The following is a 72,089-nucleotide window of genomic DNA, read 5'->3' on the forward strand; positions in this document are numbered from 1 at the left end:
CGGCACCCCGGGCACGCCGACGAGGGACAGAAGACGAGGAATCATCGGTCGGATACTCGGACGGAAGGGGGCGCGGTAGAGAAGAAGACGACGAGGATGGTAGAGACGATAGGGGTAGGCAGAGGGACAGGAAGCGAAGACCGACTAGGAGGAAAGCCCCTGGAGGCGAGAGAGGATAAGAGATGAAGGGCGCCACAGGTATCGTGACGATGATAGCCCTCGCCGGCGGGACAACAACGGAGACAGAGATCGGGATCGCAGGAAGCACCAGTCGGATGATGATAGAAGCCTTCGAAGGCGAGAGAGGACCATTGACATATGGCATGGTGATTGCGATGATGATGACAGCCAAGCATGGCATCGAAGACATAGAGATAGAGATGTTGAAGAAGGCCATCCACGAGAGGAAGAGACCAAGAAAGTTGAAAACAAGCTGCCACCACCACCTCCGATACCCGGTTCCATTGCGGGAACGACTGGTGGCATATATATCCCACCGTTCAGGACGGCACAGATGATGCGTGAGGTGCAGGACAAGAGCAGCGAGGCCTACCAGAGGCTCAGCTGGGATGCGCTTTGGAAGAGCATTAATGGGCTGGTGAACAAAGTCAACGCCACCAACATCAAGAATATAATCCCCGAGCTCTTCTCGGAAAACCTAATTCGCGGGCGGGGTCTGTTCTGCAGGTCATGTATGAAATTGCAGATGGCGTCGCCGGGATTCACAGATGTTTTTGCTGCGTTAGTTGCCGTTGTGAATACCAAGTTCCCAGGAGTGGGTTTACTTCTATTGAAAAGGGTTGTCTTACAGCTCAAGAGAGCTTATAAACGGAACGACAAGGTCTGCATTTGTGTTCCTAACCTTTCAGTTTCTGTTGTCTTTTGATTGGGAAAGAATGATGTATTAATGTACGTGATAAATATTTTTGATGTCAACCTCAACTACTTGCTGCAACAAAATTTATAGCTCATCTTGTGAATCAACAAGTAGCACTTGAGATTATTGCATTAGAGCTTTTAACAGTGCTGTTGGAAAACCCTAGCGATGATAGTGTGGAGGTAAAGTTTTCTTTCAAAAGTGTTTTCATCATATGAAGTTTGGTTGAACTGTCCTAATGTCTACATCTTCCATTCTTGTGCAGGTGGCTGTAAATTTTTTTAAAGAATGTGGAGCGCTGCTTCAGGACTTCTCCCCTCAAGGTCTCCATGGTGAGTGGGATTTAGTTTTTAGTGTAGATTGGTAACTTTATTTAGCTGATGCATGCTTGGTGTATTTTAGCTCGATAATTTGGTTATGCTCTTCTGTTTGTTTAATTGGTGGAAATCAATAATTTAGCTGTTGTTCATTACATTCAAATAAATGATTATATATATGTTGTTGTTATGTTCAGGGAGAAGGTAGAGAGGTATCATCTGGAAGTAAGTACATACCCTTGTGAAAGTGGTCTAAGTTTAAAAGTTATCTGACAAAAAGCCAATTTTACTAATAAAAAGTTAGATGGATCTTTTATTTCGTTCTTGCTCCTATTTCTAGCTTCCTAAAGCTTGATGTGGAGATACTTCTTTTATAATGCGAAAGAACAAATTCTAATTTGTTAACAGTTACTTAGAGAGTGAAATTTGAAGGTACCTAAATAATTCTTATTATACTGGGAATTTTGGATTACCAACTTTTTTGACATATGTTTTTTCTTTTGATTTTCAAATCAGAAATCTTAAGTAGACTGTCTTTAGAAAGTTTTCAAATAATGCAGACAGATACAAAACTCTCTTCGAGGGGAATGAGTCTCATGTCATTGTTAAAATCTTATTAGGAGTGATATTTATTACAAAGATGCAAAGTGGCTTGCAAATAAAGCTAAGTATGTAGCAAATGATAATCTATATCATAGGCTTAGTTCAAAGGATGGTGATAATAAAATTTATAAAATAGCTAGAGCCAAAGAGGGGAATCCAAAGATATTGATCTAGTTAGATGCATTAAGAGTGATGATATGATATTTGTGAAAGATGAGGAAACTAAAGAAAGATGGAGACATTATTTTGAAAAGATGTTAAATGGAGATTCTACTAAAGAAAGTCTTTGTTGAGGAAGCACAGTTAGGGAGGAGTTGAGGTTCTACACATACATTCTATAGGAGTGAACTTGTAGATAGCTTTAAAAAGAATGCATAATGATGTGGCATTAAGACTAGATGAAATTACTTATCAAGTTTTGGAAAATCATGGGAGATATTGGGCTAACTTGGCTTGCTAACTATGTTACTTAGGGAAAAAGTTTACCTACAGTCTTTATTAGCTTAGAGAAAACTTATGATAAGGTATCGAGAAAAGTAATTTCATGGGCTTTAAGAAGGGTGTACATAAACTGTATATTGAAATGATCGAGGATATATATGGTGGTGCATTATCAACTGGGAGTGGTTGTAGTACAACAACTATATTTCCAATTACAATAGGATGAACTTTCTACTGGTAGACAAGAAGATGTACCGTGTGTTATGTGTATCTTATTTGTAGACAATATAATGTTGATTGATGAAAAAAGAACTAGACTAAATGCTAAATTGGGCTTACGGAAGATGATGAAGGCTTACTAATCACTAGCACAAAGACAATACATGGGTTGTAGATTTGGTGAGAATGGAAATGAAGATGAGATTTCGATTAAGATTGATAGACAAGAGATGATATGGAGTGATTGGTTCTATTATTTTGCATCTATTATACAAAATAATAAGGAGATAGATGAAGATATAGGTAATAGAATCAGAGCCAGTTGGATGAGGTAGAGAGGTGCATTTGAAGTATTATGCGATTGATGCATATCTTGGAGACTAAAGGGAATGTTATATGGCTTGGAGTGCTAGGCAATAAAGAGAGTTCAAAAAAATAATTTAGTGCAATAGAAATGAGAATGCTAAGATAGATGTATTATAAAACTATAGAGGATAGATTAAGAAATGAATATCTTAGAGAAGCTGTAGGAGCTGCACAAATTGAGGATAAAGTGATGGAAAGTTAATTGAAATGCTTTGGACATGTACAACGAAGATCTGAAGAGGCTCCAGTAAGAGGAGGTACTTTAGTTTGTGTGGAAGTTGAAGGTTATAAGAAAACTTAGAAATCTATGATAATATTGATGGAGGTTGTGAGGAAGGACATGGATAAGCTATGAGTAGCATCATGGATGGCTCTAAATAACAATACTTGGCAAATGAGGATTCATAAGACTAATCCCAAGTAGTTGCGAAAAGGTTGGATGGTTATGGTTGTGGTATTTGATCTTCAATTTCATATCCATAAGCAATCATGGATAAAGTTTTTAAGCTAAGCATTTGATCTCCATTGTCGGACCATTGCCTGAATAAGTTTTTCTTGACATTTGATACCACTAGAATCTGTTTATAACTCGCAATGCCATAACTCGGGGATCTGAAACATGTTACTGCTTGAGGGAAAAAGTACATAGTACGTGTGCTTAAGAAGCAGCCCAAAGCAATGTAAAATGATTATGCTACATCAATAGAAGTTATTTTCATGTCTGCTCAAATGGAGGTGACAATCCTCTTTTCAAGTTTCAGCTGTTTTACTTGGAAACTCTCATATGTGTTGGATGCATAGTTGAATGGGCTATGCATCAGACATGGATATTTATTAATTTTCTTTTAAATGTAACTTCTAGAAATTGGCAGGGAGTTGGACTCTTCTAACAATGAGTTCAACCGACTATAGTAGTGTCAAAAATAATTTTTTTTCTTTTTTTTTTCCCCAAAGTATTTAAAAGGAGGTTTAAGCACCCCTAACTTTCCCTTATATAAATACAACCAAGTGCATCTGCCTGTTAAGATGCTATGCTGGAGCCAGCAGACTGAAACCTAAATGATTAATCTTCATTTGATCCTGCATGTGGAAGCCACTCTGCTGCTGAGTTTGCCTTCTTGAAATTATATGATAACTTGAAGGGATATAGATGTTGGGGTAAGATGAAAAATATTGTTCTGAAGAGGTAGATGTTCATATGTAGCTTGACCTCAAAGGATCCAAGAAATAACAGCAGCAGAGTCACCCTAAAATCATATATGGGTAGCATTAAGCTCCTTTACTGCATAATGAAGTCCATCCATGCTGCTGGTAGTTCTGCAAAGGGAACAGATGTACTATGCTGTTGGAATCCCACTGCAACCATTTACCCTTTGTCACTTTGAATGATGACACCTTCTCTAGCAAGGCCAGAAACCCCTACATGGATTTCTCAAAGATAACCTTGAAGAAACTTGGGGAAGAAAGTAGCTATAGGGATGTAGTAAATTGACCCTGAAGTGTAAGTAGTGTGCTTCAGTGATCTGACTATACTTAGTCAGCAGTTAATCAAAAGCATGCCATGCAGTAGAATATACGCATTAAACTATCTTTGTAAAGTATCATATTCTAAAATTCTTAAGCTAATCTGAAAGTTAGGATGTATATTTTTAAATATTTTCTTTATACAATATTTTAAAATATATTAGTTATAATTATTTTCTTTCTATGTATCCCTGTATCTCCTTTTCTTTTCTTCTTTTGCCAAGTTAGACTTTGGACACATGTCCAGATCCAAATATCATGTTCAGTCCCTGCAACACTGAGTTTCAGATCTGAAAACTCTTTTCCGCGAATTCCCACTTTTGATAAGCAGCTATTGCTCTCAAGGTTCCAGAGTTTGATGCTTATTTAAAGATTCATAAATCTTAAAATAATCTTAAAAATCAAAAATTGAAATAAACAAAAAAGGCCAAGAAACAATGTACTGGTACTTTGAGCTGGTACATAACTGTGTATCGAGAGTTGGTACAGCTCGGCTTGGTACCATGTATTAGGAGTACCTGACCAATACGGTCTATGGACCTTGATGCTACGGATATTTAGTTTTGTAATCATTGTATCTAAGGAATGTATCCCTAATTATTACCATCTGCAACATCCATTTGCACTTAGCTGTGCTGTACAAAAGTTCATATTGTGATTTGATTGAGCATTCTTTGTTGTTGTATTGGATAGAACAAGTACTGCAAACAATACATCTACATTTCTCATGCTAACTTTCCTACTTCTTGATCTTTGCAGGTATTTTTGAACGTTTTCGGGGAATACTTCATGAAGGAGAGATAGATAAACGAGTTCAATTCTTGATTGAGGGCCTTTTTGCAATAAGGAAAGCCAAATTCCAGGTATGGTTGAACTTTCTGTAGGTGTTTGCTTGAATCATGCATGTCTCTACATAACTTGAGTCAAAGTGTATAATTAAATTAATCACTTTATATGGTTTCACATCAATATACAGGGATTTCCTGCTATCCGCCCAGAATTCAACCTTGTGGAGCAAGAAGAGTAATTTACCCATGAGATATCCCTGGAAGATGAGATAGACCTGGAGACAATCTTGGTGTGTATTAATTATAACTTTTCACTTATGTTTTGCTAATTTGCAGCATCACTTAATATATTGCAAGTTTTTACCTATATGTTGTTTAATTGACAGATGTTTTTAAGCCAAATCCACAATTTCTGGATGATGAGAAGGCATTTGAGAATATTAAGAAAAATATCCTTGGGATGGAGTCTTCTGGAGATGAAGAAGGGTCTGACGTAGCCTCAGACAATGAAGACGAAGAAGAATCTGAAGAGGAGGAAGAAGAGAAAATGAAAATAAAAGATGAGACCGAGACAAATCTTGTTAATTTACGGAGAACTATTTATCACACAATCATGTCAAGTGTTGATTTTGAGGAGGCTGGTCATAAGTTGTTAAAAATCAAACTTGAGCCTGGTCAATAGGTAAGTAATAAAATTTTCACTATTTATTTGCAGTAGTCTATATTAAGGATTACTAGTGGATTTGTTAAATTTTGGAACTTAAGCTTGTCAAAAGTGATCATGCTTTCATTGGCTGCATTATGTGACTTCATTGTATGATTTCTGAGCACAGAATGAGTAATTTAATTGCTGTAGGTGGATGGACTTTTTGAATTTGATACCATACTGTCACTGGTTTCATGGTATATCATGTTTTTATCTACTATTAAAACAATAGCTACTTTTTACTTTTTACAGTATTGTATGGCTAAAGGTTTCCAATGGTGTCTGATTTCTGATACATTTCATCTTGTATCCTTTACCCCTATGTTAGAATTTGGATTGGCAATAACCTATACATCACCATTTGGAGAATGTGCTTGCTTGCTTCGGTGTTGATAATGAAGTTTGATTTGTTGATTCATAATTGTTAAAAACAGTTTGAACATGATATGAACAATATAATCCTTTATAAGGGGCTATATGGGACAATTTAATTTTTGTAACAGCTAATGGAGAGTAAAAAAGTATTTTGCAAAAACAAAAAACTTGTTGGAGGGAAGGAATGATTTATGCACTACTTGCCATTTAAAGCAAAATAGAAACATGTTAAACCTACTTTAAAAATAGCATATTGTGATATTATTTGATGATGTTATTAATGCTGATTTGCCAGGCCAAGCGATTTCAATAAATATATGGTCAGGATGCCTGCCCCCTGTAACTTGGATGATATTGGATAAATGTATTTAGATGAATAAGCATGCTTTATACTTTCAAACTATTTTTTAATTCAGAAAAAATGTATCATAGATTATAGATTCTCTTTGAAATGAATTATAGTACTTGATGAAGGCCTCCAGAAACTTTATGTATCAAGAACTTCGTACTTGATATCAGAATATCTAAAAACTATATAAGTGTGTCCCCATCTTAAATACCCTATCCCAGAATACCTTCATTGTCTTTGACTTTTTCACGGATTAATTAACTTCAAACTCTTGGGTGTCTTTTTTCTTAGGATACCCCTATCGGCTATTTTACTTCCACCAAAAAAAAAAAATCTATGCATTAGACACCTAACAAATCCTAAATAGCTTGGCAACTTTAAAAATATCTCTGCTTAAAAATATCTCCACTCGAATCAAGTATGCCTGCAAGTACATTTACCGACTTTCAAAATACCGTAAGGACTAAGGACTTTGGACTTTAGAGGGTCGAACTCAATTCAAATTCCCACCAAAGAATTGATTCTCATAAAAATGAAATTCAATTTAAAACTCACCAATAAACCAAGAGAGAGATCTGAGATAATATTCATTTATGACATATATATTCTTCTATGAAGTCAGGAACCTAAAATGATAATCCCACCTCTAGCTATGTCAAAGAATTTGATTAAAGTTTAGAAGGAAAGGAAAGAAAGATTTTAAAAATTGCTTATTGAGGTGCATCGGGATGATGTTTAAATTAATTTCTATCGGAACAAATCACGACCTTCCTAATGTCGTTGAGGTTACTTGTTCATAACATTTGATATTATCAAGTGCATCTACTTAGAATACTTTTTTTTAAATATAAATTTTTATGCCAATTTTATTAACATTTGTTCTGTGAATAATGACATGATTAAATGATCATGTTATTTTATCATCATCATATTTATTTCTTGAATATAAAAATAGCAGTTAATCTAAGAACTTTTTTTGTTGCCAACAAATCCAATCTAAGGCATCAAATGAACAAGAATGACTATTATTTCTGTTATAAAGGAGAAAAAACATTTTGGAATGGAGCCATTGTTGGGGCGTTATCAATATTTGTTAGCACCTTGCTCTCAAATTTAGATCATCTGTGTTCTTAAAGGAAAAGAAGGTATCAAAATAACAACTTAACAAAGTTTGTAATAGTCATGAATACATGGAAGATTTTGGGGTGAGTGTTGTTAGAGCAAATCATCATTGTAGAAACCTTGCTTAAGATGTTATACCAAGTTTTACATGACGGCTCTTGCAATGCTCAAGTGTTTTATAATCATAAATAGGCAATATGTCACTCATTATAACAATCAAAATTCATGGAGTTTAAATCATAATCTAGCTTCTTACGAACCCCCTCCAAAATAAATCCTCTCTTGCTATTTTAAAGGCTAAATGTTCATAACTAAAAAGAGTTTGAAATAATAACCTTGGTCAATGATCAAGTTAACAGAACCTATAAAGTGGCTTGCTAGTATGATTGAAGAAATATGTTCTCATTCCAAGATCCATGTTTAATTCATGAATTAGATGTACAATTTGGTTCGAGGTTGATTTTTTAATAAATTGATAAGGGAAGGATTTACTTCATTATTGGATTTAGCATACTTAATGTATTGCGTCTTAACTTATCTACAGAAGTCTAAGCAGTTTCTTTTATGACATGTTCACGCATCATTTAATAGAACAGGTTAAAATTTGTAGGTGAAAATGTAGATTAAAAGGATGAAGATTTTGTAATTTTAAATCATTTGATTATTTTGCAGGAATTTTTTAAGCTTGTAACCCAATGGATGCATCTCTCTTTTATTCGGAGGTGGCTCAATATTCAAACATCAGGTGTTTTCCCAGGTCTTTTAGACCGTGTTATTGAAATTTTTCATTTATATAACTTGTAAATTTATTTATTTCTTTTCAATACACGTGCATTATCATTTGCTCTATAACTAGTTACAATTAAGGAAAATAAATCTTGACAAAATATCAGAACATAATACTCAGACGTGTGGTCTGTATCTTGCCAAAAATTGTTCAACACTACTTGATATGAACCACATGGCACTACATGTACTTTTACCTTAATCCTATTATCTACAAAAACAGAGAGAAGAATAAATGAGGGCTTTATCCAATGAATAATAATGCTAGCCTTTAGTTGGAATAACCATTCTGCACTCCTGTTTCTAGAAGTGTTTGGCAGGCATAAGGCTTACTCCCAAGACTTATCTCTATTGGTTCCAACCCAAAAAGAAGTAGATCCAAGGTTCAGTTCGAGTTACTGCTTTATCCAAATTTCAATTAAGCTGAAATTGTGTAAAAATTTAGTCTAACATGAACCTCCTTGCCTATCTCTGGATGGTTAAGATCTTGCAAAATGATTTTTTTTGATAGAATAAGGATAGTTCTGATCAGAAGTTAGAAAACAGTATGACTTTATTTTATTCCTTTTTTCATAACTGAAATTTACTAACATGATTGTTTAGATGATCAAGTATAATATATAAATAGCTAAAATCATGACACAAAAACTTATTTCAAGATAGGGAAAAAGACTTTGATATTGCTTCTTGTTTGCCAAGCTAGGTGAAGAAGCTAGCTAAGGGAATGCTATTGCAAATATTGATCTCACCCTATGAGACATGATACTTGAATATAATATCAAAACAATTAGTACCACCAAGTTTTCTTTAAATTGCTAGAGTACCTCAAGAAAACTTACCTTCACTGACCCAATCAAAAACCGAGTAATGATTTTGTGTAATGAATGTATCACCATAATCTTACTGGATCACCATAATCTTTGTTTTTCGTTGTTTTTTGGCTTGGCTATTTTAAGTAAGACATGGAAAAAAGCATTCTTCTTTGTGGGCCATGCTCTCCACCACGGTTTGCTATGTTAGTACTGGGCATCATACCGTTTGTCCGGCGGCACGAGTTAGTACGGGCCCGCACCCGCCATGCCGAGCCTGTACCGACATAGGAGAGGGCGAACGCAGACTATGGGAGAGAGGACAGAGAGAGAGAAGGGGAGAGGGAGAGAAAGAGGAGGCCGGCGCCCGACAGGAGGCGGAGGCCGCGGCCGGGTCCCCTGTTTCTTTCCTCTCTCCCCCCTTGGCTCGCTCTCTTTTCTTTTGTTTCCTTCTCCTTCTTCCCCTCCAGTGACGGCGTCTCAGTTTCGTTATCGGAACCGTTCCGGTCCGCCGCTGGTACGGCTCGGGATGCTCCGAATCGGAGCGCTAGGGACGGTTCCGCTGACCCTGCTCACCACCTTTTCTTGTCACTAGAAGAAGAAATTTCAAAAACAGCCTTGACTGCCAGGATTCCTTGTCTTTTCTCATTGGATCACTCTAGAACAAAATATAGATAAGCATAACAACATATGAGTCCAAGGGGTACTAACCAAGCAGAAGAAGTGGGCTTCAAGCGGTTGCCTTTTGTCTTTACCCTTTTGAACATTCTAACACCTCTAATAGGAAGTACCATGCATCCAAGTGAACAGACAAAGAGGAAGGCCTTCTGCCACCATATAGTAGTATAGATGCAAATATAAGAGAGCAAATTTGTAGATGTCTGAGATTGTAACAGAGATTTACTCAGCCTGCCACATGCAAAGTCAGATTGGAGTATCTGCTTCATAGGGCAAGAAAAATATATGCTTTAAAGTTGTAGAGATATCGATAAAAGCATGGTATGTTGTACCATATCAGATGGTACCAGACGTACCGATCCTCGGTATACCAAAAAAATTTAATACTGTACCGTACCGATGCTATGCTAGTGTGGCATCGGTACGGGGTCCGATGCCGGTACGAGAACTTTGGATAAAAGATATAGAGTTGTGGTGGAAGCCTATTTTGTCATTTCAGTGCTCTGGGTGCCGCTTCATGTAAAGATATGAGTAGAGCTTTTAATATCTAATTGCTTTTTTTTTCCTGTCCTTGTGCTACTTCTATTTTTTTCCTACAGGAAAAATAAATCTTTTGGATATTCAGACTAGAACTTTGACTCTTCTATGTAGTGTTTTAAGTCAAAATGAAACGTGGAACATGCATTTTTTCCTGATGAACACATCACGAACCTGTATATCACATATGCAAAGAAATCAATCCAGAAACTAATGTATTATGGATTAAATAATCCAAGAGATTGAAACAGAGACAAAATTTCATGGTGAAAATTATTAATTTTGACTAGTAACACTAATATCTGTAACCAGAAATTTAATAACTAGGTTTTAAACAATGCATTATCCCATTATAACAGACCACCACCTAAACATTATTGACCATTATTGTGGTTATATTTGTCTCAAAAAGCAACTTTTCAAATTTTAATATTGAAATATTCACTGAAATAGAGGCTACTGTAATGGTGTTATAATGAGAAATAATAAAAAAATAACGGCATTATCTTTCCCTTCACTTGTCATTAGATAAAAATAATATTTTTGACTGTACAATCGCAAAAAATGGCTGTTAATTATGTTAGAATGGTTCGTTTTTATGGGAATTAATGGGAAATAACAGAAATAACAGCCTTTATATGTTTCCATGTTATTTACCTCAATAATGTAATGTTGGGTGGCCCAAACCTATTATACGGCCGTTATATAACAGTTATAACACCATTGTTTAAAACCATGATTAATAGTTAATGTTATATGTGAAATTAAAACATAATTATGGGATGTCCAAAAAATCCATAACTGTAAATCTTATTTGATAGACTGTTTTGTGCTGTAATAATTGCCGTAGTATGTTGCTGTGATTCACTATGACACAGGTAGATCTGAACCAATATCCATCTATATGCAGCTTGTACAAAGTATGCACCCACTCAACGTGCTCGCAACCTTCTGACATACAACATGTCATATGGTACGATATAATGTATATTGACAAGTGGAATCTTTGAGCATGTAGTCAAGGCAACAAGCACCATGTTATATATTTTGGGAGGGAGTTCACTTGCAAGCCTTATCTATTTGGTCTGCTTATACGCATATGCATCTTTTTAGTATATGTAGCAGCAATAAAAAATTTCTGGTGCAAATTGCTTGGATAACATGCACCATTGGGTTGTGATATTCAAGGGCTGGATCTAAAGCATGTAACTAAGCCTTATGCTTTAAAAGCAGTGATGAATTATTATGGTGTTTGTTGTTCTCTCAGGAGCAAACCTGTGGTGGCAAAGTTGTGCTAGACTTTCTGTTGACTGAGAAAATATATCATCTTTATACTGAGATGCATTTCTCTAGTTTTATCTTGATTTTTGTGCAAAACTCCACAAACTATATTCTCCTTCCTCTTAGTTACACTTCCGTTCTCTCTTTTATCTTCTGTTTATACCATTGGGTTTGTTGCCTGTGTTATGTTTTGCATTAGATGAGAATCCTTTGTTGCGTGGGGCAATGGGTAGGGATGGATAAATAAGAAGTTTCAGCTTTAAGATTATATGCTGTCCCCGGTAACTAGATAGAGTATAAATAAGTGCTGGCTCAGAAGGTTCGGAAAGGATAAGGGACCTACGTGATCTGATCAAGCGGTAGCGAAAAAGAATCTGAAAAACTCAACATTAATGGAGTTATGGGCAATAGGAATTTGGAAGAAATGCTGTAAAAGGTTTCTAAATTTCTATGATCTGGTCACTTGGGGATCCTATGGCTGATGGTATGGGTCTCTATGAACTGCATTGAATTTCATTCAATGGGGGGGCCCGTAGAGATCAGATCAGTTGTTATCAAAGAAAGACAGGTTAAGTTTGAGACTGTTCAACAGGCATAGGTTCAATTATATCCGTATTCCCATAGCAATTGGTGTTTTGGATTTCCAGTTCACAAGAGTATTCATAGAAACCTATTAAAGTTAAGGTTTATATTAATGATTATTATTCCAAGTCTGATCTGGAATCTGTCTATATTTTTTTGCTTTGTTTTTTGGAGAGAAATATCTGTCCCTTTGCTATTTGCATGCTTTTTAATGTTCCCACTGTATGTTCGTCAGATATTTTGTTGTTTTCTAAGCAATAAAATGAATTAGCCAACTTGCAACCCCCTTCTTTATTCATCGCACTATCTTTTGTTTGCACTATAAGATGGAATTATGCATAATGCTGGCAGAGTGTTGCAGCCCAAGAGAGAACATACCTTCGCTATTATGGGCTTCTAGGGCAGAGGTTTTGCATGATCAATAAAGTCTACCAGGAAAACTTTGAGAAATGCTTTGTGCAACAGTATTCCATGATCAACATCGACTTGAAAACTAATAAACTACGTGATGTGGCTAAGTTCTTCACCCATTTACTTGGAACCCATGCACTTCCCTTGGCATGTTCTAGCTTATATACGCTTGATGGAGGAGGACACAACTTCATCTTCACGAATTTTCATAAAAAATTTTCTTCCAGGTATATATTCAGGGTTAGTGGAATTCCATTTCTTCATTATGTTTTTGATGCTCCTAAATTTAAAAGTACATGGTAATTTTAAATGCAGGAATTGTTGGAGGCATCTTGGCATTCCGATTGCTAAATGAACGTCTAAATGGTCCCACCATGCAAAGATTCATTTGAGTCTATTTTCCCCTAAGATAATCCAAACAACACAAGATTGTTTCCATCAATTTTTCACCATCAATCGGACTGGTGGCCATTACAGAGAATTGAGAGAATATTTGAAAAATATGCCTCAAAGTATGCCCTCGCCTCCATCATGCAGCAGCAGCAGAAACCTGTGTCGGATTCAGATGAGAGAATCTGAGAGCTCCGAAGGTCGATTCGAGTGGCTCAGGCTCTGAGTTGGGTTCAGAGTCTGGGGTCGGAGTCAGAACCAAGTTCTGAAAGTGAAGCAAGGCATGGTAAGCAGAAGGGAAGAGATGACGAAACGTTCTGAAGCCTCAAGTCCCATATTTTTTCCTCGTATATATTTTTGAACCGCACAAGTTATTCCCATGATTTTCTGTGAACTATAATTGATTGCTTTTTTGGTAGATTCAACATGCTTCCTTTTCTGTTAACAAAAGCGGAGCTACATATAAGGCACTATGGTTAAATTTACAGCTTTTGGATATGACTGTATGCATGCAGAGCCCAGTCATATCTGCACTCATGAATTAATTAGGATATAAAACATCACTCATGACTAGTGACCTAGAGTCATCATTAGGGAAACTTCCTTTCATAAGAAATTTGGTAGTTTTATTATTCGTTTTCCTTGATAACAAAGCTGTTCACCAATGTTGACGTTTCTTGCTAGTGTTAGATCTTTCATTTTCCTATCCACGAATTTTAGAGAAAATAATTTAAATCCTTTCAGACAACAACTTGTTATTCCAAACTAAAGGAAGAACTAGAAAGTGGCGGAGATTTTTGGACCAAGCCAAAACATTATTGGCCGAAGGAGGAATCGCCTGAATTACTTTAATAATTTTAAAAATCATTCCCTCCATTTTTATTCTCCTTTTTTTTTTTTGCATCACGAGTTTGTTTATTAATTATTTCACTTTCAGCAGGTATTGGGAGTCACAGTTGATGAGCAATCACGGAAAGAAGGTTAAGTCTCAATTGAATGGTTCAGAGCACTTCGCTGTCCACGAGTTGGAGAATAGTTTGGAGATTTGTACCGTTGAATTAATAGCTGCATGGTGCTTTTGCTGGTGTAAGTATTTGGAATTTCCCAGCTGCCATGAATTGGACTGAGTATGGTGTGGGATTCTGAGTGCTGGCCGTACTAAAGACTCACTAATTAATAAATTTATGTGGGAAGTACCTTACTGCCTTCATTTACTTTTTTTTTTTTTTTTTTTCAAAAAAAAGGAGATATATTGCCTTGCATTTCAGCAGCTAAAGGTTTCTCTCCTTTCATGCCGCACATTCAAAAGGCTCATGAGAAGTTGGAATCCAGATGATCGGGTTGCTCGAGGTGAGTTTTTCTTTTTTTTATAAAAAAAGAGATATATCTGCTTGCACTTCAGCAGCTAAAGTTTCGCTTCTTTGATGCCGTACATTCAAAAGGGCTCATAGAAGTTGGAATCCACCCAGTCGGGTTGCTCGAGGTGAGGTTGTTGTGGCGTTCCTGGCTGCATGCAGAGGACACCAACATTTCCACGGCCATTTGCTTTCTCAAAGCTGCATGCTTTTTCACCCAAAAAAAAAAAAAAACAGCTGCATGCTTTTGGAAACCTGGTGGCATGTCGACGACGCATGGTTTTTAAACGTAGTTGGTGGCTTGTGGTGATACTATTGAGATCATAAATTAAGCATCGGCCGATCCAGCACCAGACACGTGGATAACGTGGATCATGAACCTTGTTGTTCGCCTGCATTTGCAATCCTTGCCATGGTGACTGTGGCTCGAGCAGCTCGGGACCGGCTGCATTTTAAGATGTTATGCATAAAATCTGCGGTCCGATGTACTACTATTCTGACATCTAGGCACAGCGTGGTCTTATGATGTGCCCATCAAAACAGTACCCCAAGTTACTCAGTGGGGGCCCCCGATCTGCGCCACAGCTTTGGCATTAGTCCTTGGACATCGTCATCGGACCGGTTGCTAGTGTTTTTTTTTTTTTTTTTTTTGCTAAGAAGCGGGTGCTTCATACAGTACGGATATGAATACACCCAATAAGATCAAAATACAAAATCTCGCGGAGTGCCAATGGCAGCTCCGCTCCCCCGACCACAGGGCATACCCCGAGTGGTGGGCCGCCATGGGCAGGCCACCCAATCGGCTGCCCCATTGGGCCTTCCTGAATACATAGCTTGGCCAAGATAGGCCCCCCCTTACACAACATCACAATATCGCGAATCAAGGGGTGGTCTGAGCCCTCACCCCTCAATCCCCTCTGTATCCATCGGACGACAGTGGGCCGAGTCACCCTCAAAATGATCGAGCTGGGCTCGCAATACTATCCGTGCATGTCGGAAGGCCTGCCCCAGGCTGCTCGCAGCTCTGCTCCAGGAACAGATGTGTCGAATAACTGACAAGCCACCGGCGGCCACCAACCTGGAGTGCGGGCCCCGTATGACAAAGCCTGCACCGCCACTCGTGCCGCCATCCAGAACCGATCCATCCAAAGTTGACCTTGAGGAAGCTCGGGGGTGGGGGCTCCCAGGTGAAGAACACCAACTGAGGAGCTGCCGAAGCAGAGGGGGAACCCCCAGGTGTCCCGAGCTGTCAAAGGTCGATCTGGGTGAAAGGCGGGTCTGATCTCCGAGGCCTGTGCTCGAGCAAACTCTGCCACAAACCTCGGAGACACCCTGCGCTCACCGAGAGTGCGGGCATTCCTTGCCAGCCAGATCTGAAGTGCTGTGCAAGTAGCTCTAATGCCCTCCTCACGGGTCCGTAAACTGGCTAACCACTGTCGTATACCGGTTGCTAGTGTTTGCCGTGGTCCTCCTGTCCGTGATGGCATCAGCGTGCAGGCGGTCCTGCGCGTGAGACTCGGCATTATAAGCTCGATAGTCATTGTTGCAATGAATGATGGAAAATAACGAGCAATGTCGAGAAAGCCAGGTCGTCGTATTCTCATTGACTTTTTATGGAATATTTTTGGTTGGATTGTGTAATCACTTTGTCTCCCTTCCAGTTCAGAAAAAAAAAAAAACCCGTATTATGTTTCAGCGAAAAAAAAAAAAAATACTGTGTTATGTTCTTTCAAATCCATGTTTATAAAAAGCAATGATGACCATTATTTATCTCAAAAGTAGCGTTTTAAATTTTCATATTCATTGTTGTAATGAATAATGAAAAATAACTAGCAATGACAAGAAAGCCACGATGTCATCTTCTCATTGATTTTTCATGGATATATTTTTGGTCGGATTGTGCGATCATTTTATCTCCCTTCCAGTACCGTGTTACATTTCTTTTTTAAAAAAAGAAAGGTGCCATATTATGTTTCAGCAAAAAAAATAAAGTACCGTAAACCGACGTTTATAAAAAGCAATGACGGCCATTATTTGCCTCAAAAGTAAACGTTTTATATTTTCATATTAAATATAGTCATTGTTGTAATGAATGATGAAAAATAACGAGCAATGACAAGAAGGCCACGACGTGGTCTTCTCACTGACTTTTCATGGATATATTTTTGGTTGGACTGTGCAATCCACTTTGCCTCCCTTCCAGTACCGTGTTACGTTTCAAAAAAAAAAAATATCGTTTCAGAAAAAAAATAAAGTACCGTATTATGTTCTTTCAAACTGACTTTTATAAATGACAATGACGACCATTATTTGTCTCAAAAGTAGCGTTTTAAATTTTTATATTAAATATAATCATTATTGCAATAAATGATGAAAAATAACGAGTAATGACGTGAAAGCCACGACGTCATCTTCTCATTGGCTTTTCATGGATATATTTTTGGTTGGATTGTGCAATTACTTTGGAGAAAAATTTCATGAAAAATTTGCATAAAATATCGAAACAAAGATTTTTATTCAAAAAATATATAGGTGAAAAATAATGGTTATTATTTATGTTGTGACAAATTATTAATAACAGTATATAAAGCGCTATATCAGCTCTTATCTTTTTCTCTATTATTATTTGTAATATAACAGGGTGCCATTATTAATAACATTTGACACCTCTTGTGATAAGGAAATGATGAAGGGAAGCCATGTCAGAGGTTCCCTTGCTATTCAACTTCCAAATCAGTTGGTCATTGTCTTGGTTAGGAGAACCATTGACAAGAGGACGTTGATATGGTTTATTAATTCATTCTGAACATCTGGTGAAGGATGACACAGGCAAACTGATTCTCCAAGTCCTTGATTTTGTAGTGAAAATTAAAAAATCTGCAACCATACCATTCTTCTTCCTGCTCAACTCAGAGAGCAATAAGAAAAGTGTTTGAAGTGGTACATCACAAACCCTCGTCTTTCCACAAGATAGTGTCACATGCATCCATTTCCAATCTTGACCTGAACCCTATTCTAAAAAGCCGGTAGCGCACCAATGACATCCTACTGAAGACTCTGAACATCTATGGGTGGACTTCCAATTCATGAACAGTTTAATAATCTTTTTGTGAAAGGAAAATTATACATGCTTCGTCCACATACCTTTGTCATTGGGAAGAAACCTCCATCCTCATTTGGCTAAGAGAGCAGTATTAAATTAACTAAGATCTTCTACACCAAGTCCCTCTTCCTTCTTTTGAAGGCATGCGGTTTTCCAATTAACTTTGTAATTGATCCCATTGCACTTGGATGCACCGTTCCACAGAAAAGATCTCCTGTACCTATCCAATCTCAAGATTACCTATTTAGAGGAGCTTGAAAATAGACATATAGTGAATAGAAAGAGCCATATGTGCTGCATTGACCAAAGTGAGGCGACCTCCAAATGAAAGATACTTGTTTTTCCATGTAGTCAGTGTAGCTTCTATCTTCTGCAATAAGGAGGTTCAATTTGACTTAGACGGTTTTCCCCCACAGAGTGGTAACCTTAAGTAATAAAGAGGTAATTGAGAATAGGAGCAATTCAGCAACTTAGCATAAATTTCTCCATGCAAACTATTGCAGCCCATAGGACAAACAAAACTCTTCTGATGGTTAATTGAGAGGCCTGTTATCAATGTAAAACAGTAAAGGATAATCTTCATAGCCACCAATTATTCTTTTGTTACTTTGTTACTTCAAAGATTTTGGCTAAGGCATCTTTGTCAAACAATTTGCAAAGAGGATCTACCGCTAGAATAAATAGGAAGGTAAAAGAGGTTTGCCCTATCGGAGCCCACACCTGCAAAGGATCCAATCTCCCAACTCTCCATTGACATTCACTGCGATTTTGCACCTTAGAAGAAAGTTTGCACCTTAGAAGCATCAATTTTGATGGAAAAAATATAACAAAAAGGACTTTAATTAAATAGTTGTGAACAATTCTATCAAAGGCTTTGGAAAGTCTAACTTGCAAACAATACCATTGGCAATTAATCTTATTGGCACATAGGATGCTATCAAGGATCGATCACTACAATAGAAGAAGCCTATGCCGACATTTACATGCCGACGTTAGGTAGAAGTGTCGGAAATTTTGGCTCTACGCCAAAATTTGTCGACACTTTTTAGTAGCATCAGCCGATATGAAACTACGACGACGCTTTTAAGCGTCGTGCAAAGTACGATGCCTAAAAGGATCATCGGAGGCCAAATGCAATAGAAGGGAAGGGATTACATGACGCTTAAAAGCGTCGTCAGAGTCCAAACTGAGCCGGACCAAGGATGATGCTTATAAGCGTCGTAAGGCAACCCCAAAGACGATGCTTATAAGCATCGTCGGAGGCTACCTCCCCACTTTACCTAGTACTCGATCATTCTATAGCCCTCATTTTTTAAGCCCTAGCTCCCTTTCTCTCCTCTCCAGCACCCAGCTACCGATCCGATCGATCTCCTCTCCGGAGCCCTAGCCCGATCGATTCTCCTCCTCCCTCCTCTTCGGTGCAAGCTCGGCCTCCGCCTGAGGTGTCTTCTCCTCCTCCCTCCTCTCCGGCGCTAACCGACCTCCCCTCAAGCCTCAATCGAGCTTCGCCTCTACCTGAGGATCTTGTTCGGTTGCTTTGTTTGGGAGCCGGCAAGGATATGGATAAGGCCAGGTTTCAGATCTTCTTCTCTTATTTCGATCTTTAAATTCTGGATTGTACCTACATATATTTTCAGATGCTACATCTTTTCGGTTCTTCTCTAGAACTACTGATTTGTTGCCGCTGGTGTTTTCTTTAGTTGTTTTGTTTTTATGCTCTAGTTTTAGGTTTCAGTCCATTTTCAGTCCACGAAGAAATTATATTCACTTAGCTATTAATTAAAATATGTTTAAGATTAGGTGATGGTAACATATTCCCCAATCTCACAGATTTAGGATGTTTCTTCTCCGTGCTCCCTTGACTACTATTCAACCTTGACAACTCCCTTATCCTGAGCTAGAGCACCATCCTTTTACTGAAGTAACTAGAGACAGTCTTATTTTGTTAAGAATTCAACCTGCTACACAGAGTCATCAAAAAACATGAGTGTGGTCGGCAGGCTTTTAACAAGTTCTCAAAACTCGTGTGCTTACAATGAAGTTCTCAAATATAAAAACATATCTTGTCTTAAATCTCGAATAAGTTATTCACCAGAGATGTTTGGCTTGAGCTTGTTGTTCTTTCAGAATAGCCTATTTTAACCGGAGTTGTAGAAAGTTGGATATACTAATAGAATCTACTTAGGCAGTTCTTTTGATAATCTGGATTCAGGGGAACAAACAACCTTTCACCAGAACTTGTGAACATAAACCTACAATAACAATCCACCTTTTGTCTCTGCTCTAAAAGGTTGCCCCATCTTTAACAGGCAGGCACCTAGCTAGGAAAATCACTTTTATCATCATGCATTGTTTTCTTTTCTTGTCTGTTTTTCTTTCCTGTTTACGTTTGTAGAAAGAAATCAGGAAGCGGTCCTCTTGTACTCCTCCCATTACATATATTTGTTATCTATTGCCTTTCAATAGGAATGAAAAAAAATATGCTGCAAAGTATATCTTGCTAGGATTATCTTTGTAGTGTCTTTGTACCACCAGTTGATCATATCAAGTCCGCTTATAGTAGTAAAACTTCTAAATAGTCCATAACAAATAACTATTCCGGATACATAAGTCCATTTGCATTTAATTTTTGAAGGCCAGAGCTCTTCTCCCCCTGTAGTCCTGTACTATATACTACTTGTAGTCTTTCTATCATAATCACGTTTACTGAAGCCGATTTTTACCGATCACTGATGACCACTCTTTCAGTAAAACGAAGAAGTAAAAGATATCTATACGTTTGACCAATGGTGGTCCATGAAGTTGTATTTGTTTCATAAGACTGAGATCAAAGCAGACTATAGTTACAACAGTACAGACGCTGGTGGGGCACCAAAAGCCTAATAAGTGTATAACAGACCTCACTGATGATTTAGAAATTCTTAGAAATGTCCAATAAAGAGCTCATGATAGGGCTTAGTTGAGCAAAAATAAAAAAAAAACAAAAGAAAAAAAGTCATGAAAAAAGATTAGGTGGTTGCTCAGATAGCTATTAATTGAAATATGTTACCATCATCATCTTAAACTTTCATGCCGGCACATTATAGTTTCATCTCTTCATCAAATAAATTTTGTGCCATCTTTCTTCGTATCCTAATTTTGTTTATCATTTTTAAGATAACTTTCAGTTTAATCAGTATTTTAATAGAATGGACAAAAGTTGGATAAATAAGTCAAGATCCACTACCGAATATTTGGATGGAGTTTAGAATTTCATTAAATTTACTTTTGAGAAATCTAATATGAATAGAAAGATTTTATGTCCATGTCAAAAATGTGTAAATAATTCTTCTCTCGTTCCAAAAACTATTGAAGAACATTTGGTGTGGAGTTATACTAAATGGATATTTCATGGAGAGTCCATATTGTCGTCTCCATATAACCAACCCTCGTATATTGAACACTCCTCTAGTTTTGGATCCAGTAACACGGAAAGAAATTCTGTAGCAGAAGATGATATAAGGGGCTTACTTAGAGATACTCTTGGATATAATATTGGAAATTTAACAGATTTTAGTGGAGGATAAGAAGCAGCTGCAATAGGTGATGAGCATATAGTTAATAATTTTATGTATGTTGAGGAACCTATACACTCTGATGATGACATAGCTCGGTATCATAACTTGCTAAAAGATTGTGATCAAGAATTATATCCGAGTTGTAAGAATTTTACGAAGATTTTTTTTCTTGTATATTTATTCCATTTGAAATATTTGAATGGGTAGTCTAGCAAGTCTTTTACTACGTTTCTTCAATTATTAAAAAATGCATTTTTGGAAGGTGCTACTTTACCATCATCTTCTTATGAAGTCAAAAAATTAGTAAAAGAATTGGATCTTGGATACTAAAAGATACATAGTTGTCCGAATGACCGTATTTTATACCGTAGTGACAATATTAACGAAAAGCCGTACCGAATATGTAGAACTTTATGATACTATGGTGTAAATGTCATTATAAATGATAATATGAATATTTTGAATGATCCATTTATTTGTGACATGTGATTGTTGTTATCTATGTGATGTTTATTATGTCTCTATTTGGTAAATAATATATACATAATTTACAAGCTTTTTGAATTTTATTTTTTTATAAAAATAACTCTAACGACGCTTTAAAGCGTCGTTAGTATCAGTATTGCCGATGCTTATAAACATTGGCGAAAATAAAAGTTTTGCCGATGCTCATAATATTTCTACCCTACGCTTTTACGACGCTTACACTACAAGAAAAAGAAGCTTTGGCGACGCTTTTTAAGGTCTTTACCGACGCTTATAAGCATCGGCACATTTCTTCCTGACGCTTTCCAAAGCGTCGGCTATGTAAGAGTGGAAAAATATTTACCGACGCTTTCCAAAAGCGTCGCTAAAAAATATTTTAGCGACGCTTAAAAGCGTCGCTAAATAGTCGTAGAGAAAAGCATAGTTCCCCGGCAAAGATCATAGTAACGAACAATCAATCATAGAGAAAAGGGAGAAAAAGAAAAACAGAGAGAAGGGAGAGAGGGAAGGCCCTTTTAAATCCGTCCAGATCAGCCCCCCGGCGGTCATTCCCAATCTCCTCTTTCACCTTCCTCCTCCTCCTCCGGAGAGAGATCATGGAGACGGCATCGTCGACGGTGCTGCTCCCGGAGGCGTTCCAAGGGGCTCGGGACGACATCACGGAGCAGATGGGGCTGGTGTGGCAGCAGATCAAGGCACCGGTCATCGTCCTGCTGCTCCGCCTCGCGATGTTCCTCTGCCTGGCCATGTCACTGATGCTGTTCGTGGAGAAGGTCTACATGGCTGTCGTCATCGTCATCCTCAAGCTCTTCGGGAAGCGCCCCGAGAAGCGCTACAAGTGGGAGCCAATGCGGGACGACCTCGAGCTCGGCAACTCCCCATGGTCCTCGTACAGATCCCCATGTACAATGAAAAAGAGGTCCTTCCCCGCCTTCTCTCTCCCCCCAACCCCCAATCGCTTTCCGCCTTCCCTCCCTTCCCTTCAATGAACCCGTCTTCTTTCTTTCTTACCTCCGCCCTCCTAATTCCCCACCACCACTTGTTGATCCACCGATGTGGGGCTAAATCGAGGACCTAATTAGTTCTACCCTTCTCTTGATCTCTGGATCCTTTTGGGGAGGTCAGGATGGGATCTTTTCTCCTGCTTTTGTTCTATTATCCCGAGAGGAGAGGAAGGGAGGAAGGGCAACGGGTCAAACGCGTCTTTTATCATTCAACTGGTTTTATTTAACTGAGATCGAGAAAGAGCAATGAAGAAGAGAGGAGAGGAGGGGGGGGTGCGGCCTCTGACGACACATCGTCCTCCGACGACGCTTTCAAAAGCGTCGGCCTTTTTATTATTTTCCGACGACGCTATTTAGTGTCGTCTTAGCCCACGAAGCATCCCCTGTTGTCGACGCTTTTTTAAACCGACGATAAAAACGTCGGCAAAAAAGCGTCGGTAAAATCCATTTTTCTTGTAGTGTTATGAGAGCGTCGGCACCGAAATTAGCTTATAAGCATCGGAAAAGGCTTTGAAAAGCGCCGAGAAAAATAATTTTTTTTGTAAGGATCTCCGTTTGATAAAAAAACTGTTAGGACCGATCAACCAAGTCATTCATAAAAGGTTGGATCCGGTTCGGCAACACTTTGGTAAAAATTTTAGTGCAGCTGTGGATCAAATTAATGGGGCAAATTTTGAGGGCACTCTTGCAGTTAGGTATCAAGATTAGAATCGCTTAGCTGATTCTCTCAAGATCAATATTAGAGTCAAAAAGCTGTTGAAAAAGATAAAGGATATCAAGACTCACCACTTGCCAGAAGTGCCGGAAGAAACACATCGAAAATCCATCTGGTCCTAGGCTTTTGTCTCCCTTGAAACTGAGCACTGCTTCTTTGATTTCCTCCAGGGTGCATGGGGATGTGAGGTTATCCAGATTCAGGTGAGGAGTACAGTAGAGGCTGTTCCAGTCCAAATCCAACAAGGATTCCAGAGGCTTGTCAAAGATTTCTCTAAAGAATTCGGGGAATACTTTTTTGATATCCCCCTTTATTAATGACTTGCATTCCACCCCACTCAACTCCGACCATCGGATCTTTTTATGATAAGATGCAATTTGTGGGAAAAAGCCATGTTGTTATCGCCTTCAGCCGGCCATCTGATCGTAGCCCTCTGCCTCTAGTATACCTCTTTAGCTTTATAAATCTACTGGATTCCTTTTCGACAGCTTTCTCTGAATTCCCTCTCCTGGGAGGAAAGAAGAGTTTTTTCCTCTTTACGATCCAAGTCTTGAATCTAATTTAGCAAGGTAATCTTTGATATTCCTCTTCAAAGATTTGATCATGAATCCCCAGGTTTTTATGGCATTTCCGGTGGCTCTAAGTTTTAAGAAATGATTGGTAGCCGCATCACTTGAATGATCTACTGATTTCCAAGCTTTTTTAACCACCTCCTGGACATGTTTATGATTCAACCAGCTTGTCAAACCTAAATAGGCTCTCATGGAGGTTCTGGGGAGTAAAAGAAGGCCTAATATGTGCATGATCCGAACAGGAGTTCGGCAAGACCAATTGGGAGGAGTATCTGTAAAGACCGTCTCATTTTGTAGATCTCCAAAATCTGTCCAATTTTGCTACTAGCGACAAGAGTCTTCTGTTATTCTACTTGAAGTCTTGGCCTTTGAGTGGAACTGTGGGAGGTCAATGAACTGTGTTGTTCTGATGAAGAAGATAAAAGCTAGAGATATTTTTTGTATGCTTGTGGGTTCTCACTGCTTTCACGACTCTTGGAAGCTGGACCACCAATGATCCACGACTCTTGGAAGCTGGACCTGATTTGTTTCGGTCTCTCCAAAAGAACCTCTTAAGGTCGGTCGGTATAGTACTGGTACAAATGTCCATGATTCATTCAGAAATTTGTCCTTCCAGAGAACTGTGATGGAGAATCTTTTAATCTCTTGTCTCAAGACATCAAATCTTGCATTATTCCACCCAAGAAGAATTCCAGTAGCTGATCTATCTGCATTCTTGGAAATCCAAGAGTTAATCTGACCGCCGAAAATTGAACTTAGAATAAAAGAAAGATTCTCCAGATTGGATTCCTGCAGCCCGATAGCGCAACAACCATTCAAGCCAAGAAAATCTCTTACAATCCTCCTTTCGACATGTTCTCCCGGGCCCCTAACATCCCAACGGATTATTGCCACCGGGACAAAAGAAGACAACCGGAATTCAGCAAAGGGAAGATACAATCCGCATGATATGCAGATACCAATAACAGAAGAGAAAGATAGCTGCAGGAAGTTTGACACAACATATCAAATAAACGAGGCATCCGCCAGTGAGCATATGGGCCCATCCTGGATTGAAGTCGACAACACTCACCAACTTCAATTAGAAAATTCAAAAAAAAATTAGATTGGAATGGAAAAACAACGTTCGCCTATCCGATCCGCTGGCCGTTGACAGGATATATAAGGCCTTGGAGTTGTGGCCGGTGATGACTCTGCAGGCCGTTTGAATGGTCGCCAGCCATTGGATCATGCTCAACCGTTGTTAGGATCGCGGGCGGATTGCAATAACATCGAGCCTACCTTCCCATCCAAAATCATTTAAATCCCCCTCACCTTCTGCGATTAATCCTCCTTCCTTCTTCCTTCTTCTTCGATAACCGGCGTGCCTCCTCAGTAGAGGGCCGCCACCGAACTCCCTACCTTCTCTCACTAATTCCCTCTAAAGCACGGTTACCCTGCTTTCCCCTGTTTCGTGTACGATGAGCTTCCCTTACCTCCTCCTTCTCTTACTTGTCGATCTTGCCACCTCCGCCAGCCGCTACTGCAGTCGCCACCGGCTCCCCTGTGACCCACCGCCGGATCCCCGACACCCATCGCCGGATCTTCTTTCCTCTTCCCTCTCTTCCTTCCCGTTTCCTTCCTCTTCTTATTTCTTCTTTTCTTCCCATCTTATTCTTATTTATTTATTTCAAAAAATTAAAATAATAAATAAATAAATAAATGATTTACTTTTCTAGCTGCTACTTCTTCTTTCGCTTGTGGATTGGATGTAGGGATGACCCATGCCATTGACAACCAAGCTTAGACCCCTGATTGAACCTAGATTAAGATTCTCTCCCTTTTTCCTCTTCCTCTCTCTTAGCAAGACCTAGTGATCTTAGTGTAAAGCCATGACTCCCTTTTACTCGGCTCCAAGTTGACCCCAAGATGGAGGCCCTGGACCACCTTGATACTCGGGCAGCATACCGACCCAATACCCCACTCTTGTTAGGTACCCCTAGAATTTAGTTACTAGTAATCTTTATTGAGCCATCTAAACCATAGCTCATTTTGATTAGTTTAGTTCACCTTGTTCAAACAGACCAAGGCAGTCGAATACCGCCACTTGACCAATCTAATTTGGGTATGAGGCTGTTTCCTTAATAGTATTTTAATTTTTGACTTTATTTGGCTTTTAAAATAATAATAAAATTAATGGTATTTTGATGATATTAAAATAGGTGACTTTGACCCACCTAACTGAAAAGTAGAATTTTGAAGCCAGAAGAGGCAAGTAACCTATTGCTTCAAAGTGTGTTTTCTGACTTTTGGTAACAATATAATTAGTTAATTAACTTTGAATATGATCTCTATTTTATACTTGATTAAATAGGTCAGGCATGTTATTATTATTACAGTAATAATTGTGTTAAAATATGTTATTTGTTATATTATTCTTGTAAGATAAAATTTAAAAAATATGACTAGATAAATTATAAAATTTATTATATATATAAATATATAGTAATTTGAGAAACTATTTCGACAATGAAACACTGGTGATTAGAATAGTGGAATATGTTATTTGGCACTTGGTGCACCTTGTATCTGCTATATGACCCATGCCACTGGGTTATGTGGCCATAGCCTGATGTTGGATCTCTAGAATCAATTTATAAAAATAATAATAATAAATTTTAAAAAGATGTATGTATTACAAATTTTAATTTATTCTTATTGATCAGTATCTTGCTATTTAATTATTTATTTGCATGCTTAGACCCTACTTTATTGTGTTATGTTGCTTACTGGGCTGGTGTAGCTCATTATTCTGTCTTTTTCTATTTTTTAGATCCCGTCCTATTATTTTTTGAGACTTGGAGGAGTGCGCTAAGAAGACATTTGCAATTATTGGATTGCTAGTTTAGACTAATTAGACTAGTTTAGTTTGAACATTTTAGTTGAATTGAATCATAATAATTAGTTGGCATATTTTGACTTATGTTATTATGAGAATTATTTGTTTAGATCTTGATTAAATTGATTAAATAAATTTTCAAGAGTTGAAGAAATACTATTATTGCTTTGATCAGTAGCCTTGCATCCTTGTATGGTACGCCCTACAGTTATTATGCGGTGTTGCGCTCTGAGTTCGGGGCATGACACCACCCTTCAAAATATGAAGACATGAGAACATCATACAACCAAGGAGAGAACAATGTTGGCAGCCTGATCATACGACAACCATCGGAACAAACAAGAAGAGAGCAACCAGACATCAGCCAGGAGATTGCACAGGAGAAGGAAACATAACGGAGGCTAGACTAATTTATCAGGCGGCAGTAGCTACCACCTAGTCCCTTTCCAATACGAGGAGAAGGTACATGAACTTGCATGATCTAACGGACTGTGTTCAAAATGGGGGCCAATAGTTTTCTTGAATGGTTCACGTGGAAGAAGATAATTTATATCTCAAGAGGTTACAGCCTCCTCGAGGTGGTAACTTGACTTCCAAAGCACACGTACCCAAACATCTTGCGGTTGAACCCCTCACTGTTGCAAGATCTCTCAAACTATAGAAGTAGACAAAAATACTGTAAAAGAGTCTCTAGGAGCAGTTTTCTCTTCTTTTGATGGAATCCTATTCACATATCTACCCTTGAAATTATTAGGTTATTGGCAACCGCTTGTAAACCGTCTAATATTGAGTGTCAAGGAATCCTATATCATATTTGACAAATAACAAAATCTTTGATAAAATCTATCTAAAATGGTGCGATCAAGTTTTTTAGCTTATAACATACAAAACATTACGAAATTAAGAAAGCTTACTGTCGAGGTATGTTTAAAAAGAAACAAATTCAGAAGAGATACAAGAAACATATGATGCAAACCTACTATTGACATCCAATGATGCAATTATTAGATAGGGACTATGTACAGGTGGTTTCTAGCATAAAAAAAACTATATACAGTTAGTTGAGAAAAGATAATAACATTCTTACAGTTATCATATTAGATCATAAAATAAAAAAATTCTACTATGTGTTTAAGATTCTTTCATCTAGGAATGTGTATATATGATAAGAATACATATAAAGAACTACAGACAATTAGATATAAAAAAAATAGCTGTATCTGAATTTTCCATTTATGATTAACAATAGTATATATGTATGCTTAAACCTGGACGTCAATTGAAATTTCACATAATTTAGAAATCATCGTTATTCAAACACTAGAAGACTTTCTCAATAAATTTGTATAACTAGTTATAAGCTGGGATATATACATATATTCAACATAGTCTCCTTTTACCTTTTGTGCCTTGTTAAGTACATACATCAAGTTCTCTAAATGTTTCAGAAAATGAACACCACAAAACCTGCCAATGCGCTATGCATCTTGGTGGGAAAAAGATGATGTTACCTGTTACTTATGAATGTCATTATTAAATAATTTACCTAGTGATATGCAGAGCATATTTTCCAGTGGCTCAAAGACTTGGCCTATCAGGGAAAATTTTAAGCCTCATTTTTACATTTTGTGACATGCAGTAGATGAAGCATGACGGAATGTTTGTTTCCAACCATCTCAAGGAAACAAAAGGCACTGATTCAGCTTTCCGTAACTCAGATTTCTGGACATTGTTCTAATTTAACAACACTCTTTTTTGGATATGATCTCTACTAACCAAGCTGAAAGATGCAGATACGGCATACCTCACAAATAAATATAAACACTCATGTAGTTAGATGCATATCTTAAAATGGCTATGCTACTTTCAGTAATAGAAGTTAATTGTATTCTCAAACATACACTGATTGTTAAATTGTTCAATAGAAGTCGATTCAGTGGTATACGTAACATTGCTAGACATAATTACCTAGCATGCTTATATACTAAAATTGGGCAGATATGAGATTTCCATTGAAGAGAATTTAAGTTTCTATCGCAATTTTTAGCACTGCATATTAAAGAGTACAACAATAAATTTATAATTTGGTCCTTTCACAGTGCTATTCTTTTGGAGAGAAATCATTCATGGTTGACTGAAATTGATTATCTGAAAAAACCGGTTGAGTAATAGATAGTCCATTTTTTCATGCAAGCCATGTATTATTCATTGGTGTGTTGGACAATTAAATAAGGATTCCTGCGTACCTGATATTATTAATAGGTTTTTACTGTAGGAGTGTAGGGTGAGAAAATAAGCACACCAAGTCATAATCATTTTACCACTAAGAATACTATATAAGGATTCCCCCCCCCCCCCCCCCCCCCCCCCTTTTACATAGGAAAAAGAATAAGTATTTAATCATCCCTGCAATTAGGCAGCAATCAAGAACATATTAAGCAAACTAAAGTGTACAAATTGCATAACAAGATACAGGTCGGCAACTTTATTCTTTTCCCGTGGGGAGGATATTTCGGAGTTCATCGAACACTTTATTAATAAATTAGAAATAAAAGCCAGAAGATAGTAAATATAGAAACTAATAACAACTAAATCTATAATGCAGGCATCTTTTCACAGTTCCATGCAATAAGAAAGGGCCAGGGGTGCGAATCTAATTAGTAGGAAGATACCACTTGGATGATGTAGAAGAAATGATATATACTACCAAAATATCCTATAAAAATAAATTTCATCAATTTGTAAGTAGTAACAGCAGACGCATATAATGCAAAATGACTTCCTTAAAACGGGTTACTCTTAAGTAGTTCAAAATTTAAAATTCCTATACAAATTAACTGTAATAATTGATCTTTCTGCAGTGAGTAAGAATTTCCTCATCTGAATCTAATCCTGTTCACTAGTCAAGCTTCCTAAATCCCTGTCTTCTGCTGATGGTGTGACAATGTTTTCCTGAAGTAAAATAAAAATAGTGCGCGCAGACGATTGGAGGAGGAAAAACGACAGACGGAGGGTATTTAATTTGCAATTAAAGATCAGGACAGACGCATACTACTATTCGGTCTAAGACAACACATGGTATGTCTACAAGACTTCTCATATTGAGGAATGTTTTTAAGCCTGCAACATAACAAAAAAGGAAGGAAATAAGAAATCCTGACTCCAGTAGTCACCCCCAATGTTGCATTCATACGATGCAAGATCCTGTCTGTAGCTGAATGATGTCTACGTCTTTTTTACTTATAATAGTAAGTCCATGGAGCCAAAGAAAATGGTCATGATGAATCGAAATCAATGTCGAAACAACAAAGAAAATCTATTCAGGCAGTAGAGCAGCAGCTTTGGGAAGGAAAAAAAAGCTTATTTATTTTTTAATATCTCAACCCATATAGTTCCTATATCCAAGCAATAAAAATAGAGGTAGTGAAGAAAGAGGAACCCACAGCCTATTAAATGGATATGATTCCTACTGCTATTAGGAGTAGTATCCAGTCAGAGGCGCAGATGATGAACTCAACTCAAATAGCGAGGTTGGAGATTTATGCTTTGCATGTGTGGAAATGAGTAGGGACCAAAACATCTAGTTAATAAAATAAATCTATAGCCCATGTCATGTATATCTACAAACAACAAAAGGGGTGACAGATCGGAGGGAGGAGGAGGGGGGGGGGGGGGGGGGGGGTGGGGGGGCGATGTACTTGTACCTCTTCGATCATCCAATGCCCGCTTAGATTCTCCTTGTCTCCTTCTTCGAATGCCTCACATGCTCGTGCACCCCCCATAGCCAAAACTCATACAGTATTAAATAGATAAAAAAATGGAACTGAAGTTCTCAAATAGAAAAGAAATCCAAGATTAGATACTAGACTTAATACTGCACTTGAACCACCCCAATCATTCCAACATAAGTAAATGAAAACAGAACCACAACCTCACGACGATATAGAATGGACAAAATTCTTAACTTATATGAGAAGAAGATTCCATCTCCTCCACCCTAACTAATCCCATTCTAGTTCCTGCCTTGCCGAGATATAAAGAGAAAGAAATATAGATTGGGGCGGGCGAGGAAACAGTCGCTCTAGCTTACAAGGTGGCTATGGGAAGTCCTGATGAGAAAACATGGATGATGGGCCAATCTCACTGCCTCCTTGTGACCCACTTCCGTTACTGCCCTGGCTTCCATCGCCGATCCTACGGCCCAAATGAGAAGCAGCAGCCATTCCTAGATTCAAGTACACCATCCTTGAATCCAAACTAAGGCTAGGCATACTGCTGTCAGTGTTGCTGACAATATTGCAGTCGCTCCCTTCAGCACTCATTGACTGGTAGATGGCTGGGTTAGGATTGCTTCCACCGCTAGCACCGCCTCCAGTAGCGGAGGCTGCGGTGGCAGCAGCGGCCGCATCCTCTTCCCGGGATATAACCATCGCAGCAGACTGGACTAGTTCGAGGCACAGCCTGAGCTTGTTGGGCTCAATGTGGGACAGCCCCGGGATCGCTCCCTTGAAGAGGAAGTCAGAGGTCATGTTGCGGAGGATGTCGAGCGGGGTCGCGCCATCAATGGTCCGGATGTTCGGATCGGCATGGTGGTCCAGGAGGACGGAGACCATGTCGGGATTCACCATCTCGGCCGCAATGTGCAGGGGTGTCTTCCCGGCAGGCCCCGCCGGGCAGTTGACGTCGGCTGCTCCAAGCTCGAGCAGGGCCTTCACGACCTCGCGGCTGCAGTTTTGTACGGCATAGTGGACGGCGAGGGCATTGTCGAGGTCGAGCCCCTCCCCCATCACCATCAGCTTGACGAGCTCGATGTCGGATGAGTCGAGAGCACGGCGCATGCGGTGGATCTTGTGGTGGTCATCGGGCCCAGCGGTGGGGGCGGCTGGGAAGTAGTGGTGGGTGGGGAGGGAGTCGTGGGTCAGGAAGGAGCGGCGGCCGGGCTTGAGGCGGAGCTCTTCAATTTTGGCGACGATGTCGATGGGGAGATGCTTGCCGAGGACCTCCGGCGGGAGGCCGCAGTCGGCGATGAGGTGGGAACAGGTGGTCCAGAGCTGGCGCATGTCCTGCTTGTGTGCGGCCATGAGGACCTTCATCACATCCTTGATGGATGCTCTCTCCACCATGCTCTCCAATTGCTTCTGCACTCAAAAGATCAATGAAGAGAGCCAAAGCGGATAAATGCTTGTTAGGGTGGCGAGAGGAAGAATTCTAGGTTTTTCCTTGCATAAAATATAAAAGGAACATGTAGAAGTTACGAAAGGGATGGAGAGAGCGAGAGGAGAGAGATATAGGGGAACCCAATTCAAGAAATTGGGATTGATGAAGAAGAGGATACACAGCAAAGGGAAAAGCAAAATCCTAAGTTGAAGCCGAGATGTGATGTAAGAGCAAGGATAGTGACAAAAATGGAAATGTCCCAGCTCTTGAAAACTGACACAGTATCAAGTAGCGGCAGCAGAAGCAACTTCCACTTTAGGGAGAGAGACCCGTAGCTCAATCTAGGGGAAAGGAAGGAGGAGAACTGAAATTTCTGACTGCACCTTAACAAACCAAGCCACTTCATTGATAAATGACTGATGCCAATGACGAGGAGCCTAATTATTCACCATTTAATACAATTCAACCAGTCCCATGATAATATAACTAGAAAAGAATTTATTTATTTATTTTATTTTGGGGGTTGGGGGGAAGAGAGAGGGTGGACCTGAATGAGCAAGGCAAGCTCCTCGACACCGAAGGACCAGGCGATGGCCAAGGTGTCGAGCGCGAGATCGATGGCGGAGGTGCAATGAGTGTGGCCGCAGCCGCGTTCGCTGCAATCAGGGCGGGGCTCGTGCTTCGGCGGCACGACGGACACCTGCCCGCTGTAGAGGAACTGGAGCAGCAGCAGGAACGCCTCGTAGCCCACCGAATTCAGCGGGATCACCATCCCTGCGTTCGCACCCACCCTCCCCGAGGTCGGCCCCGGGAGGGAGCGAGGGCTAAGCTCGAGCTGGCGGTGGGGGTCGAGCAGGTTGAGCCCCGGCGGGGGGTCGGGGCCGCAGAAGAGGCGGCGAAAGAAGAGGCTGCGCGCGGCGAGGACGCAGCGGTGCGCGTGGACCAGGCGGCCGTCCACGCTGAATGCGACGTCGCTGAAGGCCTGGCCATTGATGAGGAGATTGTGGTAGTCCATGGAGAGGGATTTGAGGGACTCCTCGGAGCTCATCTTCCGGTTGATGATGAGCTTGGTATAGCCCTTGTTCTAGGAGGAATGGATAAGAGCTGGGGGATATAGAGAGTGGACCAGGAGAAACATACGGAGGGAGAGGAGACGAGGAGGAGCGAGAGTTCTTTCTCTCTCATCATCCCGTTTCTTTCAATAGCACTAGTTCTGATTCACCACCAGCTGTGATTGATTGAGTCTGGTGGGATGGAGGATTTTTTTCTTTTCTTTTCTTTTTGCCCTTTTTTTTATTGGAGAAGAGAGAGAGGGGAGAGAGGAGAAAGTAAATTGGGAGGCCGTAGGGGACTGTGGGATGCATAAACTAGCGGCAGAGTGACGCCGACAGAGTGGGAGCCACCGAGAAGAAGGGGCCGTGTGTGTGCCGGAGAGATTTGTGTGAGAATTTGGGGTTCAGATGGGGGTGAATGTACTGTCATTGCATGTACGTCAAAAGATGGCGCCTATTGACGATTTACGTGATTTGACACTTCTTCCATATGTCACAGGACAACATGACGTTTGAATACAGCGGTGGAATAATTGGACGGTATTTGTGCTTATCGAAATAAGTGGTTGTTTACTGTCAGGTCGAAGGTTTAAAAAAACACAAAATTTATGTGTCTCAATCTTTCACATTTTGCTCCTCAAGTTGTAGCACCAGAACTTATAGCTAGCACGTTAGAAGCAAAAGAAAAAGCTTTGGGTCTGCTTATAATACTGGACCTCTTGGAATGACTGCTTTTTTAGCTTTAGATTTTATTGATTGAATGTCTTATTCTAATTCTTGTTTCTACTAGCCATTCTATCTTTAATTTTTGGTCTGTTTATAAGCATGTGAAATAAAAACACCTATGCATAGAGAAGAAAAAAGCTGCTTGTATGTAAAATTCAGATTCGGTGATATAATTATTAATTGTAAAATACCAACTCAATATATATTAAACATAAAATGGTAATCAAACAAAAAAATCAAGCATAAAACTTATGCTAGATACAAAAAATTTCGGGCAGTGCTCAGAAATAATGCCAAGCAGCTATCCCGAATATGAAGTTGTGCACCTTTGAATAAAAGCGGAATTCAACTGAGCAGAACATTACATACATGAAAATAATTTATCTACCATGATAAACAAACAATTGGTTCTCTTATGTGGTAAGATTATAAATTGTGATTCAACAAGTCAAACTATAATGCTGCTATAACCAAAATCTTATGTCACGCCTCGAATCCAACACCTGGGTCGGACATGTGACAAGGTTGCACACTCCTTAGGGTAGGATTCTAGTGAATATGCTGGGCTTAAAAAATTTATCATAACCTCAATATTCAAGAACAATGAGGACCTTAATTCATATTAAATAACAAAACAAGTCCAATTACAATATTTAATCATCCAACCAATATCAGTGGTCTCTATCTATTTATTTCTTTCTTATATGTTCTCAACCATAACTAACTATTGAGCCACTTACAATCTGTAACTTTGAAAGAAAAAAAATAGAGTGGTGAGATATACAACTCAATAAAAATTTCGAACCGCTACACCATAAGTAATAAAAAAAAACCAATTAGCATTATCAGATAAAATGAAGATCGTATCAACACTCAGAAAGCTCATACATATAATATGCACATAAGTTCTCATTATCATCTCATCAAAGAAGCATATATATATATATATATATATATATATATATATATATATATATATATATATATATATATATATATATATATAAAATATAATCAATTGTTCAACAATAGCTTTTTATATCATGCCATTCCCGTACCGATCCAAATTGGGCCGTATGGGATATACCGTACCGATTCGGAACGTACCGTATATACCGTACCAGTTTGGACTGGCACTCGGTACGGGTGTCATATCAAGACTGGTATGCCAAAAAATTTCGTACCGTACTATATCATCACCGTGCTAGTATGGCACCGGTATGTAATCTGGTATTGAGACGATGAACTTTGTGTCATCTATTTCTCATTAATTTTGATTTTTAGATTTTATATCAATTATCTTCTGGCTTTGGACTAACCAAGATCATAACCCAGTCCAAGACTAACAAAATTACATGCGTAATCTTGTGAAGGCTATCCTATGCATAAGCTCGTAGTGACTATCCCACGTATAAGCCTATGGAGGCTGTCCTACGTATAAGCTCATAGAGGTTTTCTTACGCATAAGCCCGTGGATCGTAAAAGCTATCCCATGTATAAGTTCATGGACGCTATCCCACCGTAAGCTCATGGAGGCTATCCTATGAATAAGGTCATAGAGGCTATCATATGATGAGGTTAGTCCAAATATATCTTATCCGTCTAATTTAAATGTTACTCTTGTCAAATAATTTTTTACTTATACAATAAATTTCTCTCAAATTCAAGGTATCTTTGTTCACATATATATATTTTTAATATCTGATACGTATAATAACCATATGAATTTATTTGTACTAGAAATCATATAAAACATGCTATCACGTGCCAAACCAAATTTATAGTTGTAAATCTCATGATACAAATTCAGTGGTATCAACCAATAAACACACCTATATATAACTAGTAACCAAGTATAGGAATTCTTACTTTTATCATAATTCAACGCAGTTACAACACTACCAATCCACAATTAACATGTCCAATCAAGTTAATATCAATATAATACTAACTTATCTATTATCAATCACTCGCTATATTAATGAATCAATTATTCAGTAATTATCTAATTTTAAATTTCTAATATTTGAATTACCTAGATTCTTTATCCTTTTTTAATTAAAACTTCAAATAAATAAAGAGTCAGGGCCTTCCTCAATTTAGAACTAGAGTAGAAGATCTTGTTGGGCTTCTTTCTGTCCGAATAACTGTAGCCTTATATAAAATCAAGGTTTGACTATGAAAATAGATTCGTATAGAAAGATATACGAGACTAGCAAGATGATAATGTCTAATTTTTCGAATCGGTCATCACAACATAATTGAATCTATCCGATCAAGAAACATATATCCAATCAAAAAAAGGCAATAGATTAGAAATTATCAATTATGGGTCTAATGGTAGCTGACAACAGTTGGAAGTGAAATAGACAGGATCGGCTAGGTAGCAGCATCCGATGTTTTGGGCCGGTCTCCTCTGGCCAATCCAACCAGTCAAATCATGATATAAGAATCAGATCATGGTACAAATAATACAATAGAGATTCATAGTGATAGAGTCCGACTGTACTCGACAATTGTCGACTAATGCTAGCGCAACGGGTAGTCGCAGCAACACTAGACCAGGATTCTCTAATGGGGTCAATCTATGTCCATAAAGGAAACATTTGGGACCCTCCGACTGGGTCCAAAGAACCATGTGAAGAGAGAGAAACAAAGGAAGAGAAAATGAAGATAGAGAAAGAAGAGAGAGAGCTCTCTCTTCTTTTCCAAAATAGGAGAGAGTCTGTCTCTCCTTTTTCTCTGCTCAAACTAAGGGGTGGCGTGACCAAGAGTGGTCAAGCTCCGGTGGCGGCGGCCAAGGGAGTTCCTTTGGTTGCAGGATTGTTGGTGATGGTGGCCGGTCGGCCAAAAAGAAGAAAAGAGGAAGAAGATCATCAAAGAACCGATCAAACTGATCCTGAACCATGGCTATCTCCCTAACCAACAGCCACACGTTCTCAGGAGTCCTAGATGGCAGCAAAACCCAGCCGAATCCGGCACTCGGTAGGGCCGAAACTTGGAAGGACGCCCAAACAGGGCATCTTGTTTTGGAAGATATTCCAACGATTTGCCGGTTCAAATCAATGTGGCAGCAGCTACAAAATCAAGAAAATAAAGAGAAGGAGGTGTAGGGCAATAACCTCGGTCCGGTGAAGTGGTCCAGCAAGGAATCTAGAAGAAGATTTGGAGAAGGATCGGAGGCGATTCTTCGACTTATTGTGGACAGTTTTCAACAGAGGAGGAGGATTAAATAAATGAACTCTTTAAAATTCTAGATAAACTCAAATTGCTCTAGGGGTCTCTGACTCCGTCGGAATCGGGAGAGGAAGAAGACTCCCACCAGAGTCTCTCCTCTGCTCGGATCGTGCCACAGCGCAGGAACAACCTACTTTCATTAATTAAGACCACATCAAGAAAGCTAAAAAAAAACATAACTAAACCATATATTTCAGTGGTATAGAGCGAAATCTACATTACATTGTCGAGCTAGCGAGCCATAAGAGGCCAGTGGTGCAAAAGAAGGGGTAGTGTTGCAAAAGACCCATGACTCAAAGATACACTTTGATGATGTTGAAACCCACATATCGGGGGTGCATATGGCATCGTTATTGCTATATGTCAGGCTACATAGATGTCCCATCAATTCCTTGTCAAATTTATGATGCAATATGAAGTTTTATTTTCTTTTATTTATTTTTTTCCCAATAAGGGGTTAAAAATTTCAATTATTAAATTATTTTAAAAAATTAATTATATTTATGCTCCATCACATCTGTTTCTTCTTAAAAGTTATATATATTGATATACAGACTCCATAAAAAAAAAATATTGCTATAAAATTGTGCTAACAAAAAAAAAAATTGCTAGTTGATATAAGTTGTTATAGATTTCTAAAATCATTCTAACATGGTCATGCTAATAAAAAAATAATACAGACAAATATAAAATCATGTGAATAAAGAAAAATAGTATTGATTGATATAGATAGTTACATGATCTCTAAAATTACGCTGACACCAGTAACCTTTTTTGTATATTAAAGAGTAGGCTAAAAAATAATTTTTTACACCTTGGCATATTTTTTTATTAAAAAAATATGAAAAAAAATAAAGAACTAAACTCAACTAAATCTTCCAAAGCTACAGCACTACCATGTCCAAACGATCCCGGCAACCACTAAATAAGAAAAAATCCTATCATTTTTTCTGCAACGACTTGATCGATGCCCGTATCAGTGTCTTCTCTCTAGAAGTAAAATGTCGGATCCTAAGTTTCAATAAGCCTATGTTTGAAGCAAAGTTGCAAACATTTAATTCATCTACGTTTGGTAGATGAGTGAGGGTCCACAATCTCAAGATATTATTCACACAGAGGGACCATTGGGGACGTTCCTTTCTCTCTCTCTCTCTCAAATTCTCTTTCACGAGAATATTGTTTCTGGTAGCAAGCCGCGACAAATTTTTCACTTTATCAGGCACCAAGATCAAGTAACATGCAGTAGAAACACTCATGAAACTTCAAAGACAAATCCATCTCCATGAAGATTCGCAAGGGGAATACAAAGGAGAGCAATGCGAAAGAATCTCTCAAGGAATCTGTTATGGACTCATCAATGGATCTTCTGAATCATATCAATAAAAAACGAGTACCTCTCTCTTAGGCGACATTTCGAGAAACTACTGCTTTCTGAACCAAGGGATCTTATCGACCCGCCTATCCTTTCGACGTCTGATAAAAAATTCATTCCTCATATAAATTTTTTTCATCCAGATACGAAAAGCTACGTTTTGTCTTCGCAATGTTACGGCGCAGTAGAGAGACTATTGCATTTGCTTCAAATGCAGAGCCACACAAAAAACTTCTTCCATACTATTTTGTCGCACATTCTTTGTCTAGGAATCTTGCTAGCTATACGGGGGCATGCAGCTTCTTTTTAAAATGTCTATTCTTGACACACCCTCCAGAAAAAAGATTGCAAATATATAAATTATTGCACCAGGTTGTAAGGCACATAAAAATCATGTTGCATAGGGCCTCCCTTGGAAAGCATACGTGACAGGAGCGTACTGGGGTTGTTCCCACGAGCATTTTGCCATGGAGCATCGCGTTTAAGCTTTTTTTTGGCAAATCAAGCATACTATTCAAATGCAGTATCCAAGCAGGACGGTGCTACTGTTACATCAATGGCTGCCACACCGGCTGGCTCTTTCAAGGAGCGAAACTATCATCTCTCTCTCCCTACTCCTGAAGCCTCAGGTGGGAATGCATTCTCGGACAAATTAACTCACCATGCCTTCTGTATCATTAGCCACTGGGTTCATATTAATTTGCAGGCTTGCAAGATTCATCTTCATCTAATAGTAAAAATAAAAGTACATATGCAAAAATAAAAGTAAAAAAGAATAAAATAGTAAAATAAGTATTTTACGAGGGAATATATATGTAAATATTAATTTTGAAAAAGTATTTATATAAAATAAAAAATTCCATATTTAAAAGAGTATTCATGTCAAAAAAAAAAAAAACAGTAACACCTCAAAACCTAACCTTTTTTGGGCAAAGGTTTATAATATGAGTTTTTACCACCGAGGGATGTGACCGAAAGGATGGCTTGGTTGGCTACAAAAGTGGTGCCTCCCATGTTGTCCAAGAGGTTGGCGCGACGTCAACTTTAACCATTCCAAATTTGGCGACAATCATCTACGGGCGCCTTGGGTCATCTTTTCTTTAAAGTTTGGTGGCTTAAAATTTGGATGGAAAGAGATGATTTGGAGCTAATTTTTTATTTTTAAGTTGATCTTTTCAGTACTAAATTTCTATTGTAGATCATGTGGCAAAAAGCAATTGCTACAATTCGTGGAGTTGGTGCAATAGATGTCGTGTCAAACACCGAATCTCTTGTGCCATGTGGCATGCCAGCTTGGAGAGCACTTTTAGCAGTACTTGGGTTGCATCTTTCATGCAAAAAAAAAAAAGAAAAAAAAAAGAAACAAGATTTTCCGTCCTCCGCATGGATCCAGCGTTGGACCGTATAATGGCTGCTTTAGACCTATACAAACAGAGAAATGATGGAGGAAATTTGGAGTGCTTTGAGATGAGTGCGTGGCACCATGCAACAATCGACCAAGGTTGAGCCTCGAAGTATTTTTCTTAATTTTAACCAGTGTGGCAAAGAGACCAGCTTTATTGTTCACACAGAGGTCATAGTTAAAGATTCAAGGGGGCGTTTTGGACTATTAATAGTCCAAGTCAGGCGGAGACCACAAGAAATGGACATGTTTAACGTGTTCGTACGTAAGTCTTAAAAATGAAGCAACAAGCTACATGTGAAGTTATTATGACATGGATGCACTAAAGTTTCCTCTTGAAAAGTGCAATGCATCTATATATTTGAAAGCCGTCTGGTGGCACTAGTGCTTTAGTATTCGTGCCTTCTTTTGTACATTTAGTATTCGAACACATTCCTTGCAAGTGGCATGGGTGAGCCAGGAGGCAACACGGCAGAGGGCTCTTTGGAAGACCGCAATGCGGCTCCGTGCACTACAAGAAATTTGGACATTAGTGATATTTTTTTTTGCTATTAGCGATACTTTTAAGCGTCGGTAGAAACCATCCCGACGATTTTCAAAGTGTCGGTATGCTACAGTGGAAAAAACATTTTCCGATGCTTTTAAAAGCGTCGCTAATTTCCGACGCTTTAAAGCATCGCTCTTTAAATCCATTTGTTGTCTGCATCTTCTCCTCCAATCAGAAATACAAACAACCTCCTCGATCGGTACCTTCATTCTATCCGTGCGGAGTGGTTGGGTTTGGCTATATAAACAGTTATTTTTTTTTCAGATCCGCCGATGTGGGACTAAAATAAGGTGGTTTTTTGGATTCCGACGACGCTTTTAACGACGCTTTTAAGCGTTGTTATTTAACGACGCTAAAAAGCGTCGTTAAAAGTGTCGTCAATTACATATTAACTTCGACGACGCTTGTAACCGTCGTCATTAGCCGACGCTTTTAAAAAGCATCGGCAAATGTTGACGGAGAAAAATTTTTGCCGACGCTTGGAATAAGCGTCGGCAAATAAGAGTCGGAAGTTTCCTTTTTTTGTGTAGTGGTGGTTAGTGGCCGGCCGGATCTTGCACATGAAATCGTGGATCCCGGATTTCAACCCTGGATCGGATTTGGTGAAGGCGAACATGGTCTGGATCCAGATACCGAACTTTCCACTCGAATATTGAGGAAAGGACACTGTGTTCAATCACTTCTTCAAATGAAGAACTTTGCTAACTATGTGCCCGACAGGGATGCACCTATAGTGGTGGCCAGGGTGCTAGTCGACCAGGGGAGACGAGTGACCCGGTGGGTAATCCGAAGGAGGGAATCCGATGAATGGTGTTTGGCCTCTTGTTAGCAACGGTGAAGGCCCGGCAACCCAAGGTTGCAAAAGGGGGACATCGGCTTAGGAGGGGCTCTGAGTTGGTGTCGAAGTCATCCAGTCTAGGATCATCATCGTCTCAGCCAAGTTCCCCACAAGGTGAAGGAGGACAGCATCCTAGCACTGCCTTACTGTTCTGCCTTGGGTCAGGACTCGTCATCCCCTGCAGTCCCTCCGGCAGCTTGGTTGGAAGCTTCCGAGACGGAAGGGCCTGATGCTCCCCAAGCAGATTTGCTGGTGGGTGGTGCCACCATTAGTACATTAGGTGAAAAGGAAAAAAATGGCAGTGATCCCTAATGGAGGCCTAGTGTGGATGAATCCTCCCATGAAGCTGTGGTCCGCTAGGTCAGAGGGATTAAGGGTGGAGAGGCAGTTAGTGCAAACAGTGGTAGTAGCTTAGCCCACTTTGAACGAGCCCGTATTGTCATGGCTGAGATGGGGGATGAAGCTCGGAGGTCATCTCTTACCACCGATCAATAAAGATTCTAATGTGGAATTGCCGGGGGGGCTGGTAATCCCTCCTTCTTCACTACTTTCTGAAGACTTGTGCAGTTGCATGCCCCTAAGTTGTGCATTTTGTTAAAGACGCATCTATCTAGAAAGAGCTTGACCCAGGTTCAACGCCACTTTCTAGCGTCTTGGGGCTTCTATGGCATTGATTCCCAAGGTCTTGTAGGGGTATTGTTGTAGCTTGGAGGAGAGGTGTTGCTAGGGTGGATGTGTTCCACAAGTTTATCCAACATGTTATTATTGTGATTTCTGAATCCAATGATAATCTTTGGCTCTTATCTAGAGTTTATGCGAGTATTGACTATAGTTAGTACCCTGTGTTCTGAAAGAAGGTCTCTAACCTAATTGAGCAAGGCATCCCCTCGATGGTGGTGGGCGACTTAAGCTGCATTAATGGTCTTCAGGGGCAAAGAGGAGGTAGGCCTTACACTGATAAGCTTAAGTTCCAGAAGTTTCAGGAGTTCATCGGGCTAAACAATCTGCTTAATTTGGTCTTCTCGGGATTGAGGTTTACTAAGTAAAACAATCGTCTAGGTGGAGCCAGAGTATGGAAGAGGATTGACAGGATTTTCATTATAGCTGGATGGATGCAACAATTCTCCAACTACTAGGTTTGCCACCTTCCACAAATTGCATATGACCATTGTCTACTACTTATTAGTATGGAGACCAGCCTTGATTATCGAAGCCCCTTCTTGTTTGAGAAGTTTTGGGACTTTTACCCCCAATCTTAGAATATTGTTCACGGTGGTGCTATATACCAGGTGACACATAGATTGGAGCTTGCCAAGCGTAGACTTTGGAGGCGGAATTGGCGGAAGATTGGCAACATATCCAGAAGGATGGATGACATTGAAGCTACTATTGCCACGCTCTAGGTGAAGGAGGATTAGAATGGCGGGCTTTTGTTGACCTAGTTGGTCGAGCCCGGGGGTGCCTGTCCATGCATCATTCCTTACTTCAGCAGTAGGAGATTTTGTGGTGGCAAAAATCAAGAGTGTACTGCATCAAAGGAGGGGGCAAAAATATTAGATTCTTCTACTAGTCCACGATCATCTAGAGGCAAAAGGGCCAGATTCGATCTCTGCATAGTAGTGGCGGTTAGTGGATCGACAAGGACGAGGAGATTAGCTAGAAGAAATTTCACTTCTTCAGAGCTAAATGGATGACCGCCTTGGAGGGAGTCTCTTTCTCCTTTCCACCACCTGATGAGTTGGTTTCAACCACCGAGAATGCCTCTTTGATTAGGGAGGTATCGTCGGAGGAGGTGCGCAAAGCTTTTTAGACTATGACGGAGGATAAAGCTCCCAATCAAGATGGGTTCCCTCCTTTCTTCTTTAGTAGATTCTGGGGCATCATTCATCATGAGTTGGTGCCTACCATCTAATAGTTTTTCAGTACTGGAAGGATGCCGGAGGCTTGGAAGAGGACCTTTATCATCTTGATCCCCAGAAGATGGGACGCTTCTAAGACCGTTCATTATAGATCGATCAATGTGTTCTCTACTCTCTATAAGACTATTTCCAAGATCTTGATATGTATGGTGAAGCCGATCCTCCCCTGTATGATTTTCCTGAAGAAGGGGGCATTTATTGAGGGATGCAGCATTTCAGATAATCTTCTTATTGCCTAAGATTTTATGTTTGACTTAATGAGTCGCCGGTCTGCCGGAGTCTTATGGCTATCACGCTTATTATGGAGAGAGCCTATGACCGCATGAGTTGGGACTTTCTTTGGCGCTCCTTGGAAGACTTTGGCTTCCATGGTGTATGGATCAATTGGGTTCGTGGCTACGTGTGCTTACCTTTTTTCGTTATCCTGGTCAACGACATGCAAATAGATTTCTTTCATTCTACTGTTGGTCTGTGCCATGGGTGTCCGTCTTCCCCTACCTCTTCATCATCGGTGCTGATGCTCACTCTAGAGCATTGCAGGTGGCGACCTTAGACCTAGCCTTAGCCCCCTATTGCTTGGCCCAAGGACCTAACTGATTTCACACTTGCTTTTTGCAGATGACTGTCTCCTATTATGTTGAACCTCCATTTAAAATGCCTTAGGCTTTAGGAGGATCCTCAAGGGTTACTGTGCTACTTCAGGTCAAAAGGTGAACCTCATCAAGTTAGCCTTCACATTCAGTCCCAAAACCAAACTGCAATTAAAATTGGCAATCAATGGATGCTGGGGGTTGTGAAGTAGAATGATCCGTGGAACTACCTTGGTGTGCTGCTAACTGGGCGTAGGCTTCGGAGAACCAATTATGTAGCAGTCGTGCAGAGTGTGCGGGAGCGCTTGGAGGGGTGGCAATCTAGATACCAGTCAATGATGGGTAGAATGACCGTGGTCAGATTTGTCCTCAATTCCATGCCTATTTGCCTCCTCTTTAACACCATACTATTGAAGACCCTACTGGCGCTGCTTGGGTAGATATTTTGGAGCTTCATGTGGGGATCTCATAGGGTGGGGTGCATCTAGTGGCTTGGGGTTCGGTCTGTCCGCCTCTTATGGAGGTTTGGATATTCGGTCACTGTATGTTGGAAGAGAGGCCATGATTACTACACATGCTGCGAGGTTTCTACTTGAGCTAGAGAGCCTTTGGAGCTTAGTGATGAGGGCCAAGTATGGCTTACGGACCCTTGATGTTGGCAGACGAGCTAGATGGAGTTGCTTGTTCATCTGGAGAGAGGTTTGCGCCCATGCACTAGAGGTCTCCTCTTGCATTAGATGGCTGATTGGTGATGGCCGATTAGTGGACGTGATGGATGATGCCCAGCTCTCCGACCTTCCTTTGAGGAGCTGGCCGACTATGGCTTGCGCGGATGCAGTGACTAGTTTGTAATATGCTTCAGCTTGAGGATGGGAGTTGGAATACAGAGCTGGTGGCTCGTCTCTTCGATGAGCGACTAGCTGAGAGGGTGTTCTCTATCTCAATTTCTTCCCATGGTATTCCTGACATGAGAGTTTGGAGGTCTTCTTGTAGTCCGAAGGTGAAAGCAAGGGACCTCTACAATTTGTATAGGGGAGACGCGCCCTGGAGGATGGATAGGGCATGGATGTGAAGGCTTGGTGTTCACCCCAAGGTTAGCCTTTTCATTTTGAAGGTGGCTTGGGGTCGTCTTCCCACTAGGGGGTATTCAGTGACCAAGGGATGACCATTCCTTTGACATGCATTTTTTATGATGATATGGTAGAGATTGTGGATTATGTTCTTTTCCATTGCCAGAGGGTCTTTTATGTGTGGAGACTCATTGGCCAGGCCACAAACTTCAGCTACGCCAGCCCTGACCTTCCTCGAGTCTCTATAGGGCAATATCAGCAGTGTGCGGTCCAAACAGTCGGGCATCAAGGCCTCTTATATCACCTACTGCATCTAATTGATCAGCAACACCTATATCTTTGAGCGAGTTAGACAGTTGGCTAGGCCCGTGTTGGAGAGAACCATGACTCAGGCGGCTGAGATTTTTCATCCTACCTCTATTGGAGTGACGGCGACAACTTGGGACACCTGAGACTCCTACTCCGCTCTTGCATCGATATGGTTAGTTACCTTTATATGGGAGCCCCCATCTTTGATTTTTCTCAAAGTCAACTTTCATGGTAGTGCATTCGACGAAGGCAACAGAGGAGGGGTCGACTTTGTTATCCAAGGTCTGCTCGATGCTGGTAGCTGCCGGTGGAATTGAGAGCAGTTTGTGAAGGCATTATCTATGCTAAGTGGTTCTTGAGGGCCGACAACATTGCAGTTGAGGGTGACTCGGCCACTATGGTCTGTTGGATCTAAGGCCAGGCAAAGTCGACAGTCTCATGCCTGCTTTTGGTCAATATTTGGAGAACTTATAGGAGTGTACTTCTTTTGTAGCCTGACACACCTACCCTGAGGCGAATAGTGCGGCGGATTTAGTTGTCTTCAATGTTGTGGATCGCTCAGGAGAGGTTTTTTGGATCAATTCGTTAGTTCTTCCAATCGCGCTTTATGACATTTTATTTTTTGATCTTTTTGGATGTAGAGAATTACGATGAAGCCTCCAACTCATCTCAGCTAAGAAACAACCTGAACCTCATGGAGGAGACAAGGGAGGCTGCCGGAGTCCGCATGGCAAGATACCAATGGAAAGCGGCACAATATTACAACTCTAGGGTGAAAGTCAAGCTCTTCAAGGTGGAGGATCTCGTCCTGAGGAAAGCTGAAGCTTCTTAACTTACTGAACAAGGAAAGCTTGCCCCAAACTGGGAGGGGCCGTACCGAGTTGCTCGAGTCTAGCGGCCCGGAGCATACAAGTTGGAGTCCCTCGAATGGGACTCCCATTCCCCGAAGTGGAAACTCCGAAAATCTCCGGATATATTACCAGTAGATCCCCCAGGGGTCTCCGATGTTTGAGAACATAATTAACACTTCTCCACATGTTAATTTACTTACAGCTCTTCTCCAATTATTCAATACTTCTCCTAACGATAATCTAATTGCGAACTTCAGGATGCCCGGCCAAGTCCGGATGCCCGACCAAGTTCGGATGCCCCAACTGAGTTCGAGATGCTCCGTCTCGACAACTTCGAGTTCAATCTCCATCTCCGACAAGCCCCCAACCAAGTTCGGGATGCCCCGCTGCGTCGACTGCGAGCCCCCGGCTCCCTCGGCCTCGGAAAGCATCGCAGAGTCGACCGCGAGCCTCCGGCCCCCTCGACCTCGCGCATGATCCTCCGACCAAGTTCGGAATGCTCCGATGCGTCGACCGCGAGCCCCCGGCTCCCTCAGCCTCGGAAATCATCGCAGAGTCGACCGCGAGCCCCCAGCTTTCTCGACCTCGCGCAGGATACCCCGACCAAGTTCGGGATGCCTCGCTGCGTCGACCACGAGCCCCTGGCTCCCTCAGCCTTGGAAAGCATCGCAGAGTCGACCGCGAGCTTCGGCTCCCTCGACCTCGCGCATGATCCTCCGACCAAGTTCGGGATGCCCCGCTGCGTCGACCGTGAGCCCCTGGCTCCTTCGGCCTCCGGAAGCATTGCAGAGTCGACCGCTAGCCCCCAGCTTTCTCAACCTCGCGCATGATCCTCCGATCAAGTTCGGGATGCCTCGCTGCGTCGACCGCGAGCCCTCGGCTCCCTCGGCCTCGGAAAGAATCGCAGAGTCGACCGCGAGCCCCCGGCTCCCTCGACCTCGTGCATGATCCCCCGACTAGCTGCATCGACCGTGAGCCACGTCTTTCTCGACCTCGGGATGCCCTGCTGCATCGACCGCGAGCCACATCTTCCTTGACCTCGGGATGCCCTGCTGCATCGACCGCGAGCTAAGTCTCCCTCGACCTCGGGAAGCACTATTGGGCACTGCTGAGTCGACAACGAGCCAAGTCTTCCTCGATCTCGGGGCGACATCTCCGCGACCTTTTGATGACATTCAGCGTCCCCCGACAACGTGCCTCGAGCTGAGTGGAGGCACCTTGCTGAGCCGACCACGGGTCGTTGAAGTTGACCTTGGAGCAGAGTTGCTTAGCTCAGCTCGGGCAACCCATCCTGAGACACTTAACTTCAACTGCAAGAGAGGTACACCCTACTCGGCACGAATATCTCTCTATACTTACTTGGTTATATTGCAGAAGGATCAACGGACGAGGTCGACCTCCCATATGTGTCTCCGATAAAGCCCCGACCAGGTTCGGGATCCCCCGACCAGGTCTGGGATCCCCCGATCAAGGTCGGGATGCTTTGCTGAACCAACCACGAGCCGAGTCTCAATCAATCTCGGGAGGCATCGTAGAGTCGACCACGAGCCCAGGCTCCCTTGACCTCGCGCGCGATCTTCCGACCAAGTTCGGGATGTCCCGACCGAGCTCGGAATGCTCTGCACCACCAATCTCCAGCTCGATCTCCGCCTACTTCAAATCTCTCCAAACAAAGGCCCGACCTAGTTCGAGACGGCCTGCAACAACGACCTCGAGCTCTGCCCGATGATGTCCCGGCCGGGCTCGGGGATGCCAAGTCACTGGCCGCGGACTCAAGTTCCGCCTGATGACCCCGACCGAATTCGAGGTCAGAGAGCATGAAAGCCCCGACAGCAGCTCAACCTCGGCCTATGCTGCCATTGAGCCCGAACTCAAAATTTTAACGAGGCTCTGCCGAAAGCCGAGCCCAAAGACTTGGCAAAATTTTTTCGGAAGAGGAGCCTAAAGGCCTAACGGGACTTCTTCGAAGCCCGAGCTCGAAGACTCGACGAGTTCTTCTAAAGTTTAGGCCTAGAGCCTTAGCATAATTCCTGTGGGGGCTGAGCCTAAAGACTTAGTGAAGTCTATCGGAGCCCAAATCTAAAGACTCAGCCGAGCTCGAAGACTTGGTAAAATTCGCCAAACAGGAGTTCAACACAAACAGCCGGGGTAAGATTTCATCCATTATGCAAATGAAAACAAACACAGATTATTTGGACCCGCGAGAGGTTCTGCATTATGCTGGGTTTCAATCTCAGTACACACAGAGGTTAAGGCCTCTAGCACAGCAAAATTTGGAAAGAAGACATTTCATTGATAAAAGCTCGAAGGCTAAGTACAAAATTAGGCCGCAGAGGCCTACCTCATTTACAGAAAAAAAGAGAAGAAGGGAAGAAGCAAAGCCCTAGGGCATCTCGGAGGTTGCAGTGGCCTCGGCGTCAGCCTCAAGGTCGTCCATGACGATCCCGGGGTCATCCACTGGCCCATCTCCGCGAGACTCTGCAGCCTCCTCGGACAGGGCCTCACCAACAGCCTCGGGCACTTCTTCGGGGGCGTTCTTGGTAACTTCTCTGGGGAGAACTTTTCGAGTGGTCTACTCGGTCGCTTCGGCTTCGGCCTCGACGGTCTCCCATTCGGGCTCGGAGCTTGCAGGCATGTTGCCGGTTGCGCCGCCATCCGCTGGACCCTCGGGCTCGCCCTCATCCTCGGTCATCCCCATGTCGGGTTGAAGACCAGTGAGATCGAATTGGGGGCAGATCCGCCGCATCTGCCTCCAGAAGTCTTCGACGCCGCGGATGAGCCCGTCCACGGCCTATTCCTCCATCAAATTGCGGAACTCTTCCGACTTTCGGAAGAGTTGCACCGCATTTTGGGCTTGCTCCAGAGCCCTCTTCTCTCGAGCCTCCAGTTGCCCGATCTTCAACCGGGTGACCCCCGCCTCGTGCTGATGACCGGCGATTGCGGAGCGGGCTTCGACCAGATGCGCCTCGGAGGCGCACAGCTCCGATCTCGCCAAAGCATACGAGGCCTTCTCCTCTTTGAGCTGCTCGACCGCCGATCGCCGCTTGGCCTCGGCAGCCTCCATCCTCACGACGACCTCCTTTCGCGAGGCCTCGGCCTCGCTGAGCCTCCTCTTTGCCTCCTCCAGCAGTCTTTGGCTCCTCCGAGCTTTGTCCTGATAGTTAGCCACCACGGAGACCAACAGATCGACTTCGTGGAGATGCTATAAAAAGGGAAGAAAGGGATAAGCAAAGGCCTAGAGTTCGAAAGACTAAAAAAGTTAAGGCATGAAGCCGACTTACCCGGATGGCGGAGTAGTAGGTTTGATCCACAAGACCACCAAGGTCGGCAGCCTCAAACTCCGCTCGGTCAACCGGAAGTAGCACGTAGTGGAACACCTAGCGCACAATTTGGGCGTCGTGGAGGGCCGAGTCATCCTCATAGACTACCCATTTCGAGCAGAAGGGCCTTCTCTCCGGGCGAGCTTCGGCCCTTGAAGAGCTCGGGAGGCTGGGTCTCGCCGAGCTCGGCAATGATGAGCTCGAAACTCTGAGACCGCTGCCCGGCTCAGGGTCCGAGCACCGCATGCGGAAGACTTGGCTTTTCGGTCGATGGGAAATGGGAGACGGGCAAGCAAGGGCTGCAAAGCCCGAAGCCCTGGCCTCAAAGCCCGTCGCCTCAGTGGGAGCAGCAGTCGTGGCTGACCTTGCCTTCTTCCTGGGCTCGAGTGGGGCCCCACCAGCCTCGGCTGCCCTCTTCCTGTACCGGGCATAAAGAGCTGAGTCGCTGGTCACCATCTTTGAAATATCTGAAGGAGAAAGACCCAAATGTCAGGCCGTCACCAAAGAATTATGGTAAAGAAGAAATAAAGCAAGTAAAACAAAAGGCAACAAAACAGAAGAGGAGCAATGCAACTGCTCTTACCCCAGGGGCGCGCCGAGCTCAGGCCGACGTTCACCAAAGCTTCCTCGCTCAGGAGGTCGTTTAGAAGAATATTCTCCTCGAGGCTGTGAAGAGCATCGAGGATCTTCTGCTCGCTCTCTAAAAGTCTGGGGAGCTTTTTGGCGGCCTTGAGACGGGGATGCCCCCACGTTGGGTCAAATCCCCACGTACGCTCGGAGGAAAGAAAGAAAAATTTCTTCTTCCACCCCCGAATGGAGGAAGGAGCAGCTCGGAAGAACGGCCTATCGCCCCGAAGGGCGAGGTAGAGCCATTCCCTGTCCGCCGGGTTGGACTTCAATATAAAACACTGGCGGAAGACATTAACCGAGATCGGTATCCCGTGCGCAAGGCAAAGGGATAAAAAACCGACAATGATCCTCCACGAGCTCGGAGCGAGCTGCGCTGGGATGAGTTGGTACGCCGCCAGAAGCTCGTTCACGAACCCATGCAAGAGGAATCGCAGGCCGGCCCAGAGTGTCTCTACATACACCCCGATCCGGCCTGGAGGAGGTCTCGTCACCCGGTCTTCCGACCCTGCAGGCTCAAGACGAAACCCGCATGGAGGAAAAAACTAGCCGCGGATCAACTCCAACTCTTCCTCGGTCAAATCGTACCTAACTTCGTCCGGGTCGTGACCCATCCCGAAAAATGAAAAGAAAAGGGAGAAAAACAGGAAAACAAAAGCCCTCCGAGCGAACGTGGACAAAAGACCTGCTGCGGATTCCACCAGGGACACTGACGGCCAAAAAAAAAGGACGGTCACCGAAAATCATCTTGGAACACCACCGAGAGGGCTAAACTGCAGCTGGAAGAAGAAGGGGAGAAAAAATGGAAGAAGGAAAGAACAATAGTTGCGACGGCCAAATAGAAACTTTTAGGGCTAGGTCAGGGGTTTATATAGACCCCCCTGATGGCCCAGATTGACAGAGCCAAACCCCGCTCTCCGTCCAGATCTTGCCACCTGTCAGCCTCGAAAACTAAAGCGGTATATCCACCTGGATCGACGCTTTAAAAGCAGAATCGAAGCGGCGTCTCGTCGAATCATGGAGCCTCATCATGAGCCCGTGGCACAGAGCGACCTCGAAAAGCAAAAGGGCGTCACCTCGTCCCCTCGGGCCCCCATTAAAAGCGCCCCAGAGCGCACGGATTGGTGGAGCAATTTAAAGCTGCCTGGCCCCACCAGCATAATAAAGGCAACTACTTCCTTCGCCCGAGCTCGTAAGCGGCTTGAACTCGGAAGTCGGGGGTAGTGTTGGAGAAAAAAATGAATTTTCTCGAAACACGTGAACGCATCGCCGGCACGTGATGACAGGCGCCCCCGCAGCAACCCTCAGATGCGCCCGGCCACAAGGCGCCCGACCTTGGATGCGCTCGATCTCCAGGCGCTCGACCTCCAGGCGCCCGACCTCGGCATCCCCGACCTCAGAGCTCGTAGCCCTGCGGCCTTGCGACCCCTGGTCTCGGTCAAGCCAACCCGATCGACCTCAACCCCGAAGAAGACCCGGTCAAAGGACGGAGCAAACTCCTTCACTCCGTCGAAAACCAAGCCCCTCTCCTCATCCGGGACCTAATCTCGTGATCTCCGCCTGAATGATTGTCAACAATTAATGCGCGTGGCCTCCACATATCTCCGGCTTACTCAACAATTAATGCGTATGGCCTTCACGGATCTCCGGCTTACTCAAAATCTCAGGCCCTCTACGGCAACCAGTTAACTCACTCAACTACGTCCGGTCACCCACAACAGCTCATCGGCTCCAGTCTAGCCCTCCACAGCAATGCATTAATTCACATGATCGTGCTCAATCATGACGGTGTTGAAAAAAAAAAACTTAAATGCGCACGCGGCCAAAATCTCGGGCCGCGTGCGCGTTTGAGAAAAAGGTAACGCCCAGCGGGCGTTACGCATTTGAAAACGGACGCGTTTGAAAACGCGTCCGCAAATGACCAAACGGCCCCTGTAAAAACCCCTATTTAAACCCCTTGATTTCATCTCTTTGTAAGCACGAAAAATTTCAGAAAAATAGTGGAAAAATTCTGAAAAAATTCTTCTCCCTCTTAGCCACTTCCAAATTTTATTTTTACATTTTTATTCAGTTTATTTAGGTCTTTTCATTCCGTTCTTTGCTGGATCTGCAAGTTTGATCGGGTTCGCTTTGACTTCTTCCGAGACGTGCCGAAGAAGAGGTTGTAGGGTCGTCGTATCTCCGAGAAGGATTGCCGGATGACCCGTACGTGGGGGCAAATACTTCTTTGGGACAGCGTCTACGCGCTTCGACCTGCTTTCAATCAGGCTACTTTCTTCTACCTTTATTTTTAATTTAATATTAGTAGATTGGTAGGATTTGAAATTCTATGATATAAACTTATTAAATGCATAGATTTACTTTGTGCTAGAATAGATTTATTTTGTATTAAAATAGAATTATTTGGATGCCGAATGATATGCATGTATATTATTTCCTTTAAGATTTTTTTATTAATTGAATTTATAGATTTATTTATTTAGTTAGGAGATATATTGCTAACAATCCAAAGAAGTATTTATTTTTGTTAGTAATATATAATTAATTAAATTCTTTATTACAATTGTGGCATATTAGATTTTAATTGCAATAATTGTTTTTGCTAGCACATCATCAATAATAAATTATTCTAAAGAGTTAATAATTTGGTTAACCTCCAAGAGGTTTATTATACCTCCATTTGGACTTCTCAAGGAGTAATTTCCAGATCCCATTCAAACGGGAAATTCGGAAATTGGTTGATACATAATAGTTAATCTATTGAATTGACTTATTAGATCTCAATAAATTATTCTAATAAAGGAATAAATATTTTAATTCGCTGAATTGACATTTTAGATCTTAATTACAATAATTGATTTGCCATAAAATTAGTAATCAATTATTTCAATAAGGCAATAATTCAAATCTAACATATAATTCATTAAATTGATATTTTAGATCTCAATTAAAATAATTGATTTGCTACTACTAAATTAGTAATCAATCATTGCTAATTCGGAAAATTCAAACGAAAAATTTTGAAATTAGTTAATCCACAATATCTAATTTAAATTTGCATTTAGGTTATTTTAAATATTGAATTTGTGTGATTTCTAGTGATTATATCCACTAACTAATAGTGTCTAAGAAAAGCTTGTCAAAAAGGCATACGTGCCTAAGAAAGGCTGGTACTTAAGTGAGCCTAGTGCTCCACCACCAATCTGGAGCTGATCTGGCTATTAGTTTTTTGGATATATCAATTAGACATCCAAAGTTCAATATAAATATTACTGCAATCTTTTGACATAGATTTTTTTGATTTCAATCAGGTTTCTGTCACTATTCTGTAACCCTGATCCTATGGCCTCAAACACTAGTGACCATCTTAGTGCCAAACCTGAAAAATTTGATGGCCATAACTTTAGGAGGTGGCAGAACCAAATGCGGTTCTGGCTCACCACATTAGGGTTAATCTCAGCCATAGGTGAAAGTACGATCGAAGTTGATAACGGGTCCAACCCAACTACCTCTTCCAACACTGAACATTCTGCCTCCACTAGCACACCCTCTAGGACACCTGATGAGATAGATTATCATTGTATCCATAGAATTCTAGGTGCTCTTTCTGAGAGGCTGTATGATATCTATTACACAGCCAAGAGTGCCAAAGAACTCTGGGACACCCTAGATAGCAAATATGGTCTTGATGATGCTGGGGTAAAGAGGTTCAAGGCCTCCGATTTCAATAAGTTTAGGATGGTGGACTCAAAGCCTATGAATGACCAAATTCATGAATTTGAAACCCTGATCCACCAGCTTAGGGCTAATGGAACCAATTTGGATGAATCATTCCAGGTAGCCTGTTTGATAGATAAACTACCTACTTCCTGGTCTGATTTTGCTAAGACCCTGAGCCATACCCAAGGAATTCTCACCCTAACCCAAGTCTTAAACTCCATTAGGATTGAAGAGCAGCATAGGCTCAGAAATAATACCTCTACTGGATCTAAAAATAATGCATATAATGTAGAAGCTCCTCCTAAGAAAAATCAGAACCGACCCTTCCGTAAGAATTTCAAGAAGAAACCCTACAACCCTAGAAACCCTAACCACCACTACAATGGGAAGCCTATTCAATCCCAGGAGCAGAAGAAGAAGAAAGAGGAAGGTGGTGCTCGTTTCTGTTATGTGTGTGGTCGGACCAACCATTTGTCTCCACAGTGCTTCTATAAGAAGACTGCACCTCTTCAATCTAAGAAGAAGGGTCCACACACATCCAGTGCTCAAGTCAACATGGTGACTTCCGGCGCTGGCTCCTCTGAGACAGCTTTCAGGTCTGTTTCCTTCACTCCTGAAGTTAACATGACTTTACAAGCACTAGATTGGTGGATTGATACCGGAGCTGGTATTCATATTTGTTCGGATCGTTCCTGGTTTTCTTCTTACCAGATCTCAAGTGGAGGAGCTGTGATCATGGCAAACAGCTCGGAGGCACGTGTGTTAGGAGTAGGACGTGTGGACTTAAAGCTTACCTCTGGAAAAGTCCTGTCACTGCACGGCGTCCAACATGTTCCAGTTGTTAGGAGAAACCTCATTAGTGGTTCTTTGCTTGTCCAGCAAGGCTTTCGTCTTGTCTTTGAGTCCAATAAGGTTGTAATTTCTCATGGTGTTATGTTTATTGGAAAAGGATTCCTTAGTGAAGGATTGTTCAAATTGAATGTAATAGCTCCTTCAATAAATGAAAATCCTTTGATTATGAATATAGAGCCTCCTTCTATTTGGCATGGTAGATTAGGTCATGTAAATTATAATTCAATTAAGCAACTTATGAACCTAAATCTAATACCAAAAAGTGATCTCAAGAACCATGAGAAATGTCAAACTTGTGTAGAAGCCAAACTCCCTAGGAAGCCTTTTAAATCTGTTAATAGGGATTCTGATCTATTAGAGTTGATTCATAGTGATGTTTGTGACTCTGGTAGAACTTCTAGGGGAGGTAACAGATACTTTGTAACATTTATAGATGATCTATCGAAGTTCTGTTACATCTACCTAATTAAAACCAAGGATGAGGTGCTCAGCAAATTTAAAATTTTTAAGATTGAAGCTGAGAACCAACAGGAAAAGAAAATTAAAATTCTTAGATCAGATCGGGGAGGTGAATATACATCAAATGACATAACTCAATTCTGTGAAGATCATGGAATCATTCATGAAGTGACTGCACCCTATTCTCCCCAATCAAATGGAGTAGCAGAAAGGAAGAATAGGACTTTAATGGATATGGTGAACTCCATGCTTATAAGCTCAGGAGTACCAGAAAATTTGTGGGGGGAAGCTCTTGTTTCAGCCTGTTATATCCTTAATAGAATTTCCTCTAAAAATAATGATCTAACCCCATATGAAGTTTGGAAACATAGAAAACCTAATCTTAGCTATTTAAAAGTGTGGGGGTGCTTGGCAAAAGTAAAAATACCTGATTTTAAGAGAAAGAAAATAGGCCCTAAAACAGTGGATGCCATATTCATAGGTTATGCAGCCAATAGTAATGCCAATAGATTTCTGGTAATAAGTTCAGAAATAAATGATATTAGTAACAACACTATCATAGAAGCCAGAGATGCAACATATTTTGAAGACACCTTTCCACTTAAGACTAGAGTAGATAGCGGTATAGCTAGTAGCTCTAGTAGAATAAGGACAAGAACAATAGAAGTAGAAGCAGAACCTAGGAGGAGTAAAAGATCCAGGATAGAGAAAACATTTGGAGATGATTTTTATACCTTCCTAATAGAAGACTCTCCAACTACCTTTGAGGACGCAATGAAATCTTTGGATTCACCTTTTTGGAGAGAAGCTGTGGACAATGAGATGCAATCAATTATCCAAAACCATACTTGGGAATTGACTGATCTTCCTCCTGGTTGTAAAACAATAGGATGCAAATGGATCTTTAAGAAGAAACTTAGGCCTGATGGCTCTGTAGATAAATTTAAGGCTAGATTAGTTGCCAAGGGCTTTACTCAGAGACCTGGGGTAGATTTCTTTGATGTTTATGCACCTGTAGCTAGGATAACTACTATTAGGGTCCTTATAGCATTAGCCTCCATTCATAGATTAGTGATTCATCAGATGGATGTTAAGACAGCTTTTCTAAATGGAGACTTAAATGAAGAAATTTATATGGACCAACCAGAGGGATTTAAAACCCCAGGCCAAGAAAATAAAGTTTGCAGACTAGTCAGATCTCTTTATGGTCTTAAACAAGCACCTAAGCAATGGCATTTGAAATTTGATGAAACCATAATGACATTTGGATTTGAAATCAATAGCACAGACGAATGTGTATATCATAAGAGAGTTGGACACAAATTTGTGATCTTGTGCCTTTATGTAGATGATATACTGATCTTTGGGACAGATCTTCAGATAATTGATGAAGTAAAACAATTTTTAAGTCATAAGTTTGATATGAAAGACTTGGGACAAGCTGACTTAATTTTAAATACCAAAATAATTAGAAGTGCAAATGGAATTGAGTTATCCCAAAGTCATTATGTTGACAAGATACTCAATAAATTTAATTATTCGGATTGTCAGCCTGTCTCTACTCCCTTTGATCCCTCTACACATCTTAAGAAGAACTTAGGAACTCCTATCCTTCAAAGCCTATATGCTCAAATCATAGGCTCACTAGGATTCCTAACAAACTACACTAGGCCAGACATAGCATATGCTGTAAATAGACTTAGTAGATATACTGTTAATCCAAATAGAGATCATTGGACAGCATTAGAGAGAATTCTTAGGTATCTTAAGGGTACCAAGTCCTATAGTTTGCACTTTAGTGGGTTTCCTGCTGTTCTAGAAGGCTATAGTGATGCCAACTGGATCAGCGATACCTTAGATGTTAAATCCACCACAGGATACGTCTTTCTCCTAGGAGGTGCTGCTGTGTCTTGGAAATCCACCAAACAAACCTTAATATCTAGGAGTACCATGGAGTCTGAACTGATAGCTTTAGACACTACTAGCACTGAGGCTGAGTGGCTCAGAGATCTACTTATAGACCTTCCTGTAGATGAGTCACCTTTACCACCTGTCTCCTTACATTGTGACTGTAAATCTGCAATAGATAAGTGCAACCAAGAAAATGCCAATGTAAAAATGAACAGGCACTTAAAAGTACGTCATAAATCATTGAGATATAAATTGAAAAATAATGTTATTGCCTTGAATTTTGTAAAATCAGAAAATAATTTGGCTGATCAGCTTACAAAAGGTTTATCTAGAACAGTGGTTCTAGAGTCGTCGAGGGGGATGGGGCTTAGCCCATAAAGATAGATCACCATGGTGGGAACCCAACCTTAAAAGGTTCAATGGGTAGAAACAAACCGGAGTGTGACTAAGAGGAGCACTATTTCATGTTTTCCTCATCCCTATGGCGCTAGTGCTCATAAAAGCAAGCGGTAGGATGAGTTCGTTTGTATAACTCTTAATGAGTCCGAGACCCAAGAGGCAGGAGCTTCCTTGCTAGCTTCCTTATTAGGACTCACCTATATGTGCAATCGTGAGGCCGCGATTATGGAAAATGGGCGATTCCCTAAAAAGCACATGATAGATACCTGCGCATGGCCATAATAGCGCAACCCGCTTAGAACCCAGATCGGGCTATATTATGTGTGTTGTTGATTTAATCTGAGCCATGGACCGAGGTTCAAGGTTAAGACCACCTTGGCTCCACAGATGTAATCAATTGTCACTAAGTGAAGGTTCAAACCGAAAGGTACCTACACCTATTACATAATATAAGATATCCAGCATTTTATTTTGATTTTAAAATTATTTAAGTTTTTTTTTTGTGGGGGATTGTTGAAAAAAAAAAACTTAAATGCGCACGCGGCCAAAATCTCGGGCCGCGTGCGCGTTTGAGAAAAAGGTAACGCCCAGCGGGCGTTACGCATTTGAAAACGGACGCGTTTGAAAACGCGTCCGCAAATGACCAAACGGCCCCTGTAAAAACCCCTATTTAAACCCCTTGATTTCATCTCTTTGTAAGCACGAAAAATTTCAGAAAAATAGTGGAAAAATTCTGAAAAAATTCTTCTCCCTCTTAGCCACTTCCAAATTTTATTTTTACATTTTTATTCAGTTTATTTAGTTCTTTTCATTCCGTTCTTTGCTGGATCTGCAAGTTTGATCGGGTTCGCTTTGACTTCTTCCGAGACGTGCCGAAGAAGAGGTTGTAGGGTCGTCGTATCTCCGAGAAGGATTGCCGGATGACCCGTACGTGGGGGCAAATACTTCTTTGGGACAGCGTCTACGCGCTTCGACCTGCTTTCAATCAGGCTACTTTCTTCTACCTTTATTTTTAATTTAATATTAGTAGATTGGTAGGATTTGAAATTCTATGATATAAACTTATTAAATGCATAGATTTACTTTGTGCTAGAATAGATTTATTTTGTATTAAAATAGAATTATTTGGATGCCGAATGATATGCATGTATATTATTTCCTTTAAGATTTTTTTATTAATTGAATTTATAGATTTATTTATTTAGTTAGGAGATATATTGCTAACAGACGGTAACTCATTTAATTCGCCCGGTCACATCACATGTAACCCTTTATCCCTCCTATAAAAGAGGAACCTCCTTTTCTTAAAGGGGGATTCTGATTTTTAGACTCCGATATACAACTCATCTCTCCTTCTCCACTAAAGTCCCTCTCTGACTTAAGCATCGGAAGACCGGCTCCGGAAGCCCCGGCCACCGGCGCCTTTTTGCAGATTCCTCGGAGGAGGCAGCCCGCCGACGTACCACAAGCACCCGAGCTCCTCCTTCTCGGCCAGTGGTCACACTCGGGTCCAATTTCCAGCAACAAATTTGTATGATCCGGCTGTCCTATCCAAAAAAAAAGAAAAAAAAATGCAATGCATTTTCAACACTTTTCAAAAAGTTTTCTTACAGGGAACTTACTGCACGTTTTTGGGAACTTACCGCACGTTTTTCGGTCGAAGATGCTGGAGCCTTCTCTGTCTATATCTGTGGGTGGGTGTGTTTGAATTGTCAACTTTTAGCTCTTGCTTCTTCTCAAAGAAATTTTAGCTGCTGCTTCTTCCTAAAAAGATTTTAGCCCTTGGTGTTTCCATGTACTAACTTGTCTAAGATCTTCAATGGCTCCACCTTATGGCATAACTCCACTAGTTGCTTTAGAAAAAGTTTCTGGAGCTCATAAAGATGGATGGCCGTATGTGATTGTAATGAGAAAATATGACATCGTGGAGAACAACTTTTAGCTCTTAGTTCCTCTCAGGAAGCTGTTCGTACTTGGTGTTTCCATGTACTAACTTGTCTAACATCTCCATAGGTTTCATGATGCAGGATAGTTAATTGAGTTTCTGGAGAAACCCTTCCATAAAGTTGTAAGGCCAAATATGCATGTGACGAGAAATTTGACACCTTGCAGGATAATTTTTCTCTTTCTTGTTAGTGCAAATGCCATATGTTTCGTGCCATTTCTTACTGCATACATCTCCTTCTCTCTGTATCCATGCACGGTCTTTGTTATATCTATATATATGCAAGTCTCCATCAATCTATATCTACATATACATACATACACATACATACACATACATTTCATAATTGCAAATAAAGTGGTCGGTATCCTCTCCTGTTACAGATTAAATGGAGAGGGTCAGTTCTGGAATCCTGGTCGCTTATGACTCACATGACAATCCACAATTATGTGGGGCCTTGCTGCACTTGGACATGCAACACCCCACATGGCTAGGTATGGGCATTCGTTTTGCTCATCGATGGTCAACTAGCCCTCTCCAGTTAAACCCCAAGCTGGAGAGGATCCAACCTAGAGAGAGAGAGAGAGAGAGAGAGAGTTCATCTTTGAGGCTTCATGTTAGCCTATTTTGACCCATTTATCTTTTTAACCTTTTCAAAACCTTCTTAACTAAGTTCATACGTCTTCAGCATGATCCGCTTAATCTATTTAACTTGTTTAACCCAGTTCATCCATTACTGCTCAACTTATTAAGTCAGTTTAACCAGACCCAATCCGTTTAGTGAATCAGTTATGCAGGTTGGGTCGGCACTCTTTTTTAATAAAATAGTCAGATTTAAATCTTGCTTTTAGACCTATTTAATAAATAAATTGATTTTCCGTTGACAAATTTTGATCCGATTTCTTTCCCACCTGGCCTGTTTCTAAGCCCTAAGTCCGAAAGGTGGTGGTAGTTCGATCGTATTAGTATTTCACTTCCTTAATCTAGTCTCCACCTGCCATGATGCTGATATAGCGCTGAGCTTATGGTTCAATCGATCCTCGGGTGAATCACACCAGCCTTCCCTGAACTGCACCAGTACCCCTGTGCCATGTCAGGGAAACGGAGCGGGGGAATAGAGCGATATGCAGCAAAACATGTGCTCTTCTGCTAACCAGAATCCATGCCCGTTGCGAGGTGGATTCATCAGCTCGCATGCTGCTACAAATCCGGGATGCTGGTAGATATCGCCATGCATACTGAGACTCGGAGGTACTGCCATCTGAGAGAGGGAGCAGTCTGTAAACGAGAAAAAAAGAAGAGAGGGAAAAGACTGGACCATGAGACTCTCTCATCGTGCTCCGTGTCCTGCTCTCAGTCCCAATCCCCTTGCCAGTTTCCCCGGCACAGCTGCACAAGCTGCAGCCACCGGAACTCGAGCCATAATAAATACAAGTATACAAAGAGAGAGGTTGGGGGGCCGGATCCATGCACTCCGTCGAAGCGGGGCGGGGGCATGGACGCCCGTCCCCTGGAGCGCTGGAGCCCGACGTGGTCAGAGGCCAGTCGGCAGTCCACACGTGCGATACAGTACAGAAAAGTACGAAGGGTTGCAAGTATGGGAGTCAGGGAAAACCACAGCCATCTTCGTCACACGCAAGAGAGACTACCAATCCGGTGGATTAAAGCATCACTGGCTGGAGCTGTCTACTTAGGAATCGAAGCCCTTTGAAGTGACTAACCACTAAACCCAGCGTGTCGTCTTCGGTTCTGCAACCCCATCCCCTCCTCGTGGCAGCCCTCGGTCTCAGCCTCGTAGGGCCTCCCTCTCTCTGACCTCCATTATGGCCCAAGGTTGCATTTTAACTATGGAGTCTGTTGGACACGAGTGGGAGATCCTCTTGAAAGAGAGATCGAGTTATTTCTTTAAGAAGGCACGTTTTAGAATAGTTAAAAGTAGAGAGAAACATCATAGAAATAGCTATCAACCAGCCTTAGCTCATCTAGTAGGATATAAGGTAATGGCATCCGACCATGTTCCTCAAAAGACTTGAGATACATAGTCTAGAATTGCACCTTCGAACGTTCGCATTGCATGTAAAGATGTAGACTCTAGCACCTCTCTCGCTTGCATGGAAAATCCAGACAAAATTTATCATCCATTTCATGGATTGTTTACAATGCATTTCCAATTATTAGTCATCAGCAATACATCTATGGCTTAAATGAGTTTAGGGAAGGCAAATAATTTGTCACTTGACACCAAAACAAAATATTTCTAAATAAATCATTAAATATATAAACATTAACCTATTTTGCAAAAATAACAATAAAGTAGAATTTTCAGTATATAATAGAAATAAAGTGGACTTTATATGTATGCGTGTATGGCTACATTGTGTTTATATTCTTATATCATATGCAAATAAAGCAAGGCTCCCGAAGCTTTTCTTTATAATTATTTAGCGGAACTAGTTAAAAAGGGCGACCCAGTTACCACTAGCAATATAATCGTTCACAGACAGGAGCAACAAGTGCAATTTTGTCACACCATGGACTTTATGTTAAGGCATTGTTATTATTATGGCCCATAGATTATTGAGTTACTGTGATTGCGTGGAAAAAAATCCAAACACAACGGTCCATATATATATTCAAATCTCCGTACATTTGGAAAATAACTACTTATTTTATAAATAATATGATAATTAGATGTATATTTCTCTGATAACTAGGATGAAGCAATTGTTATTTCATGCATGTTATCATATGATAATAATAATATCTAGAAGCTTTGTCATGGCATGCTTCTCCATGCATGATGCACTTGATAAGTTACTGAAAACACTGCTCAAGATAAATAGTACTTTATCCCGTCAAGCAGTTGCACGGAATTAAGTAGTTATGCCATTTCAAAAATGACATTCCCTCGATCATTTTAACAATCTCTAAATTCATTTTCTGATCTTCTGCTTGCCTCGAATTAAACTTAAGTAGAACGATCCATTCTCCATTAATGCCATTGGCTTTGCAAAGTTTTGTTTCCCACTTGCAAAATGCAGGAGCAAAAGTTGTTTCAAATAACGGAGCTAGGTAAGACATGCTGTTGAGCTGGACCAAAAAGGTTTAGGAACTCTCTTCTTTTAAATTGCATGGTTTTATTGGGCTCCATCTAATTTACTAATTGGTTTAGAAATAAGATATCACAACAAGTTGCCTAAACAGAAGTAATAAGTAAACGATGTGGTTCTATGAATAAATGAATGAAAATTTTGGTGCTTTATCTTTATCTTTCCCTGTTCATAAAGCTTCCTAATGCTATCGACTCAACAGTGTGGGGAAATGATTAGGTTTCCAAAAGATCCTAACAGTCTGAAATAACAAAAAAAAGGCGAAATTGACAGTCCAATAATGGATATTATAGTGTTCATTACTGCATTCAAGGCTGACTCCAAGGACATCAAGTCAGAACATTGCACCACGGATTTTAGCTCTTTTATTTCCTATAGGTGCACATGCAATTGATAGCTTCAGTAGATTGACACGGACAAAGAAACATGGTGCAGCACAAATGTGAAGTACTTGTGTTCTTCTGGCTTTCTTAAGCATAGTTGGAGCTGTGAAAATTAATCTTGAGTTGGTTCCCTAATAGCAAAATTCTTCGAATAATAGGAAATTTCTCAAATTGTTGTTGTCTTTCCCCATGGCCAGGATACTCTCCATGTCATTATTGTGCTAACGAAGTTAGCCAACAATTGTTTTATTTTCACAAATTTCATGATTTATTCATGGTCGATACAAGAAACGCTTGTGGATTGCAACATAATGTTGCTACTTGTTATTGGTTGTGATAGAGTTTTTACTATTTCTGATTTTTTTTCCAAAGTTTTTGTGGAATGTCCGAATTGTTTCCAATCTCTGAAACTCCTTATTTAGCTGAGTTGTTCCTGAATGCTGAAGTCGGGAATTAATATGGTTGTGGATGTTCTAACCACCACTGACCATAATTGCATGAACTTGTAACTCGTACGCAGAGATTTCTTATTCTCAATTTAAGAGTTTAGCCTTTACTTACATCAGCTCTCTTAATATTTCTATACTGGAAGGATCTATAGTACTTTATTAGCAAGGAAACTTTGTAACGATCAAAGAATTTGTGTTCTGGATCTTTATATGTCCTTCAGAAGATAAATCAAATATCCACTGTGCCCTGGCTATTATTGTTGGGAGGTGAACGGTCAGTCCCTCGAGGGTTTGTACAATGGGAAGCACTAAGGTTCGGTTCCACTCTCGTCTATAAAGTATTTCCGTAGGATTCTAATATTAATGATGCTCGCATTCTGTGTCCGATACCATTAAAGAAAATGAAAGTGGAAGACTTGCAAAGTTTCTCGGTAATGATGGAGGTGATGACCTCCAAAACTCCACGAGCATGTATCATTCTTCTCTCTTCTCTTGCAGCAGAACTGGATATGAAAAAAAAAATCTCTTAAATATCTTGACTGTGATTACAAGCATTAACTGTTCTATTATACTTAATCTCAATCGAATATAAAGTATTAGGAATTTTTATTCTGCTTTTTAATGCACGAGGATCAATCATCAAAGAGTAGGAAAGAAGATACGAAGATGGAATAAATTTTGCCTCGACAACCATTAACATTTAGAAGCATTCCTACAAACATTTTGATTGCATTATGTAGGAGATTAATAGGAGCTACCAACGACAAAGATCTAAATAAAAGCATTAGAACAAAAACTGTTACCGCAAGATCCGAACCGAGGTTGGAGAGCAGCTCGGACGACCTTGGGGTCGACTGGAGGCGAGATGCACAGCTAGGTTAAGGCATCGGGCATTGGTCTCCTTCGAGGATGACCTACAAGAAGTTTGCTTACCGGAGAGTTTCCAGCGGAGGACTCTCCGATACTTAAGTCATAATATAGTGGCAACAATATGGAAGAGAGAAGCCTCAACAGAGGGTGGTTCTTTGTGAATAATATTGCATGTGTGTTCTTGTATACCAAAGGTACTCCGGGTCGCTCCTTCATATAAGCAGCCTGTTTTGTCGTTACTTGGGCCAATATGGCAGGCACTGATGGCCGGGTGGTACCCCGTAGTACCGCAGCGGCGCAGGAGTTAGTCTGCGTGGGCGGCATGCAGCGCTAGTCGGGTGCAGACTATGGTACTACCATGACTGCGGGCTGCCAGAGTTGTCGATTGTGAGGGTCGTTAGTCCATGTCAGCATGTGCTGGTTTTTCACCTCGGCTGATTGGCTTCTCGGCGAGGGCCGAAGTCGTTCACCTCAATTTAGGCCCGAGGTTAAGAATGTCGGTCTGGCCCGAGGTCGAAGTATTCAATATTTTTTCGTCACTTGCCCTCCGCCCCCACTTCTGAGGCCAGACTGCATTCCAATTCAGGTGACAGAAGTCGAGTCGTCACCTTGATCAAGGGCGAAAACTTGGTCAGGGGCATTAAATGTATCGATTGGTCTTTTTGAACATCATCTTATCCAGGGGGATGCCTTCGTTGTCTTGGATCTTCGCCTTAACGTCGAAGATCATGTCTGAGGACTCGACTTTCAGTGTGATGGTTTTGTCAGCAAAAGTCTTCATGAAGATCTGCATTTTGCGAGATTGAATTGGGAGTTCTTCTTTTCAACTGAACGAAGTTGGGTACCTCGACAGTGGAGGAGGCGAGGGTGGCGGAGGCAAGGATTGAAGTCCCGCCTTTCTATCTTTTTACTTATATTTCTTCTTGCTTGGGTAAACCAAGCTTAATGTACTTTTCTTTTTGTTCGGCTTCTACTAAGTTCAGTGTAAAATTCGAAACTAATAAAAGTATAAAATTTGTCAAAGTACCTGACTTCAATTTTTGTTTTTGTTGCTTGTTTTTGTTGCTTGAGTTCAGGTCATCGCTCCAAGCTTTGACCTTCTCTTGTAGCTCTTTTTGATCAGCTTCTACCGAGGTCAATGTATATACTAAAAGATAATGAAAAGTAAAGAATTTTTCAAAGTATTTGACTTTGGCCTTTACTTGTGCTGTTCATCTCTTGGTTTGAGTTTAGGTCGTTGTGCGGATCTCTTCCCCTTGTGTTTAATTTCATCCAGGAAGGAGCAGTAAGGAGCTTCGGTCTATCTCAGGCTCCTTGGTCGATCTTTTCGAAGTTCGATTTCGGAGGGATTTGGAGTGAACTCGGCTTGTTCATCTCTTGATTATGGTCCCCGAGGAATTTTGAGCGGTCTCGGCCTTGAGTAGGTCCCAGGTCGGCCCAGAGTTTTTCTTTTCATCTCTAGACTATGATCCTAGAGGCATCTCCTAGAGAAATTCTGAGTGGGATCGGTCTTATTCATCTCTGGACTATAGTCCCTGTCTCTAGATTATGGTCCCAGAAAAATTTCGAGTGGACTCGATCTTGAGGAAGTCATAGGTTGGCCCGGGGTGTCTCTTTTTATCTCTGGACTACAGTCCCAGAGGCATTTCTGGACTATGATCCTAGAGAAATTCCGAATGGGCTTGGCCTTGAGAAGGTCCCAGGTTAGCCCGGGATATCTTCTTTCGTCTGTGAACTATGGTCCCGGAGGCATCTCTAAACTATGACCCTAGAGAAATTTCAAGTGGGCTCAATCTTGAGGAGATCCCAAGTCAGTCCCTGGGGTGTCGCCTTTATTGATCATCTTTGGACTATAATCCTAAAGGCATCTCTAGACTATGGTCCCAGAGGAATTTCGAGTGGGCTCGATCTTGAGAAAGTCTCAGGTCGGCCCAGGGTATCTCTTTTTATCTTTGGACTATGGTTTTAGAGGTATCTCTGGACAATGGACCCAGAAGAATGCCAAGTGGGCTTGGTCTTAAGGAGGTCTCAGGTTGGTCCTCGGGGTGTCTTCTTTGTCGGTGATCTCTGGAGTTTTCGCTCTCAAAGGAATTTCGAGTGAGCTCGATTTAAGGAGGCCCCCGACATCCCCGGGTTGTCTCCTTTATTGGAGCCCAAGCATCCCTGGGGTGTCCCAAGTCGAATACGGTTGCCATAGTTGTCTGATTCGAAAAGCAAATACAACAAGAGGATTTTTATTAAAAATAAATCTAGGCTACAATAAGTCCATTAAAAATAACTCAATTTCTTCCTTCGTTAGATGTCAATGTAGTTAGGGTTGAACCCTTTCTTTAGCGACAATCTGTTCCTGTGGAATCCGAATCGAGGTCAAAGAGCAGCTCAGATGACTTTTGGGTCGACTGGAGACAAGCTGAGCATGCTAGTCAAGGCATCGGGTGCTGGTCTTCTTTGGGGATGGCCTACAAGAAGTCCGCTTGCCGAAGAGTTCTTGGTGGAGGATCCTCTAATGTTTAAGTCAGAATAGAGTAGCAATAGTATAAAAGAGAGAGCTTTAGTAGACGATGCTCCTCTATGAATAACATTGCACGTGTGTTTTTGCGTACTTGAGGTTTTCCAAGCTGCCACTTTATATAGGAGAGCTTGTTATGTCGTTATCTGGGCCAACGTGGCATGCACTGATAGCCACGTAATGGTCGATAGTACGACAACGGCGTGGAAGTCAATCCATGTGGGCAACATGTAGCACTTGTCGAGCGTAGACTATGGTGCTACCATGACTGTGGGCTGCTAGGCGTGTCGGTTGTTAGGGTCACCAGCCCTTGTCGCTATATGCTGATTGTTCTTCTCGACTGATTGGCTTTTCAGGTGGGGCCGAAATCGTTCACCTCGATTTAGGTCCGAGATCAAGGAGGTCGGTCTGGCTCGAGGTCGAGGTGTCCATAATTTCTCCCATCAAAAACTTTAATTGCATTATGCAGGAGATCAACAGTATATAAATTATTAATAAAGCATACCTGAAATTCTGAAGGTCCAAGAATAACTAGAGGTTTTCTCACTAACATCCTCTACTATCTCGTTTGGACAAGATTAAATTAAGATTTGTTTTGTTCGCAGAAAGAATTTGTGCTCACTGAAATATTTTTTTTAGAAAGACGATTCCTAGAAATATGATGCTTGAAAAAAATAATTTTGGCATGTTTGATTGATCATGTAGTGGCACGTTATAGATTCGTTTATATTTGGTTGAGCATCCACTTTCTGAAAAAATTGTATGAAATACCTATTATACTTTTAATAAAGAAAAATGTCTCATCCATGAATTTTGGTGGCTTAATGGTACTTTTGAAAAAAAAAAGGATCCTAATTTTCAATCAGTGGGAAAGTAGCTTTTCCATATCCTTTGTAGGATTTTCTTTTCTATAAAATATGGAAATCTCATTTTTATAGCAATGCTATTTTTTCATCTCTCTTCTTTGAAAACTCTAACTAAACAAGAAGTATTTCTTTGTTTCTCTATTGATCACACTTTTTCTCCCTATTTTTCCGCAAACTAAACGAGTCAGAGATACGAACCAGCTAAAATATATATGGATAGCAAGTGTCGCTGGCCAATGAACATGGACTCGTTGGAGCTGACCATGGAAGCATTTCATAGCTTAAACCTAACCCTATTCACATCCGGAAGGAAAAGAAATTTTAAGCTTTGGATCGGATCGGGTATACCTCACAATGAGTTCGGATCCTCTACCCCGCATGCTATGCACACCAGGTAGCTTTGCATACAGGTTGGGTTGGATACATGTTCGGTTAAAAACTATCAATTTGAACCTAATCTATTTATTAATCATTTTTACCTCAACCCAACCTTTAACAAATGGAATCAAGTTAAACAAGTTAAGTATTGCCACCCTTGCCTACATATTTGGACGGATTGCGTGGTGGAAGATAGCCATCATTTATTCTATAGAGACAGTTGTATGTTATATACACATGAATACTGATTACTTTGTTTGTTATGTTATAATGGAAGGCAAAAACTATAGATTCAATAGAATGATGTACGTTAATGGTATCACCCATTGCTTGTCAAGAACGGATAAAAGAAAAAAAACAGTTTTGAATGCATATTATGATCACCACTAATCTTGATATATATTGAGCTTGTTCTCCTCTCATCCATGTTAATCTTGATATTGTTGTTATGTCTCATGCCTTTGCTTCAGGCAAGCAGGCATCAAGACTCTATGAGAAAGTTCTATCTTTTCAGATGGATACTACTATGGCAAGTTGACAATTTTTACCCTCTTATCAAAGGTAGAGCATCCCTTCCGCATAAAGAGACATCTTGCTGTCATAAGCTGCTGGTTATGCCCTTTTTAAGAAAAATCCAAAATGAATTGATTTTCTATTTATTGAATTGAATAATTTGATGGAGAAGAAAATAGATAACAGGGATATGTAGATGTTTTTGCTGCAATAAAAATAAATGGGAGATGAATAGAATCAAAAGATTATAGTATCACATGGCTTTATATATGCACTCAAAATCTATTATGTGTATATCAGAAAAATGTATCTATATATCATGAAGTATTAGTTTTGCAAAGATAAACAAAATAAATACCTAGTTGCACTTCAAAGTTCAAAAATCTTCTAATTTGTAAAAGTCATATTTGATTGGTGTAACAAATTGTTTAGTAGAACTAGATCCAATTAATAATCGGTCCAATTTATATCTAAACATATCAATAATTTGGACTTGCTATTAATTATGCACTAAGTGAACCCAAATAGCAAAAAAAAAAAAAACATCAATATGTGAAACTAGCTGATAAATCTTATTGGTTATAACTTATAACCTAATAGATAAGAAACTACAATAGATATACATGGATGAAAGGATTCTCCATGTGCATTGCACATGAAATCTACTAGTCGAGTAGTGTAAAAAAATCAATAATACTACATCATTGTGGGGCAACTAGGGTGCAAATACACACAGGTCTTAAAGATTCCAAAATTTATCGATCATCTACAGAGATTTTGAAGCAATCAGTGGATAATCCAATGGTGCAAATGTACGCCTGAACACTGCATAGCCCATCAAAACCATCGACCATAGCCTTGTAGCTCTCCAAGCCAGTCTGCTCCACCAGCGGATAACCATCGGGAGCAATGGTGGACACAGCTATTCTACATTCTTCATGAAGGCGATGGCTGCCAAAATGTGCCAGCTCGGTGATTTCTATGTTTTGTTCCCAAGCCACACTTCCACACTGGCAAAATCCAAGGAAAGCAGCATCCCATGCAACTTCGGTTTGGTTTACACCTCGGTAGAAGTGAGAAAAACTACGGAGCTTTTAAGGTAATTGGTGGAGTAGAGTGAGGACCCTGGAGACCAAGGAAAGGTCTTTTCTTCTGTCCTCATGCCCCGGGACTGGGCATGAGAAAGAGAGCTCGGGAAGTAGCCAAGAAGGTTCCCCTCCGGACCCCTCAAATCAGGTAGTTGTCACTGTCGTTTGTAAGGACAGAAAGCTTTTAAAATTTAGTGGTTGATCTGGGGATATCAGCCCACGAGATTCATCATGTATAAATAATGACCGTCGTCACATAAATTACAGGGTTGTTGTTGTGTTGACATAATTATTAATTTTAATATCAGTATCATCATTTTTTTATAATAGATTTAGCTATGATTTTATTATAATTAAAGTTATTTTATTCGACAATGATGCACTCGTAATTATTATTTTATTCAAAAACCAATCTACTCCATCATGGTTAGTTGCTGAAACTATGAAAAATAAAACTTAGAATAAAATTTAGAGAACATGATGCACTCTAAGTGGTTACTAAGCTAAATATGCTCATGGTTGAGATCCGAGGTAATCAAATATTGGGGGATGCTGGATTGTTCGTAAGTGCCAATGAGTATCATCATGATAAGGTGGTAAATTAAGTTAATGCTCCCGAGATGCTAGATTAACAAAGCTTGACATTATATTTTCTAAAAATTAGGATGTAGGTAATGCAAATGAATGACTAATTATTGTATGGGAGCCATTAATTCATTACCTCTCCCCACTCAAGTTTTTTTGGACTTTCTACTCTTCCTAATCTCCATAAATTATAAAGCTAGCTCTTGAGATTGAATTCGTAAAGCTCACTACTTCATAGTCAATTTTTTTCCGAAAGTTAATGGTTAGATGGTGCTATAATGCCAACTTATCATTGGAATTGGTCTGTTGTAATTATGTTACCAACATGCATTAGTAAGTAGTTGTAGAGATAGCATAAGTGCATGTGCGAAATATATCTAAGTTACGTGAGGATGAAGATGTTGCATTTGGCTTGCAAATTTAGAAAATCATATATTGGAACTATACTTTTCTATTGTGAACTCAATTGCATTAGCAGCAAGCTTTTAAACCCTAATTGTTTCAAGCTTTTAAGAAAGTCAATTAATATGATATCCTGCATTAAATAACATATTGTTAAATCCCCCTCTCTAGAATTAAAATGAACAAGTTGGATTAGGTAAATATAGATTCAACTCATACATCTACAGCAGCCCAAACTCGTGAACAGGTAGGTCTATGATGGAAATCTGCTGACCATTGGTTAGAAATAGATTCAATATAATTCAATCCAACACCGTCATATTCGCCCAAAGTGGCCCTAGTTAAATCCCAAAAAATAAACATAGAAATTTCAAGCAACGATCCATAGTTCTAGATCCCATTAAACTAGTTTTTCGGAAAATGAATTTAAAATCAATTTCAAAACATTGTTTCATTCCTGTTTGATCTAAACTAGTGCGAAACCACTTGCCACCTTAAAGCAATCCATGCAGTAACAAAAGCACATTAGATGGTTCTCGAAAGCTCATCAAGCCATCTAATATAATGATATAAGTTGGCCACCGGATAAATCGTGATTCATGATGTGCTCCATTATAGAAAGATCTGTATCCATGTTCGATCACCTGCTGCACATATGTTGAATCTGCACAAATCTCAAAGCAGCGCACAGGGATCTACAGTTGGATCATCCACCAGCTCCTTCAAGATATGTGCAGCGAGATGGGAGGTGAAGTTTGGAGCGCTTTGAGAGCTGTGCGTTGGGTGATGGAAAGGTGGATACATCCCGAATCCGCTATGGAGATGCACGCCATCTTGCGCCTTCCAAGTCCAACTCCCGCCGTACTCTTTGCAACTTTCTCTTAAAAATAAAAAGAAAAATAACGCGTAATCTTTGTGCCTGTGGTACAAATCTTTTGGAACCAATGAAACAGAAAAGGACGGTATACGACTGGGGAGAACATCATGCCGCATTTTCTCCCAACGAAGCTTCCTCGAAGCTCACTGCCTCCACTTCCCTCCCCCTGCGCCTTCTTTAACCCTACCTCCTTCCAACCCTTCTCTCCCGTCTCTCTCTCGAAAGCCGAAAGCCAGAAGCCATGAAGATGATTAGTCTTCGGGCGGCCTTCTTCGGCTCTTCGAAGAAGAAATCCCGTTCGGTCTCCCGATCCGAGGCCTCCTCCTTCGGATCCAACGCCGCCTCCTCCTCCTCCGAAGACTCTCAGTGCACCCCAAAAACCGTCCTCCCCCGGTTACCCGGCTGCCACCTCGCCGCGCCGGCCGCGAAATCGGCGTCCTCGTCGTCGACGGACTATCCTTCGGCGGAGAGGGAGGGAGAGAAGAGGATCACGAGGCGGGAGCTGGAGGTGGTGCTGCGGCGGCTGGGTCCGGACCCGCCGACGGAGGAGGAGGTGGTGGCGATGCTCGCCGAGGCGGACCGCGCCGGCGACGGGAGCATCCGGCTGGAGGAGATCGTGGAGCTGGGGTCGGTCGTCGGACCCCCCGTCGTGCCGGAGCTCCGGGAAACGTTCGCCGTCTTCGACGCCGACGGAGACGGCAAGATCTCCGCCGAGGAGCTCCTCGCCATGTTCGTCACCCTCGGGGACGAGCAGTGTACTCTGGAGGATTGCCGCCGTATGATCGGGGTGGTCGATTCGGACGGTGATGGCTTCGTCTGCTTTCAGGATTTCGTTCGCATGATGGACGGCCAGAGATAGATTGTCGCACTAATCTCGGATCCGATCTAACCAAAATGGGCGGTGGTGGTGAATGGTTGCTCTTTT

At 41.1% G+C, this 72,089-nt stretch overlaps 3 protein-coding genes and 1 long non-coding RNA gene across 4 annotated transcripts in view; 3 read left to right on the plus strand and 1 right to left on the minus strand.

The window, feature by feature from the left end:
- Positions 1–514: 514 nt before the first annotated feature.
- Positions 515–5,817, plus strand: LOC120112778 (pre-mRNA-splicing factor cwc22-like). Its single transcript, XM_039132663.1, is given in 6 exon segments — positions 515–841; positions 931–1,059; positions 1,143–1,209; positions 5,107–5,210; positions 5,324–5,425; positions 5,533–5,817. Coding segments are annotated over 6 exon segments (1,014 nt in total).
- A 7,425-nt stretch (positions 5,818–13,242) lies between these two features.
- LOC120112707 lies at positions 13,243–14,371 on the plus strand. Its single transcript, XR_005514321.1, has 2 exons — positions 13,243–13,447; positions 14,102–14,371. It is a non-coding gene; the product is annotated as an uncharacterized LOC120112707 (long non-coding RNA).
- Positions 14,372–30,564: 16,193 nt separating this feature from the next.
- LOC103705107 (BTB/POZ domain and ankyrin repeat-containing protein NPR5-like) lies at positions 30,565–33,214 on the minus strand. Its single transcript, XM_039132292.1, has 2 exons — positions 32,536–33,214; positions 30,565–31,969 (listed from the first exon to the last, which is right to left on the minus strand). Exons 1-2 carry the CDS (start codon positions 33,034–33,036, stop codon positions 30,929–30,931), a joined length of 1,542 nt encoding a protein of 513 aa, XP_038988220.1. The 5' UTR covers positions 33,037–33,214; the 3' UTR covers positions 30,565–30,928.
- A 37,994-nt stretch (positions 33,215–71,208) lies between these two features.
- LOC103705076 (probable calcium-binding protein CML36) overlaps positions 71,209–72,089 on the plus strand; it is a 1,020-nt gene continuing 139 nt past the window's right edge. The window contains exon 1 of the mRNA XM_008788673.3: positions 71,209–72,089. This exon is cut by the window's right edge and continues 139 nt beyond it. Within this exon, the coding sequence (XP_008786895.2) occupies positions 71,406–72,023 (618 nt within the window). The 5' untranslated portion in view covers positions 71,209–71,405 and the 3' untranslated portion in view covers positions 72,024–72,089.

Source organism: Phoenix dactylifera, chromosome 12 (assembly GCF_009389715.1).
Source record: "Phoenix dactylifera cultivar Barhee BC4 chromosome 12, palm_55x_up_171113_PBpolish2nd_filt_p, whole genome shotgun sequence".
In the NCBI taxonomy this organism is placed as follows: Eukaryota; Viridiplantae; Streptophyta; class Magnoliopsida; order Arecales; family Arecaceae; genus Phoenix; species Phoenix dactylifera.

Coding starts and splice junctions, on each gene's coding strand:
- LOC103705107 (XM_039132292.1), bottom strand. CDS start 33,036: ATGAGCTCCGAGGAGTCCCTCAAATCCCTCTCCATGGACTACCACAAT. Junction 31,970..32,535: donor AGCTTGCCTTGCTCATTCAG/GTCCACCCTCTC, acceptor TTTTGAGTGCAG/AAGCAATTGGAGAGCATGGT.